General features: G+C 46.6%; 3 protein-coding genes across 4 annotated transcripts in view; 1 reads left to right on the forward strand and 2 right to left on the reverse strand.

The window, feature by feature from the left end:
• LOC119433909 (zinc finger SWIM domain-containing protein 5-like) overlaps positions 1–8,646 on the reverse strand; it is a 63,309-nt gene extending 54,663 nt beyond the window's left edge. Inside the window, exon 1 of one of the 2 annotated variants that reach the window (XM_049659193.1) lies at positions 7,066–8,646. In XM_049659193.1, coding sequence (XP_049515150.1) covers positions 7,066–7,432 — 367 coding nt within the window. In that variant the 5' untranslated portion in view covers positions 7,433–8,646. The remainder of the gene's footprint in view (positions 1–7,065) is intronic. The other variant, XM_037701192.2, reaches the window with a different exon arrangement.
• A 22,157-nt stretch (positions 8,647–30,803) lies between these two features.
• LOC119433853 (DNA-directed RNA polymerases I, II, and III subunit RPABC1) lies at positions 30,804–46,761 on the reverse strand. Its single transcript, XM_037701120.2, has 8 exons — positions 46,549–46,761; positions 46,316–46,404; positions 46,141–46,202; positions 45,575–45,714; positions 43,059–43,139; positions 38,994–39,052; positions 34,051–34,129; positions 30,804–31,164 (listed from the first exon to the last, which is right to left on the reverse strand). The coding sequence occupies exons 1-8, from the start codon at positions 46,603–46,605 to the stop codon at positions 31,099–31,101; spliced, it is 633 nt and encodes a 210-aa protein (XP_037557048.1). The 5' UTR covers positions 46,606–46,761; the 3' UTR covers positions 30,804–31,098.
• Positions 46,762–47,022: 261 nt separating this feature from the next.
• On the forward strand, positions 47,023–53,844 carry LOC119433852 (ATP-dependent Clp protease proteolytic subunit). Its single transcript, XM_037701119.2, has 6 exons — positions 47,023–47,218; positions 47,319–47,498; positions 48,647–48,743; positions 49,697–49,884; positions 52,855–52,960; positions 53,642–53,844. The coding sequence occupies exons 1-6, from the start codon at positions 47,186–47,188 to the stop codon at positions 53,755–53,757; spliced, it is 720 nt and encodes a 239-aa protein (XP_037557047.1). The 5' UTR covers positions 47,023–47,185; the 3' UTR covers positions 53,758–53,844.
• The last annotated feature ends 18,033 nt before the right edge of the window (positions 53,845–71,877 follow it).

Genomic DNA, 71,877 nt, shown 5'->3' on the forward strand with positions numbered 1-71,877 from the left:
AATGGCTTCAATGCCTCAATGGCTTCAGAATAGTGTTTGCCTGAGCTCGTTGGTTGCACATAGCACAAATGGTTTCCAGCAGAACGTATGGACGCGTGTGTCGTCGTCCTTTTCTGTCCGTGTCCATACGTTCTGCTGGAAACCATTTGTGCCTCAATGGCGGCACGGATGTGGTCTATAAGTATAATTCACCCCATGCTTCTTCTAATGCCCGGCGAAGAGCAGCCAAATTACGGCAAAGAGTAGAGACCAGATTGAGTAGTCTAGCGGGATTAGATCCGGGTTCCTTAGAGGTCATTCCTAAGCGAAAATAAAATCATAGAAGTCTTTCGTGCGCCATTATTGCACCACCTTCGCTTTGCGAGCCGCAGCAAAATCCTGCTGGTAAGTCCGCTGACGGTTTCGGAAGCGCGATTCGGCTCAAGGCAGTACCTCCTCCTTCAGGACATCTATCGCTGTTCAATTCGGCTTCCAGTTCTAATAAAACTAGCGGCATCTTTCCATCAGAAGTGATTGCCCCAACATGTCATCACTGATTGAGGGCGGGAAACTCTTGAGGCAATTCTTCCAATGACGTTGGCTTCTTTTTTGAGGCTTCCCCGTCAATACCCTATCGTTTTGGTGTTTTAAAAACTGCTCGATATTGAGCACTGCCTCGTCCGTGAAGAGAATGCTGCGTTGTTGCGCGCCTTGCTGCCGAAGCGTTTGGAACAGGTGCTTGCATCTTATGACGCCGGTCTCTTTCGTGTGCTCGGCGAGTCTATGAGCTATATCTAAACCTTGTACTTGTGCCGCTTCTCGTTCACGATTCTTCGGGCCAAACGTTTAAAAATTTCTGTGGTTTCGGCCATCTGGCTTTTCCACAACTGATTTCTGCACAGGGCGGGAAGTTTTGCCGCACCCTGAATATATTACACCGGCCCAGCATTTGGCGCCACACGAATATCCAATAAGGGGTCAAAACTGAGCAAGGACAAGGCTAGGTTATAGGTTGGACTAGGTTTGATTACGTTAGAATGGGTGAACTAAAGGACATACGTTACCGCTACAAAGACGAAACCTGCATGTGTCGTCCGTTTTCGTTTCTATCTGCGTTTCAATTGTATTTGTCGCGATAAACGTGGCCCTTTGGTAATTTTACCAATCAGGCCAAATAAAAGATCTTGTGTAGGTTCATAAGAGGTCGCGGATAGCGGTGCTTATTCTTACTCTGCTTGGCGCCCAAGACAACGCGACGAATATACACCAACTAACCCAAATTTCAGTTCTTCTTTCGTAGGTTTGGTTTACAACGTACGTAGGGTTGGGTAAAAAGATACGAATATCCGACACACGATCGGGACAGTGGCGGCTCCGTGTGGAACTCAGTGCATCTTCAGCCTAGTGCGGTACAACCAGGACTGTGAATGCCACAGTCCGTTCTCGGATATGGTGGTGCAATTGCTTGCGTGTCTCCGAGAGTGGCTCATACCCACTATGGGGGATTGGCCAAGAATCGGGTGATATAAGGGGGGGGGGGGGGGGGGGGGAGAAGTATAAGAGTGTAAAAAGAAGCCTCACATTTCTTTGGGAAACTTTGGGTCTTTTCTTCTATTAGGGGTCTTACCTCTTCGTTTATTAGGAATTTTACTAATGCGACGGCAGTTGTTACCTATAGGAAACTGGTAATGCCATCTTGTCCCTTCTGTTCTGCATGCTTGCAGCCCATAAGCGAAGGTAAACGTCAAACGAGAAGCAGGTGGGACAGGTGCTGACTAACGAGTGGTACTTTTAATTGAGAGGAACGGTAGAAGAAACACAAAAGGCAAACGACGATGACGAGTGAATCGTGGCAGCGGCATGTGTCACTATATACATACTCCGGCACATCATTTCTATGCGCATCTGTCCAACTTCAATGTCAGTTTGACATTGTTGTCATAATGTCTAACTGGCGAGCCCGCCAGTGCCTTCAATTTCCATTTAACAATTTTTGAATGTGGGATTGGTCTGCTTGCAAGCTGCTCTGGCCGTGGTCCACTGACCTTTCGTGTTTAGCCCCGGGGAGGGGGGGGGGGGGGGGAGCGAATACTCGCTGTCGAATAACGAATCGAACGTTCTCCTATTATATGCGCCCCTCGAATCGAATGTATTAGTCGCCATTCGCAAATCCGCAAATTTTTTCGAATACTGTCATCACGTCAACTGCACACGATCAAACGCGAAACTGAAGCAAAAATTGAAATTTTTATTCTGCACACATGAGTCACGTGACACTCGGTAGAGCTGCCGCAACCACTGCCGCGACCAGTGCCAATAGAGAAAAAAAAATTTTATTTACAGCGAAGCTGTATATGGCTAGGTTCTTACCAAAAGTGTAGAAAAAACGTCGCGTCGACAGAGAAAACAGTGGGACGATCCCGAAGATGGTGCAATACCGGGCCGACCCAAGGCGGAGGTAGGATTAAGGTGGATTAGGTCTGATTAAGGTTGCTTAAGGTGGATGAAGGACTAGGGTGGATTAAGGTCGATTAAGGTGTACTAAGTACGATTAGGGTTGATTACGGTGCATGAAGGATTATGGTGGATTAGGGTGTGTGTCTTGATGCTTTAATTGCGTATATACAGTCATACGTATATACAATTTCGTCATTTTAGAAGAACACATAACAGCTTCGCTGGTCGTCGTCCTCCTTCACAGAGCGGAAGGGCACTAAGTTTTTTTTTTCTTTTTAATTACGCTCTGCCATCGCAGCACAAGATGCACGTGCCCTGTCTATCTCTCTACCTTATCTTCCTGCCTCCCCGTCCTCCTTTCCCCAGCGTAGGGTAAGCAAACGGTATTCTCCTTTATAATTCACCGCCCTGCCTTTCTCTCTCGCTTGCGTCTGGATGGCTGAAAGCGAGTATTAACCTTAAAGGCCAACTCGGCGGGACCAGCTCTCCGCCTCGATGCTCCTCCTGTCCGGTCGCCACATTGCGATCGCGTTTCGCTCCAGCTGTGCGCAGCTGAGTCGTCGATGCTCCCTAGGAGGGTTGCAGAAAATAGCGCCTTTTTCCTCTTCACAATCACTCTCCCTGCTAGCTGTGCGCCGAATTCGTGTGACCACAAAAGCGCGCCGACCAGGAACCTTTCGGTTGCGTATCATGCAAATGCAGTTTAAATATAGTCTATATCAGCGGGGAGCGACACACACGCCGTTTCGGAACTCTTGCTATATATATATATATATATATATATATATATATATATATATATATATATATATATTGTAGTGACAAATACGGGCGCCAGCAGAAGAAGAAGACGCTTCTGGTTGTTGGTGCTCGCACTCACTCCGCTTGGCCGTTGCCTGTTTCTGGCATTCATAAAAACGCCAAGCGCATCTAACCTTGAATGCGTCATATATATATAGCAAGTGAGAGGGAGAGAGACTTCGTACGAGATTTTGTAAGGGATACTATCATCACCAACAGCCTATATTTATCTCCACTGCAGGACCCGGGTGTGGAGAGATTCAGCAACTTGTTGCAGAAAGACTGGGGAAAGGGCACAGGGGCCGGGCCGCACTATGTAGCAATTCTTAATTTTTTTTTTCTTGCCGCTCAACATTGGTGGGCAGGACTTCACGAGTACGTTAAACGCCGATATCGGCCAATCGTTGGGTGATCTCAGAGAACCGAATCGACAGAAAATTAAGAATCCTTACATATAGTACGAGCTCAGTATACATTGGGGAAATGTTCGAGGGAACCTGAACAGCATTGGAGAAAGTTGCAAAAAAAAAAAAAGGGGGGGGGGGGGGGGGGACTGCGGACATTCGAATTCCAACAAGATCTTCCGAACACCACGTGACAACAGGTTGTGGAGGAAGGGTATTTTTCATCTGCTGTCGCACTGAACATCGTTCATTGTCCATGTCGCACTGAATCGTTATTCCAAGGGCCGGATGTATTTATTCCGTGGAGCCGTTTTCCTTTATCACATCGCTCAACAAAAGGTCAATCACTATCCGCGGTTCCGTTTGTTTATTGTGCAGCTGAGAAAATGGAACGTTCGTCAACCACCCAACAGCTACGAATGAAGCGACAAAGGGAACGTTTGTCAACCACCCGACAGCTACGAATGAAGCTATACAAAGGAAACCCACCTTTATTTCTCCACCTAGCGAGCTTTCCGCGGAACTGATTTGCTACATTGCGTATTAATTAAATTCTGCGCTTTCACGTGTCAATTAAAATCACCATCCGATTACCAGGCACGCCGTCGTGGGGGGACTACGGATTAATTTTTGACCATCTGGAGTTTCTTGCCGTGCACCCAATGCACGGGCACTTTTGCATACCGTCCCCTTCAGAATGGGACCGTGATCGAGCCCACGTGATCGGGAGCGACGTCATAGCCACTGAGCTAAGCTACCGCGCGCGGGTCGACATCGCTCGTATATACACGTATGTGCGATTTACCGCGGTGACACAACTTTTAAGGATTCGTGATTCCTCTTATTAGACCAAGTCCCGATGCACTGTTTCTACGGCTTCAGACAGGCTGTGCGCCGCCTTTTCGTATGGTAGATTTTTTTTTAAATTTTATTTGTAGTTATCTCGATTGCGAAGATTTGAAAACGGGTACAATTACAATCAAGGCCGGCCGTAATGAGCGCGCAGCCCCGTCCCAGGCGAACCGTTCCGTCCATCGCAACGGTGCAATTTCGACGCTGACTGCCGCGCCCGAGAGGCGTTTCTTTTATTTCCTTACGTCACCAATTTCCACGAGCGGTCCAGCTCCGAACAAGCCGGGTTGGGAGCAGCAGGGGCAGCCTTGAAAATCGCTGCTTCGAGATGGCGAGAGAAAGCAAAAAAAGGGGGAGAGGTAGAGAGAGAGCGTGCCGAGCCAATAACAATAAAAAGTCATTACGTAAACTACTTTCCCTCTGACCCGCTGCCCCCCCCCCCCCCCCCCCCCCCCTCCTGGAGGCGTATCTCCGACGCAATTTATCCCCTCTAGCCGACGCTCCGCCGTTATTTGGGGGCTCAGCCTAAACGTAAACGCGACTACGTAAGCGTGTCGTGCTAGTGAAAGACACGAAATCGCGAAAGGAAAGAGAAAAAGAAAACGAAACAACGACTTCGTAATAATGCGGGCTGCGTTTTTCGGCGCAACAGTCGAGATCGGCATTTCAGCTCCACCGAACGCTTTAAAGAAAACTCCCAGGCACTGCCGGCGCAACGAGCGGCTCGTCGTGTCCTTTTTCTGCTTGAATGCCAGGTTCGTCGCGTTACGTAAGGTACTTTTCACGGTCGGAAACGACGGAAAGAAACACAAAAACGGACGCAGACTTTCCTGTCCGCTTCGTCGGCTTTTCTGCCGAGCTATTATTATTTTCTTTCTCTCTCTCTCTCTTTTTTTTTTTTTTCGTATTCCGAACGCTCCCCGTGATCCCTGGGGCGGTGTTTTTCGCTCGATGTTGCATATGCCTCTTCCAGCAGAAGCACGCAAAGCCGGTGCGATTTCGATCCGTCCCGTCGGCGAAGACCCGCATATAGTTTTTTTGATGTGTACACAGCTAGCGTTGGCGAGGCGGCTCGGGCGGCCGGGCTTGCACATACACAAGCACGGTCCTCGTATTAAACATGCAAAAGGAACGAAGCTTTCACTCCTTTTTTTTCTCCGAGCTAATGCCGTACCGGCGCGCGTTGCTAGTAGCCCCGGGGAAAGCTTACCAGTAGTCGAAAAAAAAAAAAAAAAGCTCAGCGCCGCCGTAGCAGACGACAGAACTCGAAAATGCACGCTGCTAGTTACGGATGAGGAAAACAAAAAATATCATATCGAATTTCAAGTATATACGACCGCAGCACGTCAAAAGGGATAGAAAATTCTCTCACTTTAGTCAGGATCGGCATCGGGCGATCAACTATTTGCAAACGCGCAGGCAGGCGGACTTAGCAGAAGACGCAGACGAAAAAACGCTCGGCGAGCGAGCCGTGCTCTGTTTTGCTCTTCCGCGTTAAAGCGCCGCAAAAAGCAGTTGAGAGGCACGCCAGAACAAAAACCAGAAGAAGCTCTCTACGGCGCTACAGAAGAGAGAATAAAAAAAAGCACGATTTCATCATGTTTACATTTTGATGAGCCGTCGATACGGAACAGCGAGGCCTAGCGAGGGCGATAGGAGCCCGAGCGACGCCGGATGCACGACGACGTCGACGAAATCGCACTTCGGTCGGGCGATAAAGAAAAACGAACGGCGGCTTCCTCCGCGTCGGTTCCACAGACACCTACGTGCCGAGGGGTTTCGCCACAGGGCGCGGACGGAAACGCATCCCCCAGGTCGAACTAGGCCTAACGCGGGGCGAAACGCTTGCTGCTCCCCCACGCGTCGACGACAGCACGGCCCCCCTTCGGCCGGAAAACATAAACACGATGCAAAACCGAAACAAGAAGGCACGGCGCCCGTGACGCAGACGACAATTACCACGGGACGGCATTTTCGGCCGGACGATCCTAGTGAAAAAAACGCGAGCTGTGGCTTTTTTCGGGTCGACAGAGCGGCGTCGGATCGCGCTGACCGAGGCATTTCCAGTGGGGAGATCAAGTGGCGTGGAAAAAAAGCACGCTCGCCGCCTCGGGGGGTGAAAGCGGTGGGGGGCTCCCACGAAGCGCGTCGTCGGAGTCGAGCTAACTTCGGTATCCGGTCGCTCGCGGACGCGCACTTTTTTGCAGTGGCAGCCGAAAAATGACGCACGTAAGATCACTTTCGGGCTCGGCCGAACGAGGCCGGAGAAAAAAAGCGGGACGTGATCAATAATGGAAACGATTAAATTAGCCGCCGGGGCGGAGGGGTGTCACAGCCGCATAGACTGGTTCGATCAAAGACGCCTTCGCCCGCGGCACTTTTGTTTACTTTGGCCCTCCCGCGGCCCATTCCGACGTTGGCTACGCCTAAGAACGATGCATCGCCGAACGCACTCAGCGCGCAACACAGTGCACTGGAGCGAGGCAGCGGGCAACGGAGTGAAAACATGCACGGCCCAAAAGCCCATTAGGCAAGCGGCCTTTGTTCGGTGCGCCGTAGCGTGTACACTTACCTACTTGCAACACGTTATCGACACACCCAGCCTCGTACAGCTTGAGGCCACGGTAAAAGGGAAGCTTCTGGTAGTCACCACAACTATTGGAGTCACTTGATAAAGACGAGTACATGCAAATATCCCGTTCGTTGCGGGGAAACGACCAGAAGATGATCCTCCGTTGCACAGGCTCAGGTATCCTGTTGTAGCGTTCTTCGATGCGCTGGAATGGGATGTGCTGCGCCACCACTTTTGCACACACGTCCAAGAGGCTCTCCGGCTGGCGATGTCCGAACAGTTTCGGCTCGAAATTGGACAATCTGTCGCCCTTGGCGAGGCAATTTCCACCCACAAAAGAACACGACGGCCTGAGCGCCGTCGCCATGTTTGAAACATCTGATATAAGCCGGGGACGCACTGCGCATGCGCGAGGGGTTTAATAACAATACAGCACCTGCGTGGTATTTACGCGGGACTCGCTATCCCGTTCGTGGGGCCGGGGGCCCCCGTCGTTGGCATTGGCTGCGGCGTCGGGCCCCTCGAGGGAAAGGGATGAATCATCGGAGCAATTCACATGTTTTTCATTCAAATGTGAGGCGCGGCGTGTGAAGTTTTGGCTGTCATTTTGCCAGCTCGGCCGCGGCGCCGCTCCGAGCGAAATGTCCCTTCCGGGAGCACGGCGGGCTTCAGCTCCGCCCCGCGCCGTGAGCAACTCGCCGGAGAGCGTCGAGGCCTAACGATGCTAGGCATGCTAAGGCCGTGCACGAAGTCGAAGCGAAGCCTAATTCGGATAATCGCCCCGCTGCTCGCGAGCTCCCCTTTCCCCGTTGCTGATTTGGCGGCGGCGTGCATTTTTGTTCTCGGACCGGCGGCTCGGGGTTTCGATCCGGCGCTGCTTGCCCGCCGCTGCTTCGAATCGTTATTCCGTCGTTGGACATTGATCCTGCTGGCCTATCTTTTTTGGCTCGCTCGCGAGATGAGAGGGAACCGCGCTCGTCAGAGCTTCGGGGGAATTTATCGCTCCCGTGTTGGCACATGCCGCGCCTCGTATATTCCGCGGTTCGCTTTCTCGGACGTCATACATTCGAGCACGACGATCCCTCTTTATTGCGTGCGCTTTATTTTGTCGTCGTTGGCCACTAACGTCCTTTATCTTGCGCTCTGCGGTAGGGATCCCTTGCTCGCAGGGCAGGTGGCACAGCGAGGCAAGCAGACGACGTCTGTCTGTTCAGCGCTGCGCGTTCCACGACGTTTCCAGTTCTTTTCTGCTCTCTGTTCACATATGCCTCCACGTTCCGAGTTTTGTTCCGTCCTTCGTACGGACGAGCCAAAACCCGCCGTCTATAGTCGCAACGAGCCGAAGGGACGACATTTTTCTTTAAAGATCGGCATCCGTGATTGATGCAGACGAAATTTTTTTCCGCCCGCGCGCCCGTAGCGGCGGGACGGCGCGTGCGCGAGTTTTCTTTTCGTCTGCTCGAAAGCTGTAAAAACGCGGCGCTCCTTTCCTCTCCTAATTCGTCTTGATTAGCTGGAACTCACACGAGAAAGAAGAGGCGAAACGCGCATCACGCACGTGTCCTCGACGCTAGAGAAAAAAGAAACGAAGAAGCCTTCGCTCCGAATGTTACACACACATAAATACACATGGAACACACACGAGTCAGCGCGCAGAAAAACGCGCTCGAAGTGCCGTGCGGTGGTGGTGGTGGGGGGGGTGAAAGTGACCCCGCCCACTCGGCTTGACAGGCACGCCCACCCCGCGAGACAGGTGCCGCCATCTGGCGCCACCAAGTGCACTTGCGTCCCGGGCGGCGGCGTTCCCGGCCGTGACGCCATTGTGACGTCACGCGCGAGAAAGAGGAATCGCGGGGGCACCAGGCACGAACTACGGGGGCAGCGGCATTCCTTTCGCTGGGTGGAAGTTTTTGAGTCCAACTACTTTTTTTTTTTTTTTTTCGCTTCCTCTTGGCATAGGACGTTGCCTGTTTCGTTGGAAACTACTGGGTGGTTTCAAACGCTCGCATGCGATGAGCCTACGCGACCTCCGCTCTGTGTTCTCTTTTATTGAAGCTGAATTCACAAAGACGCTGTGTTTCGAAACACAAAGCTGAGCGCGGCTTACAGGGTCGGCTTGCATCAGAGCGTGACTCAAAGCTCGTTTTCTTCGCTCCCTACGGCTACTCCCTCCTCCACAGATTTTTGCTCTCTTCTTTTGGCGGCGCCGTCACTTTGTCCTTTTTGTAGGCGCTCGCAGCTCCCGCGCTGATGAGGCGCGCGCGGGCATTATTCGCGAGAGCTTTGTTCTAACAATTTATGCTCCCGCACGCGCGCGCGGTGCGGATTTGTTGAGCCACGAGCAGTGCGGGAAGAGATATGCGCGAATAGAACCAGACGATCGTCGGTAATGGCTGGCACTTAATTCGCTCGTGCCACCACCAAATCTTCGCAAACGGCTGCCAGGCCAAATGGCGGCTATGCACTACAACTTCATCCGCCTTTAATAACGCAAAACGGCGTTCGCACAAGTCACGCTCGCAGCCAACCGTTACTTTTATTTGTTATTATTTATTTATTTACCACGCTCCTTCGCGGCACTGTGTTCTTCCGCGGCCAAAAGTAGAGCCTCGTGTCGTCTGCTCTCGAACACAATTGGCAGACGACAATGGTAAGCGTGTATAGAGACATATCGTGTGTTTCCCATGAAGTACTTTGAAGTTTGACTTTGGGTTACTACTTTGAACTACAAATACACAGAGCAGGGCAACAAGTGTCGCAGCTTGCACTGTTTCTATTCGTTGCCTTAAGTGCATGCGCGAACATGAAGACGGAAGCAAGCAAACTAACAAACGTTTTGCCTTTTTAAGAAGCAGCCTTTTGTCTCATAATCAGGTGAATAATAAATAAAAAGCCAACCCGAACCTACCTGATTTGAGAATTAGTTGGAGAGCGAGGGATCGGCGCAAAAGCCATTCAAACGTATCGAAATCTGCAACGTAAACTAGCAAGAAAAATAATCTTCGGTGGTGCACATCGCAGAAGGTTTCGGTTACGTTATTAACTCTACAGGTGCGACAATTCAAGTATGAAAGTGTGAATCACGTATAATATACGCCGAGGAGTACACCAGTCTTATTGGGAGTCACAGTTTATCGGTCAGTAAATTTCGAGTGTTTTGTATTCGCATTATCCAGGTTCATTTTTCGAGCGTGCATCATTTGCTATGGAGAGGATGAGGAAGAAAGTATCTCGGCTACTCTGTTTTTCTATGTTTCACAGCTAATGATATAAATAATTTATTAAAAATAATAAAAGAGATCATGCTTTGGTCGGGGATTTATGCGTGACTCACGTCTTTAAATTAAGGGATGGACTCCTTTGAAGGGGCACTATTGTGAAAATATCAGATCAAACTTTTTGGGGACGCCCATAGGGAGAATATTTTCTGTTGAGGGGTCAGGAAAAAGAAATGGCCATTGGCATCGTAATATAAGTGTTGCGGTTACTGGGACACCTTACATGTATCTGCCAAGGGACGTAGAGATTTATGGGAACGAGTTAAGCGTTTAAAGTACGTCGACTCTGTGATGTAACGGCGTTTTGGTTTCAGCTAGAAATTCAAAATAAAAAAAATGGTGGAGGCTGGCATTCAAAGTTGCCAGTACTAACTTCTATCCTAATTAATACTGAACAGCAAAAGTTGCATGTTTTCGTTGTTTAGCAAACACCTTCCGTCTTCGTTTCCTGGAACTTCGTCTGCTTGGCGGAACGCTTGCAGCTAGGATGTTTATACGTGTATCATCATCATCAGCCTATATTTATGTCCGCTGCGGGACGAAGGCCTCTCCCTGTTGATCTATACGTGTATACGAGTGACCTAATCCCACGAATGTCGCTGCGTGTAAAAGCTCGGGCGCCAACGCAGTCAACACACACAAACACATACGAAAGGTTCATTCGCGTAGCTATAGCGCAAAAAAAAAAAGAAAGAAAAAAAAAAGGAACAAGTGGCCGCGTCGCTTGTCTTGAGTGAGAACTTCCTGCTCAAGCGGGCGGCCGCGGAACTCTCGAAGGACCGGACTCCCGCAAGCCAAAAAAGCAGGTCGGGCCAGGCCAGCTCAGCGTGTCAAGGTCGGTCTCGGCCTGTACGTATTACAACGCTGTGCAGTCGTCGCAAGGCAACTGCGAGCTTTTGTTAAAAAGCTATCACTTGCGTGCGGACCGAAAGTCGCACGGCGTTCGTATGCACGACGCATGCGCACAGCGCATTTCCTTTCACTCGACCGCCATGACCGCAGTTCCAGAAAATAACAACCCGGCAAAAGAGGCGGGCCCGCTTGCGTTGTTGGGCGTAAACAATATGATCCCTCTGTGTACGCGGTCTGGCACAGGGTTGGCACAAGTTGGCTTGCCGCCGCGCTGTTGAAGGGCTAGCAGACGACAGGAAAGCAGACGAAAGTGCCCTTCTGTTGGTCGTCTGCTCGGGGACGCAATGTGACGTTTTAGCAAACCGAGGTGCCGTATCTGTTGCGTAGCGTGATCGAGCTCCGAAATCCGGTTGTATTCTGTGAACAGTTTCCGAGTTCCGGAAGACATATGCAGACTCGCTACCAGTTCTAAAAAAAATAATGTTGCAGGAGTCTTTGAGGTATGAGTCTGTATGACACGATTCAACTATATATCTACGATGTCCTGGGTGATTCTAGTGGTCCTTAGATGATTCACAGCCCATGACAGCGAGTGGGAGTTGTATGCATAATTACGATACATAGATCACGCAAACTTCAAACTTTTGCCTTTTGCCATGGCGTGACCAATTACACTCCGTAATTCTGCGGCTAAAAGGAAGCTTTAAGTAGGACAAGTTCCGATTTATCCATTGCAAGCACATGTAAAACGCAGAAATGTTCTTATGAGACAACCACGCGACTTCTTCTTCTTCATTCTGGGGTTTTACGTGCCAAAACCAGTTCTGATTATGAGGCACGCCGTAGTGGAGGGCTCCGGATAAATTTTGACCACCTGGGGTTCTTTAACGCGCACTAGAACGCAAGCACACGGGCGTTTTTGCATTTCGCCTCCATCGAAATGCGGCCGCCGCGGCCGGGATTCGATCTCGTGCTCAGCAGCGCAACGCCTTAGCTGACTGAGTCACCGCGGCTGGTATCCACGTGACTGTTTGCGATGAAATTTGCTGCATTTGAGTGAGAAAGTTAGCACCTAGCAACTGCAAGAAGCAGAATTCTATGATTTAAGACTTCGCACTTTGCAAAAAAAAATTTAGGAAATCGGTAAGTTCAAGAAAATTTGAACCACGAAATTTACAAAACCAGCCGCATCTAAAACGTATGAATTTTAATATGTTTGTACCTTAAGTTAAACTTTTACTATACTTTTACGAGGGTTCTGCCAAAGTCCATACTCACGAATTAGTGGTACAGTCGAACCCGGTTATATCAAACCCACATATAACGAATTATTGTGTATAACGAACAGCAGTAAAATCTCCTCGAAAATTTTTCTATAAAAGAATGTCGCAGTTTCGCCCGAAAGGCGAAGCATCAATTGCGATAGCAATTTAGTAGAGAGCTATTCGGAGTAGCGATAGTTGTTTTATCAGGTGCATAAACTTGGACACGTTCGCTTACTAACTGAATTGACAAGCGTGGTGTCAGCGCGCACAAGCAAACATGAATAGATAACACTGAATGACCGCAGACAACGACTGTCAAAACGCTGGCAGCAAGCGCAGTCGCCACAGCGGGCAAAGGTTCGTGCGGTCTATCGCTTCAACGGAAACTGAGCGGCGAATGCATAGCGCATACAAAGGTCAGAGCCGTGTGGAGATAAGCGACGGTGCGGGCGACCGCCACAGCCGGGCAAAGTACGAGCGCTGTTGTTGGCAGAGTCGAAGCTGCGCCCCCCCCCCCCTCTCCTCCCGCGCTGCCTTCCCGCTTTCTTGCTTTCGCGTGGCAGATTGAGTGGCCAGTTCCCCTTGAGCCCGGTTGCAAGATACGCCTTTGGTGCCACCGCACAGCGTCGCCCCGCCTCCCTCCCTCCCATACCCCCACGCCTTTCGCGCGACGGTCGCGTTTGCTTTCCGCCGTGCGTTCGCTCTCCGTGATAGCGCTTGCGTCCCCCGCGCGCTTTCGCTCGCGCATACGGCGCGCGGCGGCGATTTTATCGCCCTTGGACTTTATACGGAACCTCACGGCGACGGCGACGGCAGAAATCCGGTTGAAGTGTCCCTATAATTGCTATCGCAATAAAAATTTTATTTTACATATCGTATTACCTATATATCGAACTTTTTTGTGATCCCCTTCAGATTCGATGTATCCGGGTTCGACTATTTGAGAGTGGTGTATAATACTGAAATTTTGTCCGCTTTAGATGTCTTAATAGGTGTACTTGTGGGAATCCTTGTGTCCCATGACCGCAACACGCGCGGCGAACGTCTCGTCGGGCGCATGTGCGCCAGGCAGGGTGGAAGAGGGGAAGCTTTCCTTTCGCGGGCGGCGCACGGCAATCGCAAGCGCCATCAGCGCCACCGGGTGGGTTACGTGAGATCTCGCTGACATCGCCCTGCTCTCTTTGATCCCCAGCAAGCGGCGATAGCGGAAGTCTCCGCCGCCGCCACTCCCGTATTCCCGCATGTGGCTAGTCAACCGCGTTCTTGCCGCGGCAATCGCCGCGGCCGCCCGTATTCCCCAGTTGGTAAGTCGGAAGCCCTTCTTTACCTAGTGTATTATTCTGTTCGAGGGAACCCTCAGCGATGTCAACTATAGCTAGCTGGCCTGCTCGAAGTGTTAGTTGCAGTCGTAATAAATGCTGTCCGAGTGTACACGTGGTTGTCGTTTATTGTTTCCTCGAGCTTGTACCGGACCACGGTTGATGGGCAGGCATGTGCCAACCGCGCGGCTCGGTGTGCCGAGGCAGAGAGCCGTTGGCATCCCCCCCCCCCCCTTATCCCGACATACTTTATTTGTTACTATTTATAGGTGTGCCTTTAATTATTGCTGATCGACACAGAGTTGAATACTTGGTACTTTTTTTCCGGCTTTGTAATTTTCAATAAGTTTTGTAAAAGCTGTGGCGGCCTAAATAAAAAATCTGCTTGCTACAGTCACTATACTTTAACATTTACTTTTAAATGCAACAATCCTCATCAAACTCGGTGCAGTGGCTGCCGAGAAAAACGATTTCTCTGTTCTCGTGTATTTAGATAGGACCTCCAGAGCTCTAAAGGTTTCTCTTAAAGGGAACAATTTTCCTGCTTGGAATTTCATAAAATTTCCTATTTTGCGATTCTGTATATAGCTGTAATGTGTTGCATCTGCATATAGATGTAATTGGAGATCGCAGGGAGAGGCCTTCGTCCTGCAATGGACTTAAAAATAGGCTGATGATGATGACGATGATGATAGAATTCCAGGTGGTCAGAATTAATCTGGAGTCTTCCACTACGGCGTTTCTCAAATACTCAATGTTGCTTTTGGACGTCAAACCACATTAACAAATCAATCACTATCTAGTAGTTCAACTGCGAGGTTACTTTTACAGCTTGTAAAGGAATGTACCGACGACAGCCTATTCCTTATAGGCGAAGCTATACTCATCCATATTGCAAAATATTAACTCGTGGATCTGAACATACACAGCTCAAACCTCCGCACATGAATCTCCATGTCCACTTTGATTGCTCAGAATCAGAGAATCAACTTTACAATCAGGGTACACAAACGAACATTTACAGGTCACATCGAGGCAATCACAGAGTTTACGAAGCCACATGTCTTCAATAGCAACGGCGAATCAAGTTTGCGCCAGTGGTGACTTTAGGTCCGCCGCAAGTACTGATAGAAGTCTGTGGGAGAGCTATATAAGGCCCTTCTGTGTCAGATGTGTTGGGCCAGCCGGTGCCCCCAGTTGTACCATACACGGATTGGCTTGGACTGATATCATATACATGGATTGTTTCCTGGACCTCGAAGAGTTTGCAGAGCCCGCTGTCGTAGTGAGAAACAGTGATTGATTAGCTCTAACATGCACGTGTTGAAATTACAAGAGCATGATTTGCGTGCATACGACACGATATATGCACTTTTGGAAGTGTAGATATATATTTATCAAACTACTTACCGCCGTAGCTACACTACGCATGCAGTTCCGGCTGCTGTGACATCATTTCCGCCCTAAAATGTCGAATCGAGTTGCCGGAAGCGTACTTAGTCCAGCGTTTCCATATCGTCGAACTAACAACTGGTGCCTCGTTTCCCGCCGATAAATATTCCAACTCACAAGCCGTTTGCGGCACTACGGAAGATTAGGACTCCTTATTTTCGGAAGGGTGCATTCGGCCAATAGGAAGGCCTGTGTACGCCTGGTATATACTTCCGGCAGTTCTGCAAACGACTTGTGCGATGGAGTACAGTGGGGACGTGAAATACAGACGAGAACAAAGTAGCCAACGGGAGCACGAGACGGGAGGTGAAAGGGCGGTATGAGAGAAGTACACAAGGGGCAAGCGCCTATCGCGCAATTGTTGGTTTGCCCTGACTGCCGCGACATCGTAGAAAATTATTGAGTGGCTGTGAAACGTCTATGATTCAGCTCTGAGTCAACGCGATTAAGCGATTTTCGTGGTAAGAAAAAGAAGAAGTTTGAGCTGAAATTCCCGGAAGACCTCGCCATGAAGCGCTCCCGCGCGCACACTGCCCTATTCTGCCCTATTCGTCAGTCATCAAGTTCTACAAGTTGATGAACGGTTTGTATTTTTTTTCTTCTTCTTCCATATACATGGTATTTATAGCAGCAAGTATGCGATCATTACCCAGGCAAGGGGCAATGCAGCACTCTTCAGCGACTGAAGGACCTGGAAAGCACCAAGAGCATAACTATGTAGCAACAGATAAAGAAAACATATATATTTGCCACTATAAGGAAGGTTGGCAACGACACACAAATAATCAAGAGGCCAGTTGAAACTCCGTTTGGTCATATGTGTCCTTTATGTGCAATTATTCGACTAATCTGTACTTTCTAAGAAACGACGAGTTTGGCATTGCGGTCCAACATTCGTGTCTTCAATTCCATAAATTATGTAGTTCAATCAGAAAAATAAAAGAAAACTCATCAAAGGGCATATCATGAAAATCTTCGATGGCGATGACGTCAACTCCGTACGTAGCTGTCTTGGGATGGCGTCATAGTGTGCAGACTCGTGGCCAGCTGCACTGCAGATGTAACACGTCAAAGTCGAAATCGTCTGCAACCTAGGCGCGTCCTCGTCTGCAGTCTTGACCCATGTGTGTACATACTCCGCGCAGACAGCGTCACCTGCTTCGTGCCTCCCGTTTGCGAGTTGCGCGTTTGAAATGCAAATGAGGCAGGCGCATACGGGTGGGCCACCGCACGAAAAGCGACAAAGGGCAGTGCCGACCGCTTGTCGCGTCAGCTTTCAAATTTTATACCCTCACGACTGCACACTTTCTCCCAACCGCACGGCTACCGATCTCGGAGGACAGCGGAAATTCTAGGGAGATTTAGAAATAGCGCCGCCAAGCGGCTTTGCGTACTCAAAGGCTCAAACCTTTCTACACATTTTGCGTTCTTTAGTATCGATTCCCAATATCTAAAACTCCCTAATAGAAGATATTTACAAATAGGAGACCTAAAGTTAGTGCACACCAGCGGGCCAGGCGTACGAAATAACGCGAAATGCGCATAAATGAGCTGGGTTTTTTCAGCACGCAAAGTCGCTTGGGGACGCTCTTTCTAAAAACTCCCTATTACAGCGTTTTAATTAGGTGATATATTACGCCTGCTTACTCAAGCCGTTTGGGCCCTAGCAAAACCCAAGCGAACTTTGGGTACGCAAGCCGCTTGCGTCCCCTGACCTTAAAGCTATATATTAAAGGCGATTGGCGGGGGGAAGGCATTTTTTTTTCGTACCCTCTATAATTAAATTTCCTGATCTGGCCTCGAAGTAGTATCAACGTTGACATACGTAGTCAAAATAATTCACCTCAAGCCCATGTACTATCGTACGGAAATATGTTTTATGGGCTATATTAAATACGAGATTATTTCTTAGCCCCCTCTAGTTCGCCTAATTTCCTCAAATGTTTCATTTTTTTTTTTTTAACTTTTGAGGGTACATACTTCGGTACGCGCAGTGAATCTCGCAATAGACAATATTCTGAAGTTCCGCAGAAGTGCACATACTTGATTTTTGTTTCAATCACCCGAGCAACTTCAACTATGGTGCTTGCAGCTCAGCCAGCAAAGTTTTTCCTATCATTTCCCGTTACGGCAGACACGTGTAGCTTGACGAAAGTTACTTTCACCGAAGGGCTATAACCGCCAGAAAACGTTCCAGCGGGGAACGTCAGACCTTGACCGGCGCAAAACTCTCCCTCGCGAACGTACTCGTACAAGCACGCCCTTCGCCAAAGAGAGAAAAAGAAGAGTGATCCATCGCTGGCGCGGTTCCCCGCTTCAAGCAACGAGCTTTGCGAAATGCTCTTGGCAAGGAAGTATAGAAGCACTCAATCGTTGGCTCGCATTTGGTACTCAAAGCACCTCTACACACGCATATACGTGGATGAATGACAGCGCCAGACTCGACGACGTGTCATCCTATAACAGCAGACGACCACCAAAAGGATCGACGGAGCCAACGAAAATCAAGACGAGACGTTCGTTCGAAGCCAGACGAAAGAGCCGGAGAAATATAGTCACGTGCCAGCGAGGAAAAGCAAGAAAGAAGACCCCTTTGGGGAACTACGCTTAGCTTACGCTCAAGAAACCCCAAATGACGTCACTTGGGACGGCGCAGAAGAGCGTCGTCTGCCAACTTGGGTCAGCAGACGATCGCGAGAGTTTCACTTTCCGCGGGCGCCCGCTAGGGGAGAGCTACAGATGCACCAAATGCCAACTGGAACAGGCGCCAAAAGGAAGGAGAAAGCGCCGAGCCGGAAAAAAAGACGGCCGGAGTTGAAACATACGCAGATGGACGCGTGCTAAAGCGATCAAACTTGTCAAGCGCGTTTCCGCCCAATAAGTAATATATAATGCAACATCGCTACAGCTGGCTTTAGGCTGGTAGAGGTTACACGAAGGTGAACGTCTGCTCTCTAGCATAGTATGTAGGCAGGCCTCGATCGAGTGCGCAGAGAAGTGCAATAACACTTATGAACTGTCCGCGAATCACAGCGGAAGCATTAAAATCAAAAGGCAGACTACCAAGCAGACTGCGACGCACAATATAGGGTTGGAAATCTGTTATAAAGAGGTATGTCTTAAGAGACACTTTCTTCTTTATTTCTTCGACGCCACACGTTACAACGCATCGTGTCCCACGGAGTTGTTACGTATATTAACCTTTTATAAGCAGTCCCTCATCTCGTTAAGAAATACCAACTGCTCATCAGAAAACACAAAATGGCAACGCACACAGACAAGCACACACACAAGCAATCGTGCAAATTCAGAGGTGTGCGAACCGCGATTTTCGAGACCGAATCCAATACGAATCGGATTAGGTCAGAAACGAATCGATTGTTTTTCGAATGAGCAGCCGCTTTCACAATATAAAACAATCTTCATATCCTTCACGTCAGCAGATTTCTGCCATTGACTACACATTTTGTTAAGAGTCGTTTATCAAAAGCACAAGTGGAACAGTCTAGGAGGAAATAAGCAGTTTATTCGCAAGCTCAGGACTCGCTGGCGAGTGCGCATTATGACGGTTCAGTCAAAAAAGTCCTACTCCTGAGCGGCGTGAGCATGACCCACTACGTAACCTGTACTTCATGTCTGTTATGGCGGCATGAATTAAATTTGACGCACATATGCTACAATGCCATGCTTTACCACGGGCAGTACGCGATTCGAAATAATCGAAAACTATTCGGAAAATACTCGTATTCAGAACATAGTATTCAGAAATACTCGTATTCGACGATGAGCGAACTATTCGAATGTGTCGGATAATTCCCTCACCCCTACAAGTTTGCGGCAGAGCTACCTGTTAGGTTGTCCGAAATACTTTCTTTCGAAAGGCGTGATACTGGCGTAGACTTAACTACACTTCGTGATCACGTGATACGATTCTTCACCGAAGCAGACGGCGGGCGACGAACGCTCGGCCGTCGTCTGCTACGAACGTCGTCGTCGTCTGCTTCTGGGTTCACCGCCTTACCAGCTGACGCACTGCACAGTTGAGGCAACCGGAAGCTCCCACGGAAGCCAACAACTCGCCGACAGCTGCTTCGCGGCACCTGCCGCGATACGCACCGGTTCAAGGGTCAAGTGAGGACCGGCCGGGTTTTTGGTCAGCACGTAATACGTCTCTGCGCACAATGCATGCCATATACTTACGTCGCGCGGTCGTTGTCCGTATCTTCATCCGACGGAGGGAAACGCCCTCGGCAGAAGAGAACCGGCATGCGTTGAGGTCGATGACATAGCGCTCTGTGTAGCCTCCGAGATCTGGAAGCGCACGCTGTGCTCCACGGATCTCGGAGGTCACACTGAAAGCAGTTTCCTAGTAATTAGTAAAAATACCAGAGAAAAGCGCTGCGATAGTTCAGTCACCATGGGAATGATGATTAGTATGCACGGATTTGTCTGGATTTAGTGCCTAATTGTGGCTTCACGAGGTTTCTACGGCTTCATTTAATAAAAAATATTTGCATTTATTGGCCTAACTTTCCAAGCAAACATGTTTGTACTATACACGCATGGCGGTAATAAAACTCTGCGCATGCACGCGTGCATGCAATAATCATTTTGAATTGTTGCACTTATAAATCATAACGGAATATTTGGTGAATATGGCCAATTTGCAGACACAGCGCCGTTTATAGCTAGAAGTCAATTTTAGGCATATCCATGTACATATACAATCAATCATCGCCATGCATGCTCGTAAGCAGTAAACGCAGTAGCAGATTACACGGTCGACCACGAGCACGGAGATTAGGATGTAATGCAGTGTTGCTTATATAGGTGCGCGAGTAATAAATTCGTGCATATAACCTTTCTAATGTGCGACGGCAAATTCGGCGGTCTTAAACATCATGAAGGCTCGTGCAACGTCCGGAAATCAATATGCTAACGCTGGCTAATTCGAGGACCAAGCTAGGTCAAATAAGTAATAGCGAGAATACAAAAAAATAAATAAAAAAAACGGTATTTTTGGACAGTTTTGCTTTAGTGCACATTAATGACTTTCATCCGACTTTCGTCCCCTTATGGTACTTCGCATGCCGATTAATATGCATTGCACGTACGTCACACTTGTCAAACCTTCACGTACGAAGACTGTTTGCGAAACTAGGGAAGCCGCTTTAGCGAGATTGATGCCCTCTGGTTTGCGACACAATTTCCCGGTATCGTCATAGCAGATTCCGAGCGAGTGAAAAGCCACATACAGAGAATTTCACCTGAGCGCAGTTACGAAACGTGCTGCTCGCCCGCGCCCGAGAAGGCAACCAACACATGCCACAGATCGCTGTCGTGCCGTTTGCCTATTTGTGGAAACGTGTTCCTATAATTACGACGACGCGCCAACCAGCTCGTTGACTGCAGCCGCGTTCGAAACAGACGGGAGTGCGTCGTCTGCTTCGAACACCGTGTGCAGCAGACGATATTGCCATCCGTCTGCTACCCAACAGGGTAGCCGTTCCTTGCCCCCTGACTGCGCTTTCAGTTACTATAACTGCAGAGCGAAGCGAACAAACGATTAGGCACGAACGGCTTTCCGTGGAAAGGATCAAAGGGGGCGGTCAGCAAAAGCCTACAAGTGAATTCGTTAAAAGCCTTGCGCATATATACGAGACGGGCGGCATAAAAGGCCGCGAAAAATCCTTGGAGCTCCCTAACACCAGCCTCGCTCGGCATGTATACGAGACAGATCTACAGACAGCGCTTCCGCTTGTCAAAAAGTCTGCGGAAACTTCGGAAAAAAAAAAAATGTTTGCGAGAAGCAACAGGCGGGCAGAAAGGCAGTCGCGCAGAAAGATAACCCGGCCTCGGTAAAGAGGACCGACTTTTTTTTTTCAAAGCGAGCCTTTGCGGCACAACGCCACCAGGCGACTAGGCGAACCAGCAGCTCACGCAGGCCCATCCAGCCAGGTTAGGCCAGCCAGACAGCCAGCACCGAGTACCATAGAGAAGTACTAGAGAACGCTGGCTATTCTTCGCAAAGACTTGACAGAAAAGAACACAAACCAAATTTCCCCCCCTTCTCTTTTCATCGAACCGCACAATGGGAACGGCGCTCTCATATACAATGCAACCACAAGAAGGTGCGAGAGACGGGGTCGGTAAAGAGTAGGAAAAAAAGAAAAACAACAACATGGGCACCGCTCGTTGGAGCAGCAGGTTACGTTCCACGCACTGCACCGCCGACCTCTGTATCCCGTCGTATCCCGTCGAGGCAACAACAATCGGCGCGACAGCCACAAAGCTGCTCATTTTTACGGCTCGCACCTCGGTCTGCTTTCGCCTTCTTCCAAAGCGGATCACGCTTCAGCGCCAAGGCGGCGGACATGTGTACGCATGCGCGCACGGTCTCGACAAAACGGTGCAGCGTGTTGGACGCTGTATAGCCAGGGGGGAAATTGCACTCGAAGAACGGCATAGATATGGGTGGCACTATACGCACTTTATCGAACTATAGTCGGTCACGATATTCAGCGCGGAGATCGCCGCAGATAATTAACGTTTCCATATTATTAAATGACACCCGATTCGCGAATTGGTGGGCACCCCGATAAACTGACGACACGACAGCAACAGGTTTCTGCACAGTGCACGGTTTTAGAGAGACAGCCCCCCTCTTGCCTCCTAGCCCTCACTACAGTGTACTAGAAGGGGGCAGTGGGCTTACTCTCTGGCGGAGGCTATGCGATGCGGCGGCTCCACGAATGTCACAAATGTGAGCTTCTCCAATAGCCCGAGCGCGGCGCTGGCGTCGGTTTCAATGGAACGTTGGTGCGACGGCGCAGCTGCCTAGTGCCCGCCCAGTGCCCGATCATATTAGTTGGAGTTGCTGAGCTGCGTTGTTTTTTTTTCTGTGGACGTCGTCGCGTGGTTTGTTTTTTTTTTCCTTCAGTGTTTTTTTCGCACATAACCTACACGAGATTAGTATGCCTTGCAGTAACTGAGCCATGCCGCGGCATCGACAAAACCACTGTTACGCGCCTGGGTGCCAAACAGGCTATGTTTATGTGAATGATGGGCCGAAGTTGTCCTTGTTTGGCATCCCGAAGGATAAAAATAGGCGGAAAGAGTGAGAAAATAACCTCCATAGAACCTCCCCTGGACGACACGAGCGCAGTATGCGAGCTCCATTACGAGCCACGTTTTGTGCTCAACCCCAACGTAGTTCCTGATCACTGTGAATTGTTTTTCTTTTTATGGTCTAGTTAGGTCAGTTAGCGAAGGAAACTGCGAAGAAGGTACACTGGCCTCCTTACTGGAAGTTGACTCTCTCGAAGCATCAGGTGACAGAAATGAGTGCAGTCAAACTGCTGCTAGCGCTACTGCCACAGAGGCCACACAAACGGGGTACCCTAGCATTGCACAGGCCTGCGGGTTTCAAACGACCATTTACGTAACCAGCACGTGGCCAGAAGCGACTCGAGGCTCACTTACCACATTGCGGGTTATGTTGCGCGGAAGTGTATTGTCCTTTCCAGCACAAAATGCCAAGAATGCATAAAGCTGCTCACTATGACGCCACCAGGCGAAAGTTTTCAACTTGCCCGGCTAACAAACTTCTGTGACCAAGGAGGCCTCCTTTATCCCTCCAGTCAGCTGTACGGCTTTGTGAAAATTCTAGAGGATCTTTTCACAGAAGGCTTCTCTCAGAGTGAGCTACACTCTGACAGCGTTATGGATATGCTGGAAGTTGTTAAGAGTAAGCTTTCCCTAGAAGTTGGCTGCAATGTGCACGCTCTTAGCCTCACAGCTAAAATAATTAGTTTTTACATTGTCACACGTCTGCATTCTTATGTGAAAGGAATTAACTGTGACAAGGCAGGAAAGCGGCAGAGGGCCAAGCAGCTGAAGTTGAACCATTGCACATGAGTCGAAGTGCATGAAACAATGACTTGCTGTACTTCTTGCACATAAAAGCTTTGTGTCAGCAACAGCCCTGTTAACTTCATTTTGCTTACCCTTATATAACTGTACATGAGCATAGGCCGGAGCCTTTGTCAATTGAACTAGTTTTCACTTTTTGTTCAGGCCTCCCTCCATTTCTTTATGGAAAAAACAAACCTGATGTGATTTAACAAATCTGTGCCGGCGTAATGATGGTTAATAATAAACGCAGAAGGCTACTGTGAAGCATGGAACAACTAAAGTGGAACAATGAAATATTTAAGCCATATATACATATTCATTTTGGCTAAGCAAAGGCACAAACCTGGTTAGCATGCCTGATTTTTTTTTTTTTGAGCCCAGCTGGGAAGTATGCACGCACTGTTTTCTGTCTGACAAAATTTTACATTAGGTCGACACGGCATGAAACCGTTTTCAAATTTTTTTTACGATTGCCCGATAATTCGAAAAATTCGAAGGCCCCTTCCGCATAAGCAACGTCCGTCAGCGACGAGCTCTTTGCACAAAAGGTCTAAGAGTTAGGATAGGCAGCAAATTGCCCACTAAAAATCGTCACTTGGGCCGAGGGAGTCGCCCCCAACAGGGGCCACCCTGAGACCCCACCATGATTTGCAATAAAGATGTTGTAACCACCTGCCCAAGAGTTGCCGTCTTCCTTTTCCACAAGGTTCTAATATGGCAAATATCATGTGGCCTAAACAAATATAGTGCTTGCTAAAGATATGTAAAGACTGTCAAGTACGCCAAAACTAAAAACAAATAAGAGTGTGAACTGCTTCGAACTGAACCGCCAGAAACGCAAGGAAAATCAAAGCTTCTGCAAGCAAAGCTTCCATTGAAGTTGCCAGTGGCGCCACCTCTTGGATGCGACGCTGACTGCGTCAGAGGAGCGGCTGAGTAAGCCCACTGCCCCCTTCTAGTACACTGTACCCTCACCGTTGTTCGAGCAGACGAAGAATATACACGGCCACACGACGCGACAGACAGCCAAGACGAGACGAAGCCAGGTTAGTTCTGCTACGGAGAACGGAGCGGCAAGCTAAAGGAGGTGCTTATTACGGTCTGCTGCGCGAAGCCTGGGGAGGAAACAAACAAACGACATTCATGCGAGGAAGTCGGAAATCCGCCAAATGTTCTTCCGATGAAGTCGTGTTGACTCGACTAGACCGTTAACCTCCGTTCCGCACTAAAGTATTTGTGGAGCTATAACTAGAAGATGCGTCAGCTAGACCAGAAGGGGGAAATGTCAATTCCGCCTAAACACAGATGTCTTATACAATCTTAAAAAAAAAAAAGTTTGCACCCTTTGGCGGCTTATCTCGTGCCACAAGAATAATCGTCATCTGCCTTGCTTGCGTTTCCTGTCTCGAAAACTTTGCGCTCGCTATACTTTCACGTCGAGAACGCTATGCCAAGCTTACTACCCGCATGCCGTTCGTGGCCTGGAAGTACCGCCGGGCGCGCAGCGTTCACCAAAGGAAAAGCGGGCAAGACAGATTATAGTTGTGGGCCAAGGTAAGCCCCAAAGGGTGAAATCTTTTCTTACAGTGTGCTTACGGTCGCACGGAACAGATGAAAACGAGCAACAAAGCCATTCACTTTCACCAGTGCCGCCACTCATGACATGATCTCAATGACCCCCCCCCCCATAAAAAAAAAAAATCTGGCTGCGCCACGGCCTCGAACATTAACTTGATTTGACCACATATGACATCCTAGGCGTGACATCACACGAGTAAATGCGGCGCTTACACAAAGTGCCACGTCTCAGCGCACATAAAACCCGCGGCGGTTTGAAAGTTTCAAGCTGTGGACGCATGCTGGCACATACCGTGATTCGATCCACTACAGAAGTGAAAGTCTAAACTTTCCCGGCTTCTGAGCATAAAGACGTTTCCAAATATCAAGAGGAGGATAGCAACGTCACCATCGCATTGCTCACGTACGCGTCGTCACCGCTAAATTATTCTACACAATGATAATTCCCGTTACTTTACGACGCGGCTGCCTACCAGAAGACAGTGAATCACGATCTCCGGGAAGTTCGTTCGGCAGACGTCTGTCGCGTCTGTTATCTCGTACGCCTGTGTTTCTCAGGATTTGAGGAGAGCGTGGCAAAGACTAACCTTGCCGAGATAAACTGAACTTCCTAAAGTAAAACTACTAAAGCTAAACTAAACTTACATCAGCTCAAGCGCATTCCCAAGGAGCTTGAGCTCCGTCAACTATTGTTCTAGGTAGCTTTGGCTCGGACCGGTAAGTGACCGTTCACATTGACAAACGGAAGTGTCTTTACCTTTACCAATTTTCGTTACACATATAATAATTTCTTTCGCCAATAAATTTGTAGTTGAGTCGGTGGTCGTGTGTACATTATAGTTACAGTCCTCCTCTGCTGTTGCGCTGTCTCGCCAATATCAAGCGCATTGCCCCTCGCCCAAGTGGCCATAAACACGCCGAATCGCTCACGCTAACCAGATAGTAGGAAGGCCGAGGAAGTGGCACGTTTTAATCTCTATTTGGCGGATTTTTTCACCGCAATAGCCACAAAGTCGCGAGCTGAAAGTGCTCATGCGAGACTCTTTTTCTGGAAAGTGAGCCTACGCGCAATTAACGCATTTGGGCTCCCTACATAGCGTGGCCTAGCTCCCTACCTAGCGTTGCATGTCCCTATAGCGTTAGGAGGATGTGATGACCCCCTGGCGTCGGTCACACAATCTAAATGGAGAAGAGCCATTTGGCGCGCGCGAACTTCTGCAGCGGCGTGCGTGTGTCGAAACGTGGCACCCGCACAACGTCCTTCACGCGGACGTCCATTTCCCACGCGTCGCGATGCGACTCTTCTTTTATGGACGAGACGAGCGATCATCCCGTCCGCCGCATCGCGCGCAGAGAGGCGTCGTCAAGCGCCGCCATTAATTTTTACGCCACGCGAGCTGAAAAAGAAAAACCACCGCAAAGCAGAAAAAGAAAAGGCCGCCACCACGGGGACGCAAGCAGACGACATTCGCACAGATGATCGTCTGCTTCACTTCCGAGCAGACTGCTTTCCAGACGGTATTTTAAAATGGAAATGTACAGAATAACACGATTTAACGAAAGCTGGCGGAGGGGTAAAAAAAAAAAAAAAAAAGCGTTTGATGAGCGCTTGCAGGGACACCTCGCGTAAATAATTCCAGCGCGACGAACTCAGTTACAAGGGCGCCAACGGTGACGCAAGTTTCGTTGGCGGATTCTCAGGGGAAGCTGGCGGGAGACATCGGGTAGCATATCTGGCTAGTAGCGGCAAGAACGATAATTGTCATCGAGCTGTTCTTATAGAGCGACCCAAGAGACTTCGTTAGACGACGGTAAGTTTTCGTCGGGGCGATGGGGTTTCGACTAGTTCAACAGCTCGGCGTCTGACTGGCAATTGAGAGTGCACGTGTGAAGCTGGTGTTATGTAAGCTGAATTGATTAAACGCATTTTAGCAATGCCTAACAAGCGTGCCAACTCTTGTTTACTCGTTCGCGCTGCTCCCAAGCACGCCTCCGTTCGTTTTGTAACCGGGACGGAAGCCTGTGAACCACGTGTCACGCGTCCATTAGCCAATCACTTTTAACCCTCATACCACGACTCGCCCGTACAGTGCCCACATTTTGTAGACTGTCCGTACCAATCGGAACAAAACAGGACAGAGAGAGAAATGAATATATATATATATATATATATATATATATATATATATATATATATATATATATACTACCGCTCTGAACATAAATTAATGACACCCGTGTTTTAAATAACTAGATGCCACAGAACGACACGCTGTAAAGCAACGATAAACCGCGGACGTTACAAAATGCCACCACAAGTGACAAAATTTGAAGGTCAACTGAGACACGCGAGCAAACAGAGGCCTCCCAACGGTGTTCGTCTGCTCCAGGGGCAGAAATCAGCAGCAGCAGAAGAAATGCAAACGGGGAGAGAAAAAAAATAATAAAAACTGAACAAACCAACGTAAATAATGACGACGGAGACAGCCCACGCCGAAAGCGGGGAGCGCTAAATATCAAACCACGCAAACTCCTTTCAACCGCGGATTCGCATCAGCTCGGTGCCCGCGCTGAGCTGCTGACTCATCGCTCTCTTTTTGTGATCCGTGCCGTTCAATCGCTCATACCGCCGCCTCGACCCAGCCGTCACTAATCGGCCTTCGAAATCAAAGCGCACGCAAAAGCGCATTTGCATAGAGCTCTTCTCTGGCGCCGCCGAAGCAGACGCTGAACTGTACTACATCGCAAAGAAACCAAACGTGCCTCCATGGTTCGGGATCAATGCCAGGCAGCAACCCAGGGCGGTTCCAAATTGGGTAAAAGAAACGAAAGACCCGCGCTTTCTTTTTTCTCTCTACAAACGCAACGTTTCGCTTTCGAAATCGCCTGTTCTCGAGTATGTTTGCCTCTCTGAATCGATCCGGCCCGCATAGCCGGATCACCCGGCCGAGATCCAATCAATTGGATCCCTCCCTTCTCAAGAGCTGGCCAAGTGCGTTTTCCGCTCTCTCCTGCGTGAGCAGCCGACGGCCCCGGAGACGCGATTTCGTGCGGCGTGAATATCATCCAATTTGCTGTTTTACGGCTCCCCGGCGCGCGCACCAACGGAGGCGCCGCAAGAAATAAATAGAAGCAGACGACACAAGATGGCCGCCGCATGCCTCTGCGTTGCCAGACTGTCGTCACCAGCGCGGGCAACTTTTGGCGCTCACGAGCGCTTCGCGTTTTTAGTCGACAAACGAAACATACACCAAATCAATTTAGCTTTCTTTTTTAATGCGTTCGCATGATAAGTGTGAAAGTGGTAAAAAGTGTGGGAATCCGGTCACATGGTGAAAGTAGAGAGGGGATGTGTGTGGGCGTGTAAGAATTTGGAGGAGGCTTAAGTTTCGTGTCTAAGAGGAAGCTTTAGCTTGAGCCCAACTCCGACGCGGCCTATTCAAATACATGTAAAACGCAGAAACGCTTTTCCGACATAACCCCTGGACCGAGTATAATGAAATTTGTTGCATTTGGGAGAGAAAGATAAATTCCAGTGACGGTTGCAAGCGGAATTTCGATTTAGGGCCTCAATTTTGTTAGAATTTTCAAAAATTCGGAAGTTCGAAAAAAAAAAAAATAGAAGCACGAAGTTTACGAATTAATAGCTCTGCATCAAGAACAGATATCGCGGTTCTGTAAACGGCATCTTTTAGATCATTGAAAGCAGACAAATTCTATATGTCAATTTACATCTTACGTGAACTTTTTACGTTGTGTACAAGGGTTCTGCAAAAGCTGTATTTCCATACTACTAATTTTATTTAAATTCATGTGTAATATATAAATTTTGGCCGCTTTGGATTTACTGTTAGATGTAATTTACAGAACTGCGATATAACTTTCATTGCAGAGTTAAGAGTTGTAAACCTGATAGTTTCGTTTTCTGGAAATCTGAATTTTTTATAAAAAAATTGACGACCTAAATAAAAAATTCTAAACCAACAGTCACTAGATTTTAAGTTTTCCTTTTAAATGCAACAAACCTCGTCAAATTTGGTGCAGTGGTTGCCAAGAAAAACGAATTCTCCTATGACATGTATTTAGATAGGAACACGCGAGCTAAAGCTTCCTCTTAAAGAGTGGAACGCGACAGCATTCAAAGATCCCGCACTGCTTCTCACGCTTTCCGGCAACTAGGAAGCGTGAATGAAGAAACAACAGGACACAGCACTGTGTCCTGTTCTTTCCTTGCTCTGTCCTCGCCTGCGTGTGCTGTTACCCCTTTAAGAGAAGCATGCCCTGTCGGTGTTTCGTTTCACGACATTTCTTTGTGGGTCGCCATTCTGAAAATTCTGAGGAATAACTTTGCAAAGAATGTAAGACAAAGTGTAAGTAACTTCAGTGGTAGAAGTATTTAGTGTCGTATAGAATATTTTTCGCTCACAGGATGCCAACCTGCAGAAAGCAGCCGGTCAGGGAGGTTTGCAGTGTGACAAAAGTGTATGCTAGCGCCATCACTGCAGCAGCTCTTGCACTTTTCTCTTAAAAACCAGGCAACTGACTGTGGTAAGTGTTATATTAAACGAAGCCCACTCCAAAATGCAATCTTTCTGCAAAATTTGAGCAAGAACAGTGCAGCGGTGAGCGTAAAACCTTTTTTCGAACAGGCGCAGCGAAACATGTAGGACCCTGTATATAGTACACTTGACGGTGGTCTGCTCCCGACCACCATCAGTTGCACTTCGCTCTTTAAAGACACAGGAAGTGTGTCGAGTGAGCTCCTGATCAACATTTCTCAATGTGGTGAATGCGCTTTAAATCACGAATCAGGGATCCAAGATGTTTGACGTAATGCTGACGTCGAGTGAGCTCCTGATGAACATTATGCAATGTGACGAACGCGCTTTAAATCATGAATCTGGGACCTCGAAGAGGTGCGACGTAATGCTGACGAATTTCTCCCGCATTTACCGCAAAATCGGCACTGAATATCCCCCCCCCCCCCGCCTTTTTTAAATAGCTGAACTTTTGTTAATGGGGCTCAGAGAATACAAAGCAATACTGCCTCTCGTAAAATCAGGCAGTGTTGCTGCTGCCCACAGTATTTGCGAGTGAACGAAAGAATTAGATAAGGAAATCATTAATAAAAGGATAAGTACACAAGCGATGAATCCATGGCCTCTGAAATGGCACCGGCGCTCCTTGTGCGCCCGTGCAGTCTCAGAGGCCACATTGTTCCATATAGTTTACAAGAAGAACTAGTATAGAGGTACCACTGGCACTGCGATCAGTCAGCTAACGTGGCAATGGCAGTTAGCCATGAATGCGCTCAGTACACGGACTTGCCTAATCTTCACGTTTGTTACTTCAAACTTTCTTGCGACGGTGTTTATTACACTTTATTTTTCCCCAATTTCTAGGAACTCGTAGCTTTCTGACTACAGAAACACAACTGGTCCCTGCCATACACGCATAATTGTGAAACGTTGCATTTATGTGCAATATTTTGTAGAAAATAATCGTTTTGCAAAGCTGGAAACTTGCTTAAAATCAGAAAGACAAAGCTTAGGCAAATCCACGAACTGTGCATCACTCCCAAGCCGGCTGAACCATATTTGCGGCTCCCATAGGCACTAGCACCAGAGTTCCGTCTCGTAATTTTTTGCAGGAACTCTGCGATTCAGTCAACAAGTACAAAGCGCGTTGCTACAGGTAAAAGCAGCGCTCTTGTGCAAGGTCCAAGAAGGGCACTGGACAGAAATGCTACAGACGGAAGCTGTGTTAATGGCGAGAGACTAATGCAGTCATCAGGAAAATATCATTTACAAGAATGCCTTATAACAAATAGCGCGGCGATATCTTTTACGAGATGTCTCAAGCACGCTCAAAATCACAGCTCACGTTCTGCGTGATAGTGGTGACTACATACTGGCTGGCACCGGAACAAGGAATGTTCACAAAGGTGTGCTTAAATTTCCCTTTGAATGTTCACACCTGTGCAGAGTAATTTCTTTGTTCAGTGACCGATGCCGTGGAAATTCATGAAATCCAACTAATGTCACTGCTCTACCAGATTATGCAATTTGTGACACAAAATATTGCAGAAATGCAACAATTGAATAGTTTTAATAAGTGATAAGATTGATGACAGATTTAGGCTCGTTAGTTAGGCCACAGTCTTCAAAGTAATGGAAGTTGCTTAAGCCACCAGTTACCGCACCGCACAACACTCGGTGGAGTCGGAGGATGCCCGTGTTCCAAAAGAGCCGACCTGGCTTCCTCAGCGATGGACAGTGACATTGATGCAGCATTGGACATGGTGGTGATGGCTCGTGGGTGTCAGGTTGATGCCTGCCTCTGTACCTTTTTAAAAGTACCAAGCACTTGTTTACACTACACCACCAGACGATATGAGATGTAACGTCCTGCAGTTTCACTAGGCCGAATGATCTTGACAACCTGGAGAATAATTGAGAAGAGAATGAAAAACTGAACTAGCGTATTATTTGCAGACTAGTACACAACAAATTACACGTAATTATTAATAGTAATCAACTCTTCAGTAATTCTGTAATTGACCTTACTTTTTTTTACTCGGTAATGCATACTGTAATTCAATTACTTTTTCAGTAACCAATCACATGTAACCAGTTACTTTATTGATGCGACAAGCTGTAACAGGCGACAAAACTTTTAGCGCTTGAATATGGCAGGAACTACAGTAGAATGCCTGCAGCCATGCCAAGGTGCAGCCTCTCAGATACGCATGTCAAGACATGCAAACCTGGATGTTCAGTATTTGTTTCACGTAACATTGACGAATTGAACAGGTGCAGTTACGACTTGATAGCAATGGCCACTTCAGATGTCGATGCCACGAAATCATCTCAGGACGATTTTTTGAGCTTTTCACTATCGGGAGCGTCTTCTCTGAGCCTTAGCCACAATGAAGCACTGCGCTTTATAGCGGATCCAAGCAGGAACATCACGGCTTTGAGTAACCACAATTTTGGGTGCAATGTATTGGTACGGTATAACACTGCCCTTCCTTTCAGCATGCACACCGAGAGAGTTTTCAACGTCGCTGCTGATGTCTTCACAAGAAAACGAGGGATGGGGATGGACAAAATGTTTTAAAAAGTAATTGCCAGTGAAGATAAACAATGTTTGAAGGGCTGCAGAGGATATACTGAAAGATCCAGGCCAGCTATTTCTATTTACTGTATTTGTACGATGTTAACAAAAATTTGGAGGAGCGTAAGGCCAGAAGTAATCAACTACTTTTTAACAATTACTCAATTACTTTCTCGAGGCAGTAACCAGTGACTATTATCAACAGCATTTTTTAATGAAATAATTGTGGTTAGCTACATTTTTTTCCTGTAATGCGTACAAGTCTGATTATTTTGTAGCTCAGAAAAGACAGTAAGGAGTTTTACGTTTTGTGCACCCAAACAACTTTGGGTACCCAAAGCGACCCTTGTGCACCTAACGCACCATGCCGTGGTTGTACTCTTTTGAACACCTTGCTTTTTTTTTTTTTAAACCCAGCAATTTGCATCCTCAAACTTTGGGTGCGCAAAATGTAAAAGTTCCTAATGATCATACAAACAAGTTTTGAGGAAGCCTCCCCCTTTACATGTTAATGCAGTTTTTTTCAATATACTTTCAGTAAAGCAATGGCAAGGAACAGCGAATGGAGCCACATAACCATTGGCGAAGCGAAATCATCACCATAATGAATGACATGAGCGACATTTAGCGGCACCAATCTTCTGTGGCACACAACAAAAATGAAATAGGGCTATAAGGTTCAATAGGGCTACATTCTCAATTAAATAAACTGTTCAGTGAAGTGAACAAAAATACTCTTGTATTCTGCAATATGAAAAACTAACCAGAGAATTTCCCATCAATACCACCATGTGTATTTATTGCTTGCCATGTGTTCTGTCCTCTCTTGCTTTGTCATCTCTGTTACCACTTTTTTTTTTCTCAGATACATGCTATGATGTGCCTGACGCACAGAGCTTTTTTCTCGAGTTGTGGTTGCTGTTTATTCTAGACCAACAGGTCCCTCTCATCAGAATGCATGTAATAAATACAGTGTAGTTGATTTTAGAACTGTTGTAGCGAATAATGGTGGACCTAGAATGCACAGCAATGCTCTTTAAGCCTTTAGCCCTTAAGTGCTGTGTGCGAGTACATTGTATGGGTGCCGATGAACCCCTGTGGCTGTGTCCGAGATCATTCATGAACGTGAAACATCTGTAGACTGGTTGCACCATCTAATGAGAAGTTGTTAAACTAAAACTTTAGGGTAGGTATTATTTTTATACGACACATGGCGTGACAAAGCTTATCGACTGCGGGTCCTAGTTGCATCTCTTGTTTTCTGACGAGGAGGACCAGTGAAAAAGCCCACACATTTTTTGAACGATGCATCTTATGAACTCTGATTCAGAGGACTTTGACTTGATTGCGAGGTGTCTTTAAGGAACAATGACAGTGACAAAGAGGCTGTGTTGCTCGAGGAGTATTAATTATTGGAATTAAAATTAATTTGCATAAGTTGTAATTTTTGATTGCATTTTCATATTAAAAATTTGTTAAATGTTCAGCAACAAATTGCCAATAAATAGCACTTGAACTTAAAGGCTATTATATATATTTTGTTGAACTTCAGAAAATTCTCCAGCACCCAAGGGTTAAATCGGGGGCGACGTCCACCAACCAAATAACTATTGGTTCTGTGCCTCAATTGCCATTGCCGAGGTGCAGCTTCGTTTAGAAGGCACAAGTTTGCCCATTGAACATGTCGTCCTGTCACCCCTGCCTGTCACCCCTTTCACACGAGAATATCTCCAGTGCTACAGGAACACAAGGGTTCCATCACGCAAGAAAAGAAATCACTATTCACGTGAATGGAGAAAATGCGACAAAGGGAGTAATGTGGTGCCCTCAAAGAGCAAACTCGGCAGCAGACTAGAAATTCATCCTGTTCCGGGAATTTAACCCGCAAGTTAAACCCATGAGTGCTGCCATTTTGCGGCAGTTACCGCTCTCAGCTAACCAGAAAGCTGATAGCAGTGTGAGGTTGAATCAATCAACAAATCAAAGAGCTAAAAGCTTGAAACAAAATATTTAATCAAATACATTCTGTGCCAATCCAGAGGGTGCAGGAAGTTTCACAAAAGGAAAATTTGCCACCCGCCCGACTTCAGTGGAATGCTGAAGCATATATCTATCATGTACTTCAAATTGGTAGGCCGCCCTATCACTGACATTTCATATGGCACCACTCACATTCCCACAACCTAAGAAATGTGGGAGGAGCTGAAATACCTGTCCCCTTTTGAGTCCAAAGTACCGTGCCACGGGGTCTCCAGCCTGGATCCTCATCAGGTGGTTTTCCTTCAACTTGCTGTGTTGCAGGTGCCAGTCAAGGAAAAAGCTATGCATATACTACATGGCGTTTCAGCGAACAGTTTGAAATTTTTTTACAGGTTGCCTGTGGCGGATAGCACAGTTCTAGTTCATGGGCTGGTCTACTCGAAGAGGCGGACATTACTTGCAGAAAGAATTGAAATGCATAATCGACGAATTAACAAAAATGCACTAATTAATATTTTAAACTAATTACCTTATGACTCATATGGCAATTTACGAATTCTCGGGATGACACCAGTTTCGAGATAATTCCCGAACTTTGCGGAGAAATGCGTTGGCGTTCCAATGACTTTCGTGCTTAAATGCATAAAGCAACGTTTTCTTAAGAAATTAACTAGAACGTCAATGCATTTCTCCGCAAAGTTTGGGAATTAATATCTAGAAACTGGGAATTCATTCCAAGTGGATCCGGATCGCCTTGCAAACGCCACGGCCAGAATTTGTAAATTGCAATATAGGCCATAAGGTAATTAGTCTAAAATATAAATTAGTGCATTTTTGTTAATTAGTCGACTATGCATTCCAATTCTTTCTGCAAGTAATATGCAATGCTGTGAGCCCGCTACATGAAGGTTACGAACGGCATGCACATTATCAGCGTGTCATAGCATTCTTGACGAAAAAGTAGCGAGCACAAGGTTTTTTTGGAATGGAAACGCAAGCAATACAGACGACAATTATTGTTTGGGGAAGAGATACAGCCCGAAGGGTGTAAACTTCTTTTAGAGTGTACAGTGAAGGTGAAGCACAGGACAACAAGGTGGCCTTATGAGGGCAACGCGGGCTTTAGGTAGTGGCACACAGCCAAAGGGATGGACAGACAGACCTAATAAACCCAATTTAGAGCTTTCAACTGCTTTTGCAGTAAATGGCTGCGTGCAAGCAATTATTACAGGAATACTGACATGAACATCTTTGTTTCTCGTCTTTCCTGATTTGATTAGTACCTGTGCGCCAAATCTGGAATGATACCACGAATGCTGCATTATAGATAATTAATGACAGCATCATCAATTGTAACCAGCATTGGCTTGGAGTTTCAGCAAGAGTCAATGCCCGATTTTTTGGACCCCTTCCTTGTGACTACGAAAATGTCAACAAAAAAAAGAACATGGCTATTACTGCCTGCAAGTGCCCAAATCACCACATCCATGTCTGTAATAGCTGTGAAGGCCTACCAGTACAATTATTAGGCATTTCGGTGCTCGTACTGTGACAGCAGATGGTGGGTGTGTGTGCATGTGTAATGTGCCATGAAAGTGGCTCTTTTAACACTTTCGTGACGGCGCCTGTTCCCGTCGACAGTATGTTGTCGATGGTACAAGTTGAATTTTCGCGCCTCTCTGAGCGCTCCGGACAGCTAGCGCCATCGAGCGGGTTAAAAGAGAGACTATTTTATCGGTTTCAGTTTTGTGTTTCTCTTTTCCACCGCGCGGGGATTTTTAAAGCGCCTGCATAGTCGGGGTGACGAGGGCTCGTCGTTTGGCATCTACGTCGCGCGCGTCCGCTCCACGGAAACGGTGAGTTTCCACGGTTTCCAACGCATCTGGGCTGGATTTGCAGATGATCGCAGCAGCACAGACTCGGAAGACTTCGATTCGTCGGACTTCATTACGGACGAAGGAAGTGCGGCAAACCGCCCCGGAACATTGACGGGTATCAGCCGTTGAGTTTTTCTTTCTTCTCGGACCGTGTAATCGCTGCCGCGCATCGACGTAAGGATTTCCAGCGTGTTCTAAAGGTCACAGTTCTTATCTGCAAGATGTAAACGTCGTTCGGACGGGATCATTTACCGGCGGTCGCGCAGAGTCGAGTTTTGTCCACGAAGACGGCCGGGAGTGCACCTTGGAATCGCGCTCCGAAGTGCTGTGTGTACCCGTGTGCCTCAAGAACTTTTGTAGATACAGAGCTTATATTTGCAGGCTGATTTCATATATCTCTTTTCTTGAAAATGTATATTTCAATTTTTTTAAATATTTTTTTTGTGCAAAGCAGCATTGATGTTTTTATCGATCTTTCTCTTTCTTGATGCGATTTTTTTGTTTTGATAATTTTTTTCGTAGTATTTTTAATAAATATGCTGCTTGAAATTAATACCGTTGGAAAGATAATTTCTTCTTCTACAATTTGATACCATACACTTCAACATGAATAATTTCCTGTGGCAGGAAAAAAAAATAATAGCCAGACTACCCGAAAACTACCGATTTTCCCGCGGTCACGAAAGTGTTAAACTCTTCACATGCTTCGCAGCAATACATTACGTATGCTTCACCACGTAACACTGCTGTACTTCGGCGAAGCTGACTTTAGGGAACTGGCATCATGCAATGCTTTTTAGACCCAGGTGTTAGGCCACATCGTGTTAGGCCAAACACCATGTGGCCAAACACAAATGGCATATGCAATGGATCGGCGTGTGAAAGCGCTGTTTTGAGGCTGAGAGATTAATAAAGACGGCTGCGAAGGTGACTTCGAAAAATGCCATTTTGGACCTGCAGTCATGGCAAAAAAAAGTCTGGAAAATCGGATGGCACAGGGTTTCAGCGTCTGAAATTTCAGACACCCTTATACATTGGCTCTATGGGTTACGTGGTGGTGCCACAAAGGTGTCCGAATTACCACGCATGTCAGAAAAATTGGTCCTCTGAAAAATTAAACAATGCGCCACTTCACGGGCAGCGAGACCAACAGTAGTTTTCACAGTCACCTTGAGCAATTCGAGATATATTTGTAGTACACTTTACTGGCAAACTACACTCAGTGATAGGCCAAGAATGCATTGACAAATGTCCTTTGAAGCGAACATGCATTCGTGGACCAGTGAACCACCCCTTCATCTGCATTTTTTTTCTTCTTTCTCCTTTGCTCAGGCGAAGGTGGGGACATGAATAGCATGGAAAACCAATCCCACCTTCGCCAGTATGCCAGTGAGTAAAAGGGGTTACACCAACTTTTCTCTTGTGCATTTTCTAACCTGTGTGTAAGAAGGTTCTCAGAATGCCAGGTGAGGTCAGGCATTAGCCCTCTTATACTTTCATAAAGACCCACCATGACCCTCAGTCCTTGTGTTCACAACCGAAAAATAGCCTGCCACAAATGAAAGATATAGGTATGTGCCATGTAATTAGACGTAACATTAAGCCTCCTACTTTTATGCTGCAAAATCTGACATTATTACATGGAAGGAGTAGCAGATCTCAAACGAGGTGAGGGATCACCCGAACGAGGTGAGGGATGCACCAACAGCCACAGCACACTGCTTGCGCTAGCGACCAATACATAGTATGTTGCGTACTGGAAGCACAAATGTGAACAAATAATACGAACAAATCTGACTTCAAGGATGGGAAGTTGCGGATGCTTTGGGTGGCGGCCGTCCCACAGGACGACGAAGGGAGAACCAGCCAAGTGCTTTGAGTGTGAATGGTGTCAAGGTGTGGCCTCGCATAAGTTTCGCTCGAGCGGCATCGTATTCTAGTGTCACTGTTGGATGTGAGCGTTGATGTGTCTGAAAGTTTAGATGCAGTAGTGGAGTGCCCGGCAAGGAAAACGCTTGTTCATTCAACGTGCTGTCATGAGCGGACAGGGCCCAAGCAGCTTGACACGTCTCGGTGTCTCGTGCTGCAGTAATTGGCGCAATGGTTCGCATTACGTAGATGTCAGGTACAGTCGATTCTGCCAAATCTTTTTTTACACACAAACTGTGGGATTTTGAAGAGATTGATGGCTCTCAACTTGACAACAGTGTTCTTTAACCTTCATATGCTCTTTGTCGAAACATTTAAGCCAGTGGGGCGAGCAGTTCAAATAAACTGTGCGAAATGCATAATCGCCTGCAGACTGGTATCATTTGGCAGATTTGTGGAGTCAACAGTACGAAGCAGTCAGTGTTTTCTTTTGTCTGCTATTTTCAGGCCACAGTGTAGATGCTGCAAACAGTCAGACTGTGTCCAGTCTTCGCATCACGTGACCCATTAGCTCGCGGTCCAGTCCATTGGGTGGATTGAGCATAAGGGATCTACCTTCTAGAAGCACAGACACGGGAAGCAGGTTCACCCCGTTTACGTAGGAGAAGCTTCTCCTGCATTCTTGACCTGTCATTGATAATAAAATATAATTTCAGCAAAAGTCAACCAGCAAAAGCCACTCTGACCACTTGCATCTTAGCCTAAAAAGCAGTATGTCAGATGCCAAGAGCTCCACACCCGAAAAACAAGAATCCAATTTTTTTTTACTCTCTTCTCTCTCACTGAAATCTTGCAATGTCATGGAACATGAAGCTGGCATCAACCAAGAAAGCTGTGCAAGCATTTTTCAAACATGAAAGCACTCGTCCTTAAAGGTTAGTTGGAGACTGGATTGTCCAGGGAACTGCCCCTGCTGATGACTAAGAATGCAACAGCTAAGACGCCTGCTGCACACTAATCACTGTTATGCGTGAAAGCTTTCATGTGTCTACAACCACTCACTACCAACAGCACATCTGGATGTAGGGCACATTCACACGAGTGAGTCCAAGGGTCATGTGATGAAGTTAGGCACTTTGGTCAAGAAGAGACTGTTTCGGTCAGTTGCTCAATGCTAGACTTTTCAGATCCGCAAATGGAGTCACAAAACTATGCTTACGGTTATTTTTTACGTGGTAATGGCTATGCAAACTCATGCACCTGGCACAAGTTACAAGACATTTCGGTGTGGCAATGGGCAGGTCACCCTTGTGGCGTGAATACTAGACATGCGATCTCTGCCAGTTACTGGCGTGAATGCACCCTTAGTGAGGCACAAGTGTAGGAGAACGCTCATGCAAACAAAACGCGTAAATAGCAAAAGGATACTATCGCGCAAGCAGTTCAGTCTTCTCCTCCGGGGTGAGGACCACGTGCTCTGGCACGAGCTGAAAATGAGAACCGGAAGACAGGAGGGGTTAGCAACACTTCTGAAGTCATTCATGGGCTTACAAGATACTACAAATTCATTTTTCAGTACAGCTTTACCACGATCCCATAATCTCAGTCTCCAGTTTTCCATCATCATCATCCTCATCATCAGCCTATTTCACGCCCACTGCGTGATGAAGGCCTCTCCTAGTGGTCTACAATTACTGCTGTCTTGCATCAGCTGACCCCATGTATTATTATCACTAGGTCAACAGTGATTGATGAAAGTGAGATGAAAAAATGTGATGTCACTGCTCTTTCACGCCAGCATTCAACATGGCAGTTTGCCAAAACTAACCTTGGTGTAGCAGCCAATCATTAGGCTAAGCTAGCAAGTACAGTCATAAGCAAATGTATGGAGATCACAGATGCTGTAAAATTGTTGATTGCCAACTGTGCATGTACTGCCAGCGCGTTTTACGTGGCAGAATATGACAGTGTGGCTGCTGCGATAAATCTGCATGCAGTAGCCAAGATGTTAGAATGCACAGCCTGTACTTCACCTTTGTTTTAACCCTTTCAGTGCCGGGTTTTTTCAGAGGTGACGCACCTCCAGCATCGGGCATTTTTTTTTTATCGGATATTATAAAACGAACACAACGGTTTATTTCTGGTTATGCATAGGGGCCAGAATGACATGGATAATGAGAAATGCTCTCTTGGTATGGTCCTCTCATTCCTATCTGACATCAGTGACACGGATGGACAGAAACGTCAATGACACTGAATCGGTTACGGACACCATTAGCTGGCGAAAAATTATATGCGGTCAAGTGCATTCACAAATTACAAAATTTCCCTATTGTGTGTGTGTGCGAATTTGACGGAGTACGAGTTAAATAGCGTGGACAGCAGAGAACTTAAAAGGACAAAACAAATGCTAACAATTGACTGAAATGTTACATTGTGGTGGAAAAACAAGTAAAACGCACACAAAATTATATGAGCAAGTTTTCGTGAAGCCAATGTGAACCTGTCAACCATGAACACACGTGCTCCTTCTTGCAAGATATTGGTTAAACACACAGCCATTCTTCTGTACGAAGAGTAATCGAAGGTTTGGTTATAGACATGCTACCACAAATACACTATCTCAGTAGTTCCTAGCAGCACTGTGTGAGCTGCACGATTCCTTAGCCAATAGGAAGGCCCAATGCCTCTCAAGAAGTGTTAACCTGCACCGCGTTGTCTGCTCAACGCCTGCCTTGCCATCCTGTCAATACATGCTCCATGGTTGGATTGACACAACAAGCGCTACGGCGTGACAACCATAAGATGCATTTACATGAATACGACAGTGGGGGCTTCGTTTCAAATGCACGCTTTCTCAGCAGTTTCTTGCAGTCTGCTCAGCCAGTAGTAAGGTCGAACGCCCTTATGATTGTTCACCCGTGTGACATCATCTACTCGGTGTCTATTTGGTGTTTGCTTGCCACTGTCATCCCGTACCATACTAGAGCAGAGTATTAAACTAACCCTTTCAGCATCACTGACGTACCAATACATTTCTGTATTTCTGTCCCGCCATGTTTTTTTTTTTACATACCTTTTGTCAGATAGGAATGCGAGGACCACATCAAGAAAGCTGTTGCTACTATCAGTGTCATGTTTTTATTTATGTGCAACCAAAATTAAGCCGTTGTGTTTGTTTCATGTAATCCAAGAAAAAAAAACCTGACAATTGGGGTGCATCACCTCTGAAATAAACCCGACACTGAAAAATTTAATGATACAGTGAACTATCAGGCTTTTACAGTGTTCCGCATGATCAACGCAGCCCTAGTGCTAATGCTGTTGTGCCATCAGCCAATCGGAAATCAAACCACTTTTACGGATCGGTGCCACCTCTGTAGTTCTAGCAGCGTCACAACAAGCTGCTGCTATCACTAACAATGACAAAGCATACCTAATGCTTTGCCCTCAGTGTGAGATGAAACTAAGTTATGACGGTTTTTACCATTCATTTCTTGTTGTCAGGGTGCACAGCCAGTAACAAATGCGAATTTGGATCTAAGTGGGTGGTCTAGATTGCATGGGCGCTGCCACGTTGCTACATAATCACAGTTAGGGCGGCTGATACGGTTACCGGCGGTAGTCGCCAGTTTTACTTAAGGGGGGACGCGGCTTTCGGTACCAACTTTCTTGTTTCTTGGTGGATGTCAATGAAAATTGGTACATAGAATAAGAATGGCTCTATGATGCTTTCATAAAAATTTCAAAGCGGTACCATGAAAACTTTTTGCTAGACAAATTATTTCTTTCTTGAACCTCGTGGAGGGACTGGAGGATTTACGAAATCAAGTGAAAAGTTTGTTAAATACTGTATGCACAGCCAAATGTATGCAGAAGGGGATAGCGTTCTCAAAATAATTTTTTTTCGACACTAAAATTTGTAGTTTATGTTTTCTCCAGTCCCACTGCAGTGAGCACGCTTACACTGCAAACAAGGAACCCTACTACGAATTCTTAAAACACTAGGATAAAAAAAGAAGAGCGCTATCCCCTAAAGTACAGTTCAGTGAGTCTGACAAAACAAACGCAATCAAAATGTGTAAAGTAGTTACCAAGATATCTGCTCCACAAGCTGAGCAACATGCCAAAAAAACTGTACTGAGAAAACAAGGTTCAAAGTTGTCAAAATTTAATAGGCACCAGGGTTATAGTCCTTTGTGTCCTTTGCGATGCGGCATCGCTTGACCATCTGACCTGATGGTCTGATGAGCTTTTGCAGCTTTCTTTTTCCGCAAGGCATCTTTTTCGGCTGGGTTCCTGAACAGTTTCGCCAATACGCGCGGACGATGTTCCATCCGTGCTTGAGGTGCTCAGCTGCACGTCCGCGTCGCGCTGCATGCCACCGTCATTGTCACTGCTGAAGTCGCCGGAGCAAACTTTGTTTTAGAGATCGGTGGCTTCGAATTACGAGCACCAAATTGATGCGCAGTCTTGCGTTTCTTCTTGAACAATCGCCGGCCCGTGATAACAGACGAGAGCCGTTCTCCAAGCTAAGAAGGGCCGAGCTTGACAACGTTTTTCGTTTCTCTAACAAGCGAGCGCCGGTCCGTTATCATGAGTGAGATACGATCTCCAAACCACACCGCGACGAGTTGAAAAGACGCGAAATCGGCTCCTCAGCGCCGTCAGCGCGGCGAGCAGACGACCTTTCCGCCGGTTGCTAAGGGCAACCGCCCGGGAGACCAATCCGGAGCCGCGTACAGTCACGTGGCGCGCGCTGCCGATCAGAAACCGCCGCAAGACCTTGAAACTTTTGCTTGCTGTGCGCTTGCGCTTGCCTGGTGCAGCTGGACGAGGCGCCAGATTTGAAGACGGAGAATCGCGCTATCCATAGAGACCAAGATGGCGGCGCTAGGTTACGCGGTTGCGGAGATATCGCGGCTTGAAAAATGCCGTTTTTTCGCTATTTTCGAGAAACTCCTCGCCACCTTAGCTTCGATAAACATTTTTTACATCATTTCCGCGCGATTTTCCGTGACGAAATTTTGAAATAAAATAGAAAAGAAGTCATACAAACTGAAAATGTGATTTTCAAAAAATCGGTTTTTTGGCCAAATATCGCGATGCGAAAGCCGCGTCCCCCCTTAATTCGCAGTATACAATGTGTATATGCAAAGGGCTTAACATGTCGCATCTCTCTGTACTGTATCATGTACGAAGCAACAAATACATCTTTCTAATTCCACCAATAATGAGACAGTTGGGCCTGGAACTATATTCATCTGTGCAAGGATATTCATCTGGAACTATATTCATCTGTGCCTGTGTACACCTCCTACCTTTAGCAGTGCAGTAGTGCTGCAAGTTACTTGTGAAATATAGCATAGTACATAGAGTCTCAACCATAACATGGCCTTGTTCATTCCAGTGCTTGAAGAGGGCCATGCTTTGCAGTTTTCAAATCTGGGAGCACAATTGTACCATTGCACTGCCAAATGTGAACTTGCTTACCTCATGCTCCGTGATATTGATGAGCAACTCCGATTCCAGAAAGTGCTCCAGAATGTACTTGGGTGCCATGTCTCCCAGGGCCTGTAGAGCAAAGAAGTAGAGCAAAGGAAGAGCAAGTTGAATTATTGACCGCAGGGGGCACACCATTATCATGCAATGCAGTGCCTATGAGAGATGCCATGTTGCATGCGCCAGGTTATTTTTACCCTAGCTGTTTCTTTAACCCTTTCTGGTCAACACACAAAAAGCACCCACTGATTTAATGATGCACAAGAGAGCATAATGTAAGAGACGTATTCTGCGACAATCACTTCGGCGATACTATCACTGTCACTTAACGTAGTGCTCAACCAGTCAATCACCGTGTAGCTGATGGCCGAGGTGATACAATCAACGAAAGTGATTGTTGTAGAATACGTCCCCAATTTTCACACATGCACAATGCAAAACAGATGGCGTGAATGCGCTGTCTTATCTCCACTGCAACAGCTTTGTCTGAAACAGGTGCATCTCAGAAGAATATGAAGCAGGAGCGGTAAAAAAGAACAGCACATGAACTCTTGAGGCATACTTTATCAGAACTAAAGGTCCCACGTGTGTCAGTGACACTTTGATCCCCTTTTAATCCTCAGAAATGCACCTGTCTGAGGCAAAGCTGTAGCAGTGGAGATAAGCCACCACTGTCCCGCCACCTGTCGTGCGTTGCATGTGCGCGAAAATTGCGCTATGCTCTCTCTTTTGCATCATGAAATCAGTCGGTGCTTTGTGTGTCTGTCCTTCCCTTTGTATGCCTCGTCTAGTGCTAAAGAACAATGTTTAGCAAGCCACCAACTTGCCCAAGAAGAAGTTCTATTAAGCTTCAGCAAAGCTAATTACACAATTTGCCAACTATGTGCCACAGCTATATATGGCTCTTCATGGGGGGGGTTGACACCACCTTGAAGTTCTTGCACCACCCTGCCGCGACTTCACGGATTATGATGGTGCCGACTTGCGCCCAGTTACTTATTTTGGTTTACAAGATGGACTACGCTGTCTTCTAAACGATCAAATGACTAAACTTGACAAAACTTGAGAACTTTAAACTACACCACAACGTCCCAAATATGAGAAAGCATGTCGCTGTGACGGAAGCCTTAAATGCATTTAGATATGTATTGTACTTCTCTTGTGCATACACATTTCATCAACAATCTTCTCTTGACAATCGTCAAACATATTTTTTGTCCTCGTGCCACACACAACCGCTACAGGCAATGAAACTGCGCTCGTGTCACCCGCTACAGCTGCTACCTCGCTAACACACTCAAGCTTCGTGTCATTTAGATTCCAACACTCCATTGAATGTGCATGCTTTTTAGAGAAGAGACTGTCAGAACCCAGCTGGTGTGGGAACTCGAGGCTGGAGTCAGCGCCCATCTTTCGCTTGCACATCTTTTCTGACTTACCAAGCCTCCTCCCACAACAAGTGCGTCTGTATTGCTATTGAGGAAGCATAACTTACTAATAGGGCTTAACATTAATCTTATGATGTTTTTCACTGGTCGATCTGGAACGGCTGCCGAAATCCTGGAGCGAGTGCTCGCATTTCAGCAATCCTAATCTGCCAGTGGAGAGCGAAAATGCTCCGCGCTGGATCGTACCGGAAGTCAGTGCGCACACGTCACAAGAATCGTCTTCCGCTCTGTGTGTTTCCATGGCCACCAAAATCGCCATCCTCCAGCGAGCGAAGTGACCGTATGGTTCTCGTTCTATTTCCGCCCGAATCCGCGCCTCGGCAGCGGAGCAAGTGAGAGCGATCCGGCACAGAGCGAGTTGATCCGAAACAACCAGCGGAAAGTAGCGAACCCGCTCCAGCTCGACCAGTGAAATTTGGATTTGCTGCCGCGGAGCAAAAAAATCCTGCTCCAGATCAACCAGTGAAAAACGCCATTAGTGTCCCTTTCACCTCCCAAGACCCGAACACAGCTACGGGACATAATTGCTTTTCAAGCTAGTCATTGTTGTGTAATGGTATGTTACGAATGTGAAAGACACTGTTTTAATTTAAATACCACGGTTAGATGCCAAAAGTTGCATCTCCATGTACGTGGAAGAAGTAATCGTCTCCTCATGTTTGCCGTGGTAAAAGCTGCATTTGATTGCCTAAACGCAAAGATGAAGATGGAATAAAGAAGATTGCCATGTTGCTGTGGCATCCTGAATTTTCGCGCCGTCTCGAGGAACTTGAAACACACTTCAAGGTTGCTTTCAGCCATCTGTGAAAACACAGAGGCCTAGATCAAGTTAGTGTCAGATTTCTCGAAAAGAATATGGCTAGGAGACTTCTGTACAGTTGCACATGCACTGGACTTCACATTCGGGATGAATATTTTAAGTTACTTGAGTAATTCCGTGTTAATTTTGAAAAAGACTAAAGGCAATGTGCAATATAATGTGCAAGGGGTCTCGGAAGGTTAAAAAAAAGTCACCGAGACGTACACAGGCAACGAATTAGCAAAGCGAGTAGACCATACCTGCTTGGCTGATGGCGTCATGCCTGCCTGCACGACAATAATGGCACGCGTAATGTTCTCCTCTTGCATCCGCTGGCAATATGTCTTGATTGTCTTGATGCCAATTTTGGGCTCATCAGGGAAGAACACGAACATTTGATCTGCAAAAGTAAGCCAAAGTGTCATTACAAAGACATAGAAAAAAAAAAAATAAGTGTCCACAGGTGAAACTGAATGCACAAAGTAACAGATCTGGGACGATAGATTTACTCTGATTTGCCTTGCGAACGTCGCGTCCAATCAGATTTCAACTGGCCACAAGCAAACTCTGGCATTCTGGCCAGCTACACCACGCCGACTTCCGAAAACGTAGGAAGTAGATTTTTGTAAGGTAATCGAAGTGGCGACGAAACGAATATGCGATGTGCTGCCCTTTATACAACTTACATACATCACTGCGCTGTTCGTACAACAATGGTTCATCGATAGTGGAAAGCACCAGTACCCAACGTAGTACTGTGTTGTCATCGCTTATTGAATTATGGTCTGACAGCAACAGCACATAAGGAACAGGAACATTTACTCACCAGTAGGATCGTCATTGTGGGCAACGAGTACGATAAGGTCGTTTCTGGCAGGCCTCCTCTCACTGAAATTTAAAAAAATATACATATAAAAAAATAAAAAATCGCGAAACATTACAACGCACTGCAGAAACCTCGGGAAGGCACGAAGTTGACGTCTGCAAGTATCGCGGTTTACCTCGGCTTGTCGCCAAACTGCTGCTTGAACTGGTCCAGGGTCTGATCCAATTCATCTTGCGTCACCAGATATCCTCTGTCGTGGCACAGCTAGAGAACACGCGAAACGAAATCGGCGCGGAAGAATTAGGTTCGCATGCGAAACATCGCGCTCTGGGGGCTGCCATCTTGGCATTACCCGGCACCAGCTACGACGAAATGCACGGCGATGAATGAGAATATGGGGTTGAATACCTGCATAATGGTTTTCCGAATCCTCCACAGCTTGTAGGTCTCGGCTTCGTCATCCATCGTTCACGGTGGTAGCTGTTACCGTCAAACAAATTACACGAAAACGCACATGCACAAATACGCGAAATGCATACACGCGACTGGCATAGACAAATAAAAAGTTACTTCTACGATAAACTGGACGTTTAGATGCAGTAGTTTGTTTGAAGCAGAGTGGCAGTGCCGGTAGAAGCAAAGCGGCCAGCAAACAAACAAAATAAGGCACATTTTAACTAAAGTATTGTTTTCGTTCAAAAAAAAATAGTAACTTTTTAATTTTGTGCTTACCACTACTTGTGTTGCATTTTGTTCTGCAGAATGTTTACTGATTAAAAAGTTCTCTAAGGCCATGTACACAATAAATGGCGACAATGACGTCAACAACAACATTACTTTGTTTTTTATTTAAAGTCATATTATTTTATCCTAAAATGTCTCATGTCTTACACTTATAGAATTATATAAAAAGAAGCCCTAAACTTTCCTAATTTGGAAATATTACGTTTAAAGTAGACGAATAGAATTGTGGAACTGTAGCTGCAGCATCATCGCCATCACTCGCGGCCGTCTGGTTTCTGTTTTGTCCCGTGCTAAACTTTTCATGCAGAGAACAAGTATGAGTTTCCTAAGAAAGGTGAGTGTACTTTCCATCGCAGATACAGCTGTAGTAAGGTTTGTGCATTCGGTAGTGCTCCTTCTTACCCGATGAAACTGAACAAAACTTTTATCTGCAGGCGATCAAACTCTGTCCGAGCCTCTCCGGGCGGACTCGAGCGTGCCGGTCTCTCCACACAAGTCGGTCCCTGCGCTACCCGCTCATACCGATCGTGATCGAGCAGACTGGTCGCGGAGAGAGGGCCTACGACATCTATAGCAGGCTGCTCAAGGAGCGGATCGTGTGTGTCATGGGCCCGGTGAGTTGATGCATTGTATGAAACAGGTGCCACTTAAGCGAAAAGTCAGTTTACAGTTGTCTGCGCTACGATTTCGATGTCTGAACAATATTGTTTTCCAGCGTGCTACTACGACCTTCAGCGTTCTGTCTTGTAGTTCTTGTAGTTTCCGGCATAACTATCCCTGTCACAAGCACACTTGAGTGTGTGATCACAGTTCCACGTTTCCTTCAAAATTGTTTATCATCACTTCACTTTGCAACAGATTCTTGGGACTGGGACAAGACTTCCACAAACCAGTTATTGCGGATATCGTGAAGGCATTTATGATAGTAGCGTATGGCGTCATTGAGCGACTGTGGTTTCTGAAAATGCATGCTGTACTTGCCACATTGGTTCATCAAATATGGCACCCTAGTCACCGATCCGGATGTAGGTTCTGTTCCTGGGGCGGTATTCTTGGATGATCACTCTTGGAGACACGTACTCTCGCAGTGACTAGCGTCGAATGCATCGGTGTCTATGAACAACAGCATTTTTGGCACACTGCCAGGCAAGGACAGCACAGTGCCAGGAACGCCCATGTCGCCCATGGACACCGATGCATCTGGCGTCAGTCACTCGAAATCTCACAAAAGCGAGAGCATCCCTGGAAGTGATTGTCCGAGACTATAACCTGGGGACACAGCAGCTGAATTCCTGACAGAGGGAGGTAAGCGAAAATTCCTACGGGGAGGCATAACTTGCAAGCACCTATATGTCCTGAGAATAGTGGGCATATTTAAGTCACCTATGCTGTTGGAATTAGGCATACTTTATTATGATGATTTGGGACATTAATATAAAGCTTTAGCAGTTAACCTGGCAGTCAAACTATTAGCAGCTGTTTACAGAATTGAGGCATCTCTTTCTGTTGCAGTGTTACAAATTTACTTTCACTTTTGTGACTTCTTGCTGGAAATTTGAGACCTCAATAAGGAAGAAAGACCTAGTCCCAACAAACACTTACTGTTTCATTTAAATGCCGAAAATTTCACACAGATAGCTTTGCCAGTTGCCCAAGTAGAGTAGTCCTGTATTATCTGAATGGAAGAGTAAGGGCTAAATATTTCTATAAGTATCAGTCAATTGATGATATAGAGTAATGGCACATACTTTGACACTTGCAGATCACAGATGAGATGTCGAGCCTGGTTGTGGCGCAACTGCTGTTCCTACAGTCCGAGAGCAACAAGAAGCCAGTGCACATGTACATCAACAGCCCAGGTCTGTACTCTTTGACATCTGTTTCACATTTAATTGTTTCATAGCCTCTGAAGCGAGTGGTCTTCCGAGTTGGAAATGCAATCAAGTGTGAAATAACTTGAGGGAAGTAAGTGCCAAATGCAATCAAGCTGATTGCTGCTTAGTGGAAAACAAGAAGTTTCCATGCAGTAAAATATATAGGCCTGTAAATTGTTAGGAGAGTTTAAAGTTTCATTTATGATTACTGTACTGTTGAACCTCAATATAATGAACAAGGATATAACACCTTGGCCCATGTAGTGAAGTAAAATATGCTTCTCGTCAATGTCAGCGTGTAATGAATATATGTGCTTATAACAAGTATTGCACATAACAAAGCTATTTTTGTGTCAGATGCACCTTCATTATAATGAGGGTCAATTGTAGTGATGTCGCCAATAAGAAGGATCTCCTACCTAACAAAGGAGAGAGATTGCATACACGTATAGAGATAGGCAAGACATGCCTACACGCAAATTAATGATTGATTGCAACACCAAAGCCAGGAGTCTCACAATGTACCCAGAGCTTCTGTCATGCAGGCTTTTTTGGCATACAGCTTTGCCACTGGGGGGAGCCGTCGATAGTTTATCTCAGTGGCCAATGCGACAAACATATTTAAAAAAAGATTGTTCCTAGCGGTAGAAAGTATGAACCAATGTTTTGGTAACAGCAACTTTCTTCAGCACAGGAACCTCCTTCAGCGAGGTGCCCCACTTTCACCAAGGAAAGAAAATGTATGTTCAGTATTGCAAAAGTTGAGGCTCATTGATGCTCCGTGACAGCGGCAGGCATAGTGCGACCGGACGCAATGAACATAACTCCTCGCAAGTGCACATATGAGCCAGCCATACTACCCACTTGGCTTGTTATTTGCTGAACATATGCCTGCCCGACAAGATAAGTGTCAGCAATGCATGCATCTGCGCGTGCAGGTGGATCAGTAACGGCGGGTCTAGGCATCTACGACACAATGCAGTACATCATGCCACCCATCGCAACCTGGTGCATTGGCCAAGCCTGCAGTGCAGCCAGCCTGCTGCTCTGCGCTGGCACACCAGGAATGCGCCAGTCCCTGCCAAACTCGCGCATCATGGTCCACCAGCCGTCTGGGCACGCTGCTGTGAGTGCAATCTGTGACAGCTGCACAGAGTTGAATGTGCCTCGAACAGTCTGTAATGCTTATTCGTGCTCAAAAGTTTTTGCATGTGGCATCCAGCTTTCAAGTTCTAATGTTGCTTGATACATATTGTACTTTTCCATATGTACACCTGTCATCAACGTTCTTCTCTAAACAAGCACAATACATCACCTTCGTCCTCGTGATATTCGCTGCGCGTAAACTTCTTGCGCTGTGCGTTCACCTGATTCGGAGTTTGCACTTCGGCATAGCTTGTGAACGGTGCAGTGCATAAGCACAAGGACTGCATGACAATAAAGTTGTGACATTTTTGGTGGATGAACAAACATTCCATGAGATTGCACACTGCATAGGATGAAAGTAAACAAAATTGTGCGCATCACCATTAGCTGGAAAGCATTTAATTAACCGCTTTACTTATACTTCTCTTCACATAGATTCCAATATGCGCATTGGAGCTGCATATATATATATATATACACAGTCAAACCTCGATTTAACGAAATTCGCGATGTGACTAACCATTTTTATTTCCCCATCTTAGTTCTATTGAATTAACGAAACCTCGGTATAACGAAATTCTCGATATAATGAAGTTTTTCGCTGCAAGTACAACTTCGTTATATCGAGTTTTGACTGTATATATGTATTTATTTATTTATTCATTTTTTTCTTCTTTTTGATGATGCATTCACTGCTGGTCCAGCCTACTGCAGCAAGCAGATGTGCGTACTTGTTCCACCCACTCATCTTCTTTTGCTCAAAACAGTAGCAATGGAATGAGAAGCATATCTGCAGATGGAATGTACGTAAAGCTTGTAACAGTCAACAGCGCGGAAAATGAAGACAAGCCACAGAAACGTGCATCGTGAAGCAGTGACTAATAACTGAAGGTTTTTTTTTTTTGCCGATATAGCAATAAATAGTGTTAACAGTCTACAGACGAAATCATGAGCTCATTGTCTGTATAAAGATGGGAGAACACGGCACATCAGAACGACTACGAAGGAATTTTGTTTAATACTTTATGGGTGAGTGTTGCTAAAAAGCAACACATGAGAAAGATATGCTAATTTCCCGGCTTCAGTGGTATCACGTCAGTAATGTAGAGCAAATGCAATTTACACCTTTGTTTCACATCCGACAAACACTCTCTGTACAAGTTCCACGCGAAGCCATGGGTAGCTGGGGGTTAAGCGAGCTTAGGCAATAAACCTATTTCTGGAAAAGCTTCTGCAAGATTTTATTGCTTTTCGATTTATATTCACATTCTTGGTGTATTTTGCACATTTCAATGAAAAGTGAACATTTCTTTCGGGCACCTTTGTGTCCAGTCCTTAAAGGGTTAACGAAAGAACAACAATAGTTACGCATCCGTCTGCACGCAGACTTTACAATTCACCATCAAGGAATGCAGTTACTGTGTTAGTTCTAATAATGGCGTGCTTGTGCAAGCAAAGCCCCCTTTTGCTAATTGCATGTGCTTCAGCAATCAGGCGAGCAGCGTAGTCCTATCACCTTGCACTAGGAAAAGTATGTAAGGTCACTTGGCCAGGACACTATCTCCTAAATAGGTTAACATCAACGAGGGAGACTAGTTGACTACATATATACCAACCAGGCTCATAGCCAATGCCTGAAATTTTGATCTTTCCATGCCCATGTCCTACGGCACTGAGTACATTGGCGGAATGGGCCACCACATAAGCGACCCGGAGCATCACAAAAGAGCAGAGGACGCCGCACTTGACAGTGTGCCTCAATAAAACGAATATTTCCACTCTTCATCTTTTATTTTTGGCTCTGAGTTACGCCGTTTTATTTTTAATAATGAAATCTATTGAGACAAATCATCCGTATAAAAATATTACACTATTGGGAAGATTCGTGTCAAAACTAAAGATATAAAACTATTAATAAAACAATATTTAATAAATTACATAATTCACATACTGCAATTTTTACCGAAAATAATTACTAAAATATAGATGCTTGCCTCAAATAGTCTGGGCCTTCAGCAAGTGCCCCCCCCCTACGAAAAAAAAATTCCTGGCTACGGGCCTGATGCCACCACAGTGAGGCTTGTGACACTTGGTTGATTTCTTTATCTCCCCAGCTGTTTTACGCTGCATTTAGACAAAGCAAGTGATGCAATACATTTTCTTGCAAGTGTTTGCCAAGTCCACCATTAAGGCCAAAGACAGTCACGAGACAGATTTGTTACCGAGATGCATAGAAAGGCTGTGCCACAGTTAAGGAATTTCCCATCCCCAAAGAATCAAATAACAGTAAAAAATAACAAATAATAAACGACTCGGAGAGAGGGCTGTTTGTAAAATAAGGTTGATATCTCTCTCCCTTGTAATTTTGCATTTTCTTTTTTTTGCCTGCTCAGCATATGCATTCCATTTGCAATTTGATGTAAGCCTGGAGGAGTTGTATAGATCTGCAAATTTATTTATTGCCATATTTATTCGATTATAGGTGGTCACGATTATAAGGTGAGGGTGCAGTTGGGAGACCCAATAAAAAAATTAAGTATGCACACTGATATAAGGTGATATAGAGTAGCAGATGGGTTATTCAGATTCGGCAGGGATTGCCCAAAATACTCAATTACTAACACAGCCGAAACGCAAAATGGTAACAATAAAAAAAAAGGGGGGGGGGGGGGGGGTAAGGAAATGTCAACACGTGGAGTGTGGGTTATTTGCAAATTTTGCCTTTAGGTGTGGCTTCACGGCATTGCGGCGCGCGCTGCCGTGAAGCCGCACTTAAAGGCAAAATTTGCGGTGGGATGTGACTTCGATGCTAAGGATTCTGGGAAAAAAACCTTATATTTGAATAAGTGCGGTACTTGTATGTGTGATATACACACACACACACACCATAGTTTGTCGTCTTCTTTCCCTTAACTGTGCTTGGAACTGCTGCCTTGCATGTGTAACGCAGGGTCAGGCAACGGACATCCAGATTCATGCTGAGGAGATCCTCAAGATCAAGCGGACCATCAACATCATCTACGCAAAGCACACCAAGCAGCCCCTGGAGACTATAGGTGAGCGATTCTTGCATTTTGCTTACAAGTCAGGTGTCCTGTGACTCCTGTCTAATGATGTGCTATTTTTGTGTCCGCTCGAAAGCCAAACAGAGGAGAAAAACAGATGAGAAGATGGATGAACCAGCACTACTCTCTTTCTCCAAAACATGGCTGATGGCACAGATGCGTTGGAACGCCACTGTCTTTATCTCACAGCCATCAACCTAACAGCATCAGTCATGCCTTATTCGCTGCATGTGTTTAAATTCAACAAGTGACTTTCATTTGGATTGAAGATGGTTGTTGCCATACTACGGTGTTTCATTATCAGTATTTTGGTATTTCTCTCGGAAAATACCGATAGCGATTTGGCTTTCTGCTGTATCGTGAATCGTTTTGCAGAGGGCCAAGAGGGCCCTACAGGAATAAAATGACATATGATCCTGTAATGTGCAATCTGTGAGGTCAAATTGCAACTTGATCTGTCGTGTGAATCCAGCTGTGTTGTGTCGCACACTCGAACCTACATGTCTTGAAGAGGCTGTCCACATGCAGCGTCTTATCCATTCATCTAAACTTCCAACTCCCAAGACCAAATATAGCTATAATTGAAAGAAATTGTTGTCCCAGCACAGTTTATTGTATAACCTTTTTGCAGCCCATTGTGCTGACTTCTGTTGCTGTTGTCTGAAAATGCAGAAAGCGTCATGGAAAGAGATCGGTTCATGAGTGCCATGCAGGCCAAGGAGTTTGGCATCATCGACTCCGTCCTCGAACACCCGCCGACGATCGATGCACCGACCGAGACCAGCTAGCCCACGTCAAGCTCGTCAGACATGCTTCTGTACATTTGTAACAATTTTTCACACATTGAGAGCAGTAAAACGGAGAACACCTGTTCACAGCAGCCTCTCGTTTCATGTCATGCGGCGGTAGTCGCAGTGCTATTGCAGGAACAAGGGTTCCTGAAAACATAAAATTTTATGCTAAGGTTTCTCGAGAGATATCTTGCGCTCAGCTACCAGCTACCGTGAGAAATCGTGGGTAATGCATAGATTTTTTTTTCTGTCATTTGGTGCAGCTTCTTTGAGAAAGCCTGTCGTGATTTCTTTTATCCTTCTATCGAGGCTCACTCGTGTTGTGAGGCTTGCCTCACAGTGTTCATTAGATTGCTGAAGTGTTTGATGTTCGCATGAAACGCATATTGTGATGTAATTTTAGGCTTAGAATGTGATGCAATTCGAAATCACATCAGCACTAGATGACAGTTCATGGATGGAAATGGTGACCAGGTGTGGTCAATGTCTTTTTTTTTTTCTTTGGTGTAATGTTTTCAAAGCAAATGGTAGCAGTTGGGTGCTAAGTGAGATTAGTAATTATTGCTGTATTACAAATATTCAATTACAAATGAGATTAAGGAAAATTCCGCAGTGGGCTAGTTGGTTAGACATAATTAACACTGTTGCGCAAAGCGACGATGGGACAAGATTTGGGCGAGAAAGCCACACGCGACACCAGAGTGCAGGTGTTGTGTGTGGTTTTCCCACCCAAGTCCTGTCGCTTCGCACAATGGTGCTAATTATGACAAATGAGATTTAACAGGGCTAATATTGTAAGACACAACAATTTTTTTTCAAGCTGTAAGGATAAAGCCAAGACAGATCAATGTACTGCACATCAGTCTCGTACCAGCAGTGTACACAAACAGTAGTTCCAGGTTTTTCTCTAGTACTCTTGGTATGAATACTCTACGCGTGAAATTGCATGTGTACTAATTATGATGGTGATGTGCACATAAGTGTAACTAAGTGCACGGCTACATCGGAAATGAAAGACAAACATCTGGGTGGGTGTAATGTAAGTTTTTTTTCACTCGATTCAATTTTTTTCTTCATGTCTGCTGGTTGCAACTGGCCAATCCTGGTGTTAATGTTGGTAAAGTGCATCTCGGACCACTGACAAGTGAAAAAGAAATTGGAATGGAATTGTGACACTATCGCAGCCCTGATTGGCAAACTTGCATATGGGCGGAAATATTCAGCTGGTAGAAGGATCAGGCCTAAAAACTGATTTTTTGGACAGCATAAGATGCAGCATGTGTATAAGTGCCCACTCAAGTGGCTTTAGCAGTGTCAGCTGCATGCATAGCTTCTTGAGCCATAACATACCTGCAAACTCGCATTTTACATAAAATTTATGAATTCAGGCTTGTTCTACGATCTTACACAAGATTTGTCAAGATTTACGAGAAATAAACTCTGTTCACCAAACATTTCACTCGGAGCTCTCCGACCATACCCTTGAAAGTGTGCCCACTGTAAACAGACACCAGAAGGGTACTTGCTTGGAGCAAGTTTATTCTGACAGTTTCCCAAAGCAGGAGAAATCAGCAACAGCAAAGTCACTGAAAAAGTCACTGTGATCTAATAATAGTGTAGGGTAGTTTGTGCCATCAAGTGACTGTAGTTTGTGTGCGGCATCTTAAGGTAAATTGCCAATACTAAATTGTGTCTGGAGCTCACAAAGGGCATTTGCAGGGGGCTTCATTTGAAAATATGCGTTATATTCCCCTCTCTTCACCCCCCCCCCCCTAAGGTATCTTTTAATGTTCACAGGTTGGTAGGTGTGCAGTAATCATTTGTGAGACTGTTCACCCAATATGTTTGCCTCTGTGAAGCATGCAACTGGCTCGACACATTCGCAGGCATTGTGCAAAATGCGAAGCACAAGAATATTTAGACGCACAGAAGATGTACAAATAGGAAATTCCTACGTTTTTGTTTGTATTCCACGTGTATATAGTATGTCACGCCCAATAGCAAGTTTCGCTAGTGTTCACGCAAATCTCACTTAAGTTGGGGGCCTAGTGAAGCAATATAGTGGAAGGTTTCCAACTACGGTTGGTACCTTTGAGTGTCCGCTAAAAAGGTGCTGACACGGCATGTTCAAATTTTCCTTCGGTGTGTTAAATGCAGGTCCTCGACCTTGAAACCCTAGAAAAAATGCTGGAAAGCCTCGCAGCATTGTAAAAACATTGACAGTCACTTTAGCATATGCGTAAGAGGGTGAAGGCGAGAGCCTGCGCCCTCAAGAGACATTCGTTAAATTACTTGACATTCTCATTCGAATGCATTGTTACTTTTTATTACTTGTTTTCTCCCACCAAAGGTCATGGATTCGAGTGCCTTAAATGACGCTACCTTTTATTAACTGCGCCTTAATGAATGTTGCCCTAATTAACACCAAAGGTCGTGGGTTAGACTCCCACCAAAGGTTGTGGGTTCGAGTGCCTAAATTAACTCTATATTAATTAACTGTGCCTCAATTAACTTCGCCTTAACACCAAAGGTCGTGGATTTGACTACCACATAAGCTCGAGGCTTCGACTCCCACCTAAGGTCGCAGGTTTCAATGCCTGAATGGACTCTATGTTAATTAACTTTGCCTTTTTTTGCCTGATGAGCGGCATCGGAGCCAGCTGTGGGAGACGACAACGAATGCAGTGGCATGAGTGCGTCGTTACGGTACCGCACCGCACGTTATAAAGGCCGCCATCTGATAAGGCATTTAAGGCTTTCACATTAATAATTTTCCATAAAGGCTTTCTTTAGGAACTGGTTTCGGTTCCCAGGAGGTTACTGTGCTGTGATGTTTTGGTTGAACCTCGGATTTGAGAAGTTGCACCTGACACAAAAATACCTTTGTTATATCTCAAATTTATCGCGCAGGCCGATATTGGCAAAAAAAAAAAGTTTCCAATTTATTTTATTTATTTATTTATTTAATTATTTATTTATTTATTTATTTACAAATACTGCTGTCTCTATTTCGAGACATAGCAGGAGTGGGTACAAGATTTTAGTACAAACAAACACTAAGATTATACAAACAGACTAACAGGCGATATGGTTAGGTAATTGTTCAATGAACTCTGCAAAAGGCAATGCGCGTAGCGAACCATCCAAGTTGTTTCAAATTTTAACTGTGTGTGGAAAAAAGAAAATTTAAAACAGTCTACATGTGTCCTGAAAGGAACAATGTTTAGTGCATGGCTATGACGGGTTGTGCGTGCGCTAGGAGATTTAAAAGAGAAGGGAGCCTGAATGCCGGATGACGTGTGAATGATCTTGTGAAGCAAGATGATTCTTTCACGTGTGCGCCTATGTTTCAAAGTCTGCAATGATAAGATGCAAGCATGTGATGAAGGTGAAAAGTTTCGATCACAACGACCATAGATGAATCTGATTGCTTTTTTCTGAAATGATTCGAAAATGTCAACGTCACAAGCACAGTGAGGGGACCAAACAGTTGATGCGTATTCCAGCATCGGGCGAACTAGTGATTTGTAAGCAGTTATTTTACATTCCTTTGTTGCACTTATTAAAGTTCGTTTAAGATAACCGAGTTTCCGAAGTGCTTTTCCAGAGATGTGATTAATGTGAGCACACCATTTTAAGTTACGTGAAAAGATCACACCCAGGTATTTGAAGTCATTAACGTGGGACAAGTAACTACCATTAGCATTGTAGGAGAAATGTAGCGGCTTCTTTTTGTTACCAAAGGTCATTGCGACTGTTTTAGTGAAATTAATTTTCATTTGCCAAGTGTTACTCCATTCGCAGAACAATGAAAAAACATTGTTTAAAGGGACCCTGAAACGATGTTCCCTTCTCTGCGATACTGCTCTTTGATGTCAATAAATATTACGGCCTTTTATATGCGATATCAATTTAGCAATTTAGATTAAAAGTTTAACATCTACTTTATGCGCACTTGAACAGAAAATACGACACTGACGAAACTTCAGCGGCAAACAAATATGGTTGCTGCCATAGACTTTCACACTATAAAACCTAGAGGGAAATGTGGCGCTGCTGCGCTGTGGTATGCAAGGGAATGCCGGTATATTCTGGATTCGGATTGTCATCGTTCTTGGAGAGCCCGAACGCCTTGAAGACGCGCCTGGCTAGCACAGTTCTGTCTGTCACAATGATTTTCCTGATAAAACAGGACGTAAAAAACTACTTTAGCTTTATTATTACACAAAAAAACATGTTTTGTTTAATTTTGAAGACGTACTATTGGATGCACAATTCTATGAAACGTAAAAAGTATCAGCTGGCCGCTAAAGTTGGAGGGCAGACGACAAGATTCTCGCTCGCTTTGGAACAACTTGTCATCTGTTCTTGCTTTTCTTCGCTTGATGCTGCATTGTATGTGAGCAAACTTTATTGAGAGATGTAATATGGGTGAATGAAAGCCTTTTATGTAGATTTTATTTTAAGAACGCGTTATTTGTGTAGCCATATCCACGTTTTAGATGAAGCCTTGTACAACACCAGCCAACACATATCCCGTCATTCCCATGAGGGCACGGCAGCCCTTTAAGAAACTCGCATAGATGGTGGCGCCAGTTTACCATCTAGGTGTTATAGTGAGAAACTCTATGGTTGGAGAGCCTTCGCGCCCTGGCTCCAAGACAACCGGAAGTAGACGACCACGTACGTCACAACATGACGTAGAGCCAGCGAAGGCGGAGCTTAGCCCCGATCACTCGGCGAACGAGTTGAGGAGGAAATGCATGGCTAGGGAGGAGGGCAACTTGTAATCGACCGTAGCTCTCTTAATATGAGACGCTTTTCTTAAATTATGACGCGAATGTTTTACTGTAGCTGTATCCTACACGTCTACAAAATTTGTCCGAACCGTTTCAGGGACGCTTTAATTCCTGTTGATCATTAGCATTGGTAACAGTGCAGTATAGGACGCAGTCATCAGCATATAGACGCAACTTGACGGCGGTATTACTAGTAACATGTACTACATCATTAATGTAAATTACAAATAACAGATGTCCAAGCACCGAACCCAGAGGCACACCTGACGTGACTGTTACTGATGATGACTGTGCGCGATTAAAAGTGACGAATTGAGTTCTTAATTGTAAGTAGTCAGTAATCCAGTCTAGTAATTTAGACCCATAGAATATTGCACGCAGCTTACACAGAAGCTTTTTATGGCAGACTAAGTTAAAAGCCTTCGAATAGACAATAAAAATTGCGTCGATTTGATTGCGATTGTTGAGTGCAGAAGCTATGTCGTGCGTAAATTGAATGAGCTGCGCGACAGTGGAAAAACCGGTTCAAAAGCCATGCTGGTTTTCGGAAAGCAGATTGTGACAGGTTAGATACTGAACCATGTGTTTATGAATAATGTGTTCAAGAAGCTTGCAGCAAGTGGAAATAAGAGATATCGGTCTGTAATTAGCTATTAGTTGTTTATCGCCAGATTTAAACACTGGGATGACACTAGCAATTTTCCAAGCTCGGGGAACGGTTGACATCTCCAGAGATTTGTTGAGAATTACTATAAGATACCTGGGCATTCCATTCCGAGTACCTCTTTAAGAACATATTAGGTATGGCGTCAGGTCCCGTGCTCTTAGTTGCGTCAATTTTCAGCAACAGATTATGAACCCCTGTGTAAGTTACTTCGAGACTGGGCAATTCGTGTACGGAAATATGAACGAAGTGAGGGTAGGAACCATCATCCTTATGAAAGACAGAATGAAAATAGTTATTAAAGCCTTCAGAGATGGTGATAGGATCAGTGCAAATCTGATCGTTGATAATGATTGCTACAGAGTCATGAGAAGAGAGAACTATTGTTTTCCGAAATTTCGATGGGTTTTCTTTCATGAACTTTGTTAATGTCGTGTTAAAGTAAAAGTTTTTAGCTTCTATCATCTTTGTCTTTAGTGAGCGAGAAAAGGAGTGCATCGAGACTTTCGCTGCGTAGGCGGCTACGCTTGCGCATGCGTTTAATGCGTCGTACGAGCTGGATTATATGTCACGTGTGTACCATGGATGCTTCGGGTTATGTTTTACGCACTTCTGTGGAACGAACTGCAGCACACAGGTACGCACTATACTATAAAACTGTTCTAACAAAGCATCAACATTGCAGGTTTCACTGCTTGCCACGAAATCACCAAAGGAAAATTCTAACAGTTCAATATCACGATCATTAGCATGGGCGAAGTCGGTAACAACGTTGAATTTCGGGTTACAAGGTTCGCAGACCACGTTAATTTGTTCCAAAACACCCTTGTGATCTGATAAACCATCAACTATGTCACACTCAAAACCGTACTGTAGCAGTTAATAAAAACAAGGTCAAGAACAGAGTTTACTCTGGTTGGACATTCAACCACTTGTGTCAAATCAAATGAAACGGCCATATTAATAGGGAATCGCATCATGATGCCCCTATGCCCCCATACGGGCATCAAGGCTTCTTGTCACTGCTTGTTGACAGCCACTCGGCCGACTGTCGTCGAATCATCGCAAGCATTAACTGCATCTGTGTTCATTATGTCAAGATTCATTTGTATTATACACAAGTATATGCGACTAGGTAGATAACAACAGACACGAAACCATGGGCTAGGCTGAGAAAGCTTCAATTAAAAAAAAGCAACTATGGCTCTGAAGCATTTTTTTTTTCAGAAATGCAACACAGTGCAAAAAGAAGAAAACACAAATTCCAAACGCAGACATTTCAAATATATTTAAATAATGTGAGCGGATATAATAAATGATAATAAATTACAGGAGTTCCTTGTAGAGCCTGTCCCCAATAGTGTTCACTCCTTTTTCTCGCAGCCTCACTCACCACTGTGGGCCCCTTTTCGCGAACTTCGCGGCAACAATGCCCCCAATGTGCTGCCGGCAGCTTTCCCGGACCAACGCCTCCAAAAAAGACTATTTAGGAGGCGGTGCCCGGACTCGGGCGTGTGCGGGGCCTCGCCGAGCTCGACATGATTCCGCTTGACCGGAAGTGGCGAGAAAACGGGACGCCTATGCGGTCGACCGGGCTAGCCGACGCACAGATGACGTGACGGCGCTGTTTTGACCCGCACTGTCCGAACTTGACGGCCGGTGTCGCAGTAGCAGAGGCCGTCCCGTGCCGGCGCTCCTTGGCGGCGCGGCTGCTGGAGGCGTCGCAGTCAATGCCGCCGACTTTTCGCCTTCGCGTCTCCGCGCGTCATCGTCGATCGAGACCCTGGACCAGCTACTGCCTCGGCTCTCGGCCGTGACTGCACCTGGCCCAGAGCAGCTGCCGGAGGAGTAGAACGCGTAGAACCAACGAGCGACGCCGATGCTTCGGATTCCCGGTGACGGTGGGCTGACGGCGTCGCTCGGGGATGAGCAGATCCTCGACGGTTGCTTCCGGCAAGCATCCTCGTTTGGCGGTTCGTCGACGGTGGACGGAGCGTCGACGTCGGTCGGCGGGGCTTGTTCTGCCGCTCTTTTGGTCTTCCACGCGGTCTTCGTCCACGGACACCTCGGACGACGGCGCATATAGCGGCCCCGGTTGGTTTCGGTGTCGGCGACGTCTTCGGAAGTCGAAGCCGGCGTCCCTGGCATTCGCGTGGCATCGGGCGCCGGTTGTGATGCTCCGGAGTTGTCATCGAGGCGGTGCACAGGCGGCTGCCGATTCGACCGCTCCGATATTCTCTGGCGCGCAACGTCTCCTAGCTGGCACTCGCGCGTGGCGACGGCTAGAATCCTTTTCTTGTGGCGTTCGAGTACAATATTGCTCGTTGCGTTCTGTAGACGTGCGTCTTCGACCGTAGCCCTTCTCGGGAGACTGACCAGGGCGCAGGTCGCCGAGAGTACGAAATGGAACGACCGTCGACGTGTCATCGTGTCCGCGTGCCAACGAGGAGCTCCCGCACGTGCGCATGCGTGCGTGCAGCACCGCCAAGCGATTTTTGTTTTTCTCGTTTCACGGTAACCTTTAGTCCGTGGTTGAAGAAGAAATATTACATCGAATGGATGGATGGATGTAAAACTTTAATGAAAGTCCTGAGGTACGCGACTCAGCGCGTAGCGGGCCGCTCCGGACCACGTTGGTACAGTCAGGCTATGCCCGACCGCCGCATCGTTGACCCTCTGGACAGCCCATAGTTGCGCCCCGGCATCGGGGCTCTTGATAGCGGAGAGCCACCTGTCCTCATTGATTTGTTCCGTGCCTCGCATAGAGGGGCAACGCCAGAGCATATGGTCTAGGCTAGCGAAGTCATATGCAGTGCCTGCAAGAACTACTGACATATGTGTCGGGATAAAGTTTGTGTAATAAAGCCGGGCTGGGATACGAGCCTGTTTGCAATGATCTGAGGGTCAATGCCTGCGCTCTATTTAACTTCTTGTGAGGAAGGGGAAAGTCTCTCCTGCCGAGATAAAAGTGCTGCTTATATTACATCGAAGCTTTTATACATCATTTGTTCGGTTCCCCTATGGTGCAGTGATATTAAAGCGCATCTATGGTTAATTATACGTACTTGAGGGTGGTGGCGTGGAACAGAGGTAGAACATGGGCTTCTAATCTGAAGGTCGTAATGTTCGCATCCTCCTCCAGTCCACTACATTTTCAGGCATAGAGTGAAAAAAAAGAAACACCGGCTAGTGGGGCTATACTATACTATACTATACGAAATTAGGAAGGCCCACTAAGCTTCAACAAAGTCACTCCCTCATCAGAACAGGAATTGGCCTCCCTGGTGCAGTATTTGGTCACTACCTCCCTCATGACTCCTGCAATTAACCCATGGCCCTCAGTCCCCAGCAGCTGCGGAGCACCTGACCAAGGCGGCGGTCAGACCTAGCTGCGACGCAGCAGAGGGTGCTAAGAACCTCCGAGTCCGGACAGGCCGCCACTGGAAACAACCTGACAATGTTCAACACGTGCACCCTATTGAGTGAGGCTAGTTTAGCAGGGCTGTTTGAGGAATTAGTATCAGACATTGCCTGGGATATTACTGGCCTTAGTGAGGTTAGAAGAACTGGTGAGGCTTATACAGTACTGACTAACGGCCACATCCTTTGCTACAGAGGTCTTCCAGATAAGAGAGAATACGGGGTAGGATTTCTAATCCATAAGGACATAGCGGGCAACATTGATGAAGTCTACAGCATCTATAAGAGGGTAGCAGTCGTCATAATAAAGCTGCATAAGAGGTATAGAATAAAGGTAGTACAAGCCTATGCCCCAACCTCCAGTCATGATGATGAAAAAAATACATTTTTATGACGATGTTGAATTAGCGATGAGAAAGGTCCAAGCTCGGTATACTGTAGTCATGGGTGACTTCAATGCAAAAGTGGAGAAAAAGCAGGCTGGTGAGCAAGCAATTGGCAACTACAGCATCGATTCTAGGAACAATAGAGGAGAGATGTTGGTAGAATTTGCGGAAAGGAATAGGCTCCGAATACCTTCTTCAGGAAGTGTAACAACAGGAAGTGGACTTAGAGAAGCCCTAATGGAGAAACAAGAAATGAAATAGATTTCATACTCTCTGCCGATCCCAGCATAGTGCAGGATGTAGAAGTGTTAGGAGGGTGGTGCAGTGACCATAGGTTAGTGAGGGCTCGGATTTTTCTCGATTTCTCTCAATTTGAAGAGAGAAAGAGTAAAATGAGTCTGGAAGAAACAGGCCAACCTAGACGCAGTAAGGGTAAAAGCAGACCAAGTCATGCTGGTGCTCGCAAACAAATATGCAGCTTTGGAACAGGAAGACGAAGACAACATAGAGGTAATGAATGAAACCGTAACTAGGCTGATCTCAGAAGCAGCAATTCAAGTGGGACGTAAGGTACCAAGGCAAAGCTCTCTCAAGTAACCAATGACCTAATAAAGAAATAACAAAGCATGAAAGTGTCAAACTCAAGAGATCACACAGCATTCACTGAACTGTCAAAACTGATCAACAAGAAGAACGTGGTAAAGATTGAGGATGCCGTAAAGAAAACTTGGCATAGGACAAGGCAAGATGTATTCACTGAAAGATAAGCACGGTAATGTCAGCAATTTCGATGACAGCAGAAGAATTCTATACTGACCTGTACAGTCACCAGAGCAGCCAGGCTACTTTCATTCGAAGTAGTGATGAACAGGATACAGAGGCTCCTTCTATAACTAGCGATGGAGTTAGAAGGGCCTTGCAAGACATGACCAGAGGAAAAGCTGCTGGAGAAGATGCAATAACAGTCGATTTAATCAAAGATGGAGAAGCTATCATACTTGAAAAGTGCCTCACGACTTCAAGCGTACCAGATAGTTGGAAGAACGCCAACATTATACTAATCCATAAGAAGGGAGATGTTAAAGAATTGAAGAATTATAGACCCATTAGCTTGCTTTCAGTATTGTATAAAATATTTATCAAGATAATTTCCAATAGAATCAGGGCAACACGACTTTAGTCAACCAGGCTAAACAGGCTGGCTTCAGGAAGGGATATTCTACGATAGATCATATACATGTAATCAATCAGGTGATCGAGAAATCTGCGGAGTACAATCAACCTCTCTATATATGGCTTTCATTGATTATGAAAAGACATTTCAGCAATCATAGAGCCATTGCGTAATCAAAGAATACAGAAGGCATACGTGAATAAAGATTCCACAGCTACCTTGGTTCTCCACAAGTAAAAAGTTACCTATCAAGAAAGGGGTCAGGCAAGGTGACAATCTCTCCAATGCTATTCACTGCATGCTTAGAAGAAGTATTCAAGGTCTTAGAATGGAAGGCTTAGGAGTGAGGATCAATGGCGAATATCTCAGCAACCTTTGGTTTGCAGATGACATTGTCCTATGCAGCAACAATGGGGACTAATTACAACAAATAATTGAGGAGCTTAACCGAGAAAGTGTAAGAGTGGGGTTGAAGATTAATATGCAGAAGAATATAGCCTGGCATGGGAACAAGAATTCAGAATCGCCAGTCAGCCTCTAGAGTCTGTAAAAGAGTGTGTTTATCTAGGCCAATTACTCTCAGGGGACCTTGATCATGAGAAGGAAATTTACAGAAGAATAAAATTGTGTTAAAGTGGATATGGCACACAGTGCCAAATCATGAGTGGAAGCTTACCACTGACCACTGTCGATGAAAAGAAATGTGTACAATCATTACATTCTACCCGTGCTAACATATGGGGCAGAAATTTGGAGATTAACAAAGAAGCTCGAGAACAAGTTAAGGACCACACAAAGAGCGATGGAATGAAAAATGTTAGGCCTAACGTTAAGAGACGGGAAGAGTGCAGCGTGGATCAGAGAACAAACGGGGATAATTTACAAGTATATCCGACTAGGTAGATACTGACTGACCGGCCCGAAACCGTAGGGCTAGGCTGAGAAAGCTTCGATTTAAAAAGGCAACTGTGGTTCTGAAGTGTTTCTTTTTCAGCGATGCAACACAGTGTGAAAAGAAACAGAAACACAAATTCCAACCGCAAACATTTCAAATATATTAAGTAATGTGCGCACATATAATACAAAACAATAATTTGCAAGAGTTCTTTGTACCTTAGCTTAAAACAAAGAATAAGGCCTGTTCCAGACAGTGTTCACTTCATTTCCTTGTGGCCTCGGTCATCTTTACGGGCCCTTTGTCTCGAGCTTCGCGTTGAGAATGCCCCGAATTAGCTGCCGGCAGCTTTCCCGGACTCGCGCGTTTTGGGGGCCTCGTCCGAACTCGACATGATCCTGCTGGACCCGAAGTAGCGAGGAAACGGGGCGCCTATGCGGCCGACCGGGCTGTGGAGGCGCCGTTTCGACCCGCACTGCCCGCACCGTGCGGCCGGCGTCGCAGCGGCAGAGGTCGTCCGGTGCCGGTCGTCCTTTGCGGCGCGGCTGCCGGAGGCGGTGCGGCTGCTGGAAGCAGCGCGGTTGCAACGCCGCCAACTTTTCGCCTTCGCGCGTCGACTTCGGTCGATATCCGGAACCAGCTAGAGCCTCGGCTCTCGGCCGTCGCTTCAACTGGACCAGAGGAGCTGCCGCAGGAGTAGAACGCGTAGAACCACGAGCGACGCCGATGCTTCGGAATCGTCGCTCGGGGAGGTCCTCGACGGTTGTTTCCGGCAAGCATCCTCGTTTGGCGGTTCCTCGACGGTGGACGGAGAGTCGACGTTGGTCGGCGGGGCTTGTTCTGCCGCTCCTCTGGTCTTCCGCGTGGTCTTCGTCCACGGACGCCTCGGCGCACGACGCCGGAATCGCGCCGCCGACGCATATGTCGGCCCCGGTTGGTTTCGGTATCGGCGACGTATTCGGAAGTCGACGCTGTCGTTCCTGGCATTCTCTTGGCGTGGGGCGCCGGTTGTGCGGCTCCGGAGCTGTCAAGGCGGTGGGAGCCGGCTGCCGGTTCGATCCGTTCCGATCTTCTGTGGTGCGCACCGTCTCCTAGCTCGCAGTCGCGCCTAGCGACCACTGCGGCGTTCGAGTGTGATCTTGCTCGTTGCGTTCAGTAGGCCTCCGTCTTCGACCGCTGCCCTTGTCGCGAGACTGCCAAGGGGGCGGGTTGCCGAGAGCACGAAATGGAACGACCGTTGACGTGTCCGCGTGCCAACGAGGCCTCGCGCACGTGCGCGTGCGTGCAGCACCGCCAAGCGACTTTCATTTTTCTCATTTCACGGTGACCTTTAGTCCGTGGTTGAAGTAGAAATATTACATTGAAGCTTTTTGACATCATTTAAAAGCGTAATATTGTTCGGTTCCCAAATGGTCACTGTGACAAAGTACATTCTAGTCAATCATACGTACTTCAACGCTTTCAGACATATTACGTACGCTGGTCTTTATTCTATGGTACGCTGGTGGATGATGGTGGTGGCCTCAGAAATTCATTGCATAAACCGTTGCACTCGCCTTATAATTCTTACACGTCATGCGCACACTCGCAGTGGTTGAGCTGGCCAAGAAAATATAGAGCTTTTCTTTTTTAAGGAAAATTTTGACCCGGAAATAGAGAAAATAAAAGGGAACCCTTAATTCCTTTTTCTGTGATGAAATTCTCACGGAAAGCAATCCCTACAGGAGGTATATGCTATGCTCTATAATTGATTGCTTTTGGAAATGAAGAACATCACAGTAGAGCCCATATATGTATGATGGATATTAATTAAATACCCCCCCCCCCCCCCCCAAAAAAAAAAAAACAGGAGGTATATGCCAGCTCTATAATTGATTGCTTTTGGAAATGAAGAACATCGCAGTAGATCCCATATATGTCTGAATGGATATTAATTAAATACGCCCCCCCCCTCCAAAAAAAAAGAGAGAAGAAAAGAAAAATCACTAGCCCTTCCCCTGTCGAGAAAATGGGAGTAAGCGAAGCTTTTGTCGTGCTTGTACCTTACATGGAGGAAGAAACTTTCCTCCTCCATGGTACCTAGCTGACCTACTACTTTTCCTTCCCTTTCCTACAACTTTTTTTCCTTCGCTTTCGTACTACTTGTCCTTCCGTTTCGTGCAACGTTTTCTTCCGTTGCGTTGTACTTTGCTCGTCGCTGTTGTCGCTTGCGTTCGATGTCTCGAGTTTGCTTGGCGGCGTGGTTAGCAGCATTCGCCCCCCCCCCCCCTCCCCATTGCCGTTTGCGATTCTTCGAAATTACATTGCTTCAAGATTAAATCTGTCCGTCACGTAAAACAATGAATGGCTCATACCTCCTTATTAAAAATAAAATTATGGGGGTTTACGTGCCAAAACCACGATCTGATTATTTATGAGACTCCGGAAATTTGGACCACCTGCATGGTGTTCTTTGACGTGCACCTAAATCTAAGTGCACGGGTGTTTTCGCATTTCGCCCCCATCGAAATGCGGCCGCCGTGGCCGGGATTCGATCCCGCGACCTCGTGCTCAGTAGCTCAACACCATAGCCACCGAGAAACCACCGGTCATACCTCCTTTTAAGCAATGGCTCATAACGCGGGAGCAGTGGCACGAGCGCGTGCCGAGCACGAGCGCAACCCGAGGGGTGCCAGCGAGCCAGCTGCGGAAGAAGACGACGATGCTCGAGCCAATGCTGCTGATAGTTTTCCGCGTACACCGACTCCGACACAAGTGAGCCAATATAAGCTTCGCTTAAAAAGTAATGCCACGAACACAAGCAGGCCAAAGTCGTGTTAAAGTAGGCCAGTCTTGCCACTCACTGTGAACTGCAAAAATTAAGTTCAACGGCTTTAGGTGCAGCATGACTATAGTGCCTAGAATATACTTACTAAGTATATTCTAGGCACTATAGCATGACTTCTACACCGAGTGAATGCTTACGATTCTGGGTACTCAACAGCATAACGGGCACATATAGTTCTTCCCCTTCAATACATTGTCAACAAAATTTCATGAGTTCTATTTTTGCATCAAGGGCAAAGTATTTTATATTTTAATACGGCAGTCTTTTAAAGCAAGGCTTTTTTAGCAAACCCTCCTGGCCTTTGCTGGCCAGCTGCTGCCGCAGTTTTGCTGAATAGCTCACACACAGGAAAAAAAAAAAATGGGAGGACGCGTAAGCTTCGTTTTTAAGAGTGGAACGCGATAGCATTCAAAGATCCCTGACTGCTACTCGTGGTTCCCGACGACTGCAGGTTATGCAACCGTAATGGTTACTGGCAAATACTGGCGGCGAACGCTATGCACGTAGGCGAGCTTTCTGGTGGAAACGTGGCCTCTTGCGTGGGCCGATCCCGGAGATAGTGAAAAACCGCGCCAAAGAAATTACATCATTTTCAGGTTTCCGTATTTGTTTCGCACTTCAGTCTGAGAAGATTTAACATAAAGCGCATGCGCTGTGGATGTTTTGTTTCATGACATTTGTTTGTGGATTGTCATTCTCAAAATTCCGAGGAATAGCTTTGCCAAGAATGCAAGACAAGGTATGAGCAACGTACATTAATGATAGAATGGTGTGGCATACCTAAACGTGGTTGGGGATAATTTTCTCGGCCGCGGGCGCCAATGCCGACGCCGGATTTTCTGCGACACGGGGCCCTAAACGCTATCGCGTTAATAATTACTTTGTCCAATGGTGGAATCGTACCTTGGTCTCCCCAGCACAATGATTAAATGGCCATAATAGCACACGCACTTCTTTTGTACCAACTCGAAATAGCTATTCGAGATCATTCATATGTGTGTGACCTTGCAATAGCACGTGCATGTTCTCATTAGGTCAGAGAGTCAAGAATAAATGGAAGAACCTTAACGCTGACTTTTCTTTTTAGGGGCGAAGCTCCTTATAGCGGCACCCGTTCCGTCCCCGTCGTAGTAGTAGTAGTAGTGTGTAACCAGTCTGAGAAAAATGAGAAAAAAATTCCGAAGTTGTGTCCGTAGCGCGGAATCGAACCAGGGACCCCTCGCTTCCGAGCGCGCGGCGTTAGCCCACTACGCCACGAAGCGGACATGGACAAACGCACCACGATGGCTATAAATACCCAACATTAACGAAAGGCCGCGTTTGTGCTAGCGCGTTACGGCCCGTGTAAGAAGCTGGTGTAAGACGCTGTGGCCTCTCCACCTTACCTTCAACGCGTTTCGAACGCGCTGCCCAAAGCGGTGGCAAGTCAAGTTCAAGTCGAGGAGCGTTTATGAATACGGGGGGTATACTCTCTCAGCAGTCATGTGATGGCGTCGGCAAACGCGGTGCACGTTCCGGCATGTGTAAATGGCTGCGTAAGACGCTGTGGCCGCTCCCCCTTACTAGAGAGTACTGCACGTTTCTAACGCGTTTGTGCTAGCGTCCCCTTAAGCGGGAGATCCGATGATTCCCTCCGGAGCTTCGCCCACTCATCATCATTCACCTCGTGGATCTGCTGTCATTTTTTCTTTCGCGTCGTACACCTCTATGCATGCATATACACCTCATCCTCACCATTCTTCCATTGACAAACATCAAATATCACCTTCGTCATTGTGCCAACGCTGCGTTGTCTCATGGTGACTATGAAGACACCTCACCATTCAGAGAAGCCATTGCAAATCATGCACTGTTCCATTATGAGGTTTGTGCACTTTAGAAATGCCTATGAAATTACACTTCCACGTTGTATAGTAATAATTTATTCTTCGATTTCTCAGAACATAGGTGCGATCGCTTGCACTGTGTCGGCCAACCTGCTGTTGAAATATAGGTCAGAGCACGCATCCAGCTTGCATATAACGTTTGTAGTATACTACAGTTGAACCTCGGTACTATGAAGTTGCAACTGACACAAAAATAGGTTTGCTATATCCAAAATCGTTTATCACACACGGAGACATTTGCGAAAAGGAAGAATTTAGAATCACATTACGGAAAATAATTAAACGTAGTCATGATGCCCCCACGCATAGGCCTCGTGCTTGATCATCCACTGGGTGTACTGATACGAACATATTGATGCTACAGCTTCCCGTGACGGCTTGTCGACAGCCACTCCGCTGGCCGTCGCCAAATCATCGCCGCAGTCGTTATCACACCAGTGTTCATTATATCACGATTAAATTGTATTATACACATACTTATCCGATTAGGTAGATACTGACTGACCGACATGAAACCGTGGGCTATAGGCTGCGAAAGCTTCAATTTATAAAATCAACAATGGCCCTGAAGCATTTTTTTTTCAGCGATGCAACACAGTGTGAAAAGAAAACACGAATTCCAACCGCATACAGTTCAAATATATTTAAATATTGTGCACTAATATAATACAAAATATTAAATTACAAGAGTCTCTCGTGTATTAGCTTAACATAAAGAATGAGGCTTGTCCCAAATAACGTCCACTCATTTTTCTTGCAGCCTCGGTCACACTTTCGGGCCGTTTTTATCGACCTTCGCGGCGGGAATGCCCCGAACGTGCTGCCGGCAGCTTTCCCGGACTCGGGCGTTTGCGGGGCCTCGCCCGAACTCGACATGGTCCCGCTTGACCCGAAGCGGCGAGAAAACGGGGCGCCTATGCTGCCGACCGCGCTAGCCGACGCACGGCACTCGACGTAGAGGCGCCGTTTCGACCCGCACTGCCCGCACCTGGCGGCCGGCGTCGCAGCGGCAGAGGTCGTCCCGCGCCGGTTCTTGGAGGCGGCGCAGTTGCAACTGCGCCGCCTCCTTGCCTTCGCGCGTCGACGTCGGTCGAGTTTCGGAACCAGCTAGAGCCTTGGCTCTCGGCCATCGCTGCACCTGGACCAGAGGACCTTCCGGCGTAGTAGAAGACGTAGAACCACGAGAAAAGCCGATGCTTCGGAATCCCGGTGACCTTGGGGAAGGCGTCGTCGCTCGGGGAGGCCCTCGACGGTTGCTCCCCGCAAGCAACCTCGTTTGGCGGTTCCTCGACGGCTGATGGAGCGTCGACGTCGGTCGGCGGGGCTTGTTCTGCCACTCCCCTGGTCTTCCACGCGGTCTTCGTCCACGGACACCACGGACAACGCTGGAATCGCGCCGACGGCGTATATAGCGGCCCCGGTTAGTTTCGGTGTCGGCGACGTCTTCGGAAGTCGACGCCGGCGTCCCTGGCATTCGCGTGGCATCGGACGCCGGTTGTGATGCTCCGGACTTGTCATCGAGGCGGTGCACAGGAGCCGGCTGCCGATTCGACCGCTCCGATCTTCTGTGGCGAGCAGCGTCTCCTAGCTGGCACTCGCGCTTGGCGACGGCTAGAATCCTTTTCGTGCGGCGTTCGAGTACGATCTTGCTCGTTGCGTTCTGTAGGCGTCCGTCTTCGACCTCAGCCCTTCTCGGAAGACTGCCCACGGCACAGATCGCCGAGAGCACGAAATGGAACGACCGTCGACGCATCTCGTGTCCGCGTGCCAACGAGGAGCTGCCGCACGTGCGCGTGCGTGCGTGCAACACCGTGTTGCGAATGGCGATTTCCGTGGGTCCATGAAGGTTCCATGTATGGTGCCGTGCCAGGTGCCAAGAGGAGGAGATATCCAGGGAGATTAGAAAACTGTTTTATATACACTGTACATGGTATATTACAAGATGGGCTCCTTGATATTGGAGCCGTCTACGTGCTAACATCATTGCATGTAGTAGCGTTTACATCTCCGAGCGTTCTCCATGGTCGAGCGTCTCTACATCGTCAAGCGTGCTCTACATGGTCAAA

This window comes from Dermacentor silvarum, chromosome 11, assembly GCF_013339745.2.
Source record: "Dermacentor silvarum isolate Dsil-2018 chromosome 11, BIME_Dsil_1.4, whole genome shotgun sequence".
Classification (NCBI taxonomy): domain Eukaryota; kingdom Metazoa; phylum Arthropoda; class Arachnida; order Ixodida; family Ixodidae; genus Dermacentor; species Dermacentor silvarum.

Excerpts from the sequence above, each read along its gene's own strand:
- LOC119433853 (XM_037701120.2), bottom strand. The coding sequence starts at position 46,605 with ATGGATGACGAAGCCGAGACCTACAAGCTGTGGAGGATTCGGAAAACC. Across the intron at positions 45,715-46,140 it reads CCACAATGACGATCCTACTG|ATCAAATGTTCGTGTTCTTC; the intron begins GTGAGTAAATGT and ends TTACTTTTGCAG. Across the intron at positions 31,165-34,050 it reads TTGGACTCAAAAGGGGACAG|GTTGTCAAGATCATTCGGCC; the intron begins GTATTTCAGCTC and ends ATTATTCTCCAG.
- LOC119433852 (XM_037701119.2), top strand. The coding sequence starts at position 47,186 with ATGCAGAGAACAAGTATGAGTTTCCTAAGAAAG. Across the intron at positions 48,744-49,696 it reads CATGTACATCAACAGCCCAG|GTGGATCAGTAACGGCGGGT; the intron begins GTCTGTACTCTT and ends CTGCGCGTGCAG. Across the intron at positions 52,961-53,641 it reads GCAGCCCCTGGAGACTATAG|AAAGCGTCATGGAAAGAGAT; the intron begins GTGAGCGATTCT and ends CTGAAAATGCAG.